Source organism: Antedon bifida, chromosome 7 (genome assembly GCF_963402885.1).
Source record: "Antedon bifida chromosome 7, ecAntBifi1.1, whole genome shotgun sequence".
In the NCBI taxonomy this organism is placed as follows: Eukaryota; Metazoa; Echinodermata; class Crinoidea; order Comatulida; family Antedonidae; genus Antedon; species Antedon bifida.
The window spans coordinates 17587621-17659709 of NC_136232.1; the positions used below are offsets into that span (position 1 = coordinate 17587621).

The window sequence follows — 72089 nt, forward strand, 5'->3', positions numbered from 1 at the left end:
AATAATTTTGATTTACGGCTTTTGGAATTTGTGTTATTGGTAATTTTTCAGGGTATTTATTTGTTATCTCTTTCCATTCTGCTTGTGTGAATTTTGTTTTGTAAATCAAGTGATCGTGTTTTCCAAAATTGAAAATGTTGTGAAATACCCAAACTAAATGGTGACATCCACTCTTGCAACCAATGGATGTGCAGGTAGCAATATCTTTTGTCATCTTTATTTTTTCCAAGTAGCCCATTGTGTCTAAAATCATAAAATTAAATTCATTAATATTACTGTTACTTGCCATTAAGTCCATCTGAACATTGTTCACCTTCTTCATGAAAAAACCAAGATTTTTCTTCTCAACTCGTCTTGCTTGTGGCACTTTCCTATTTCTGTCTGACCTATGGCTATCTTTAACATTTACTCTGTAATCATTTTGTGCCATTTCAATCGAACCAACACCCTGTATCTCAGATTGACGTCTTTCAATGTCTTGAGCAGCTGACGCACACCTATCTATGTCAACAAACAGTTCTTGGTCACTCTTTTCCTTACCAATTGTTTTTCTACCAAGAGCCTGTCGCTTTATTTCTGCCGTCTCTAAAATGGCAGCTGAACACTCCATAATAACAACATCCAATAGCCTTTTTCTGTAACCTGATGCACTAACAGATTTTGCATTGGAAACTTCGGCTGAAGAGGCTAAGCTACTTGATTGTATTCTACACCACTTCTGCCAACGTGCTTTTCGTCTCCACCACCAATTCTTAAAGTTCATCATTTTTGTAGGGTTATTAGATTTTGTAGAAATTAGTTTCAACAGTGCTGTCTCTGCTTCTTCAGCATGAACATTTGTAACAGCATTATAAGCATCAACCATAAATTGTTGAAATTTAGATTTGTCTTTTTCAGAGCTGAAGTAAACCTTGTGCCGATTTATATCTTGCTTAAAATGAAAGTAATCTGAAACAGTTTTTGTCTTAATATCATTACCTTTGGCTTTGCAAAGACCTGACCACAGAGCTCCTCCCTCATCTCCAACATAGGCATGGGCATCTAGACCTTTACCCAGAAAGTCATTGGCTTTAAGGTTGTATTCAAGAGCTACAGAAGGTATAATTTTGTTTACAGCTTTATCAAAGTATCTCACTAGCCTCGCCACATTTTCTGAATTTTCACAAGGTTTTGGAACGAAACTACTAACAAGTTTAACATTCCGTCTCAAAACAGGATTATATGTTGTCAGCTCAATTTCTGTGTAATCTTTTGTAAGACTTTCGCACCCATCAAGACTAACTGGTTCATTTATTTTACCAAGAGTAATGAGAGCTGCCATACAAATTTTTTGTTCACTGGACAGAAAAACAGAGTTTTCACCAACTTCCATGATTAAATTTTCATCTAAACCCCGCTTACAAAAATCTTCTTTAAGTAGGCGTATAGCCTCAATATCTGAACCATCTGGTCTGGATTTTTCATTAACCTTACTTTTAAGAAAATGGAGATGACGTGTGTCACTAAATTTCATAGCCGCATCTTCTAGAGAATTGCTATCACTTTTACCATCTAATAAAACCTGTCGAATTTTTTCTAACTGAATTTGACCAGTTGTTATTGTTGGTCTTTGTTTTAGAATGTCTTTGACTTCCTCTTCATTGGGCTTTTCTTCAGCAGCTTTTGGAAAGCAGGAATGAAAACCAATATAAATCACAGTCAATTTGTTATGACAACGATCATTTTCAACATACTTTCTGGCAGAGCATTTGATTTTTGTTGCTTCTTGATTACAATGTTTACAATGCTTACTTCTGTTAAAATCTGCTTTATTAGAATGTTGGTTTATGTTTCTGAATGCACATTTAACATTTCTACATTCAAATGATCCTCCACACATCGTCGTCCTCCCTTATGTGTCATAGATTCCAATAAGAGGTTTATTTTCATTGTAGGAAACTTCATACCTTAAATTTCCATTAGGTGTATCAGGTACTTTGTTTACTCGTTCTGCCTTTAACTTGTCAACCTCATTTTGATTCAAGTACACTCTTGAGCCCCTCTTTATTAGTATCTCATCTCTGTAAAAGTAAATAACATTCAGTTACGTATTTATTTATTTGTAGGCAAATTCTTAATCCATGCAGTCTAACTTTTACTTTACTAACTTACTTTTTTTCTTCCAATACATCTGTGTGCCATTCTTCCTTTTTGCATTGTTTTGGTTTTTTTTTTATTGGTGTACACTCAGCCGAGCTTAAACCACTCATCGTACTTGTCAGAATGTCAATGGACTTTTTCTAGAAAGCAAATAAGAAACACACATTCGCTTTATTTTAACACATCACTGAATTTGTAATACATGCATTTAAAAACATATTCTAATTTATAAAATAATTTTAAAATTCTAAACTCTAATTTTTTTATTTATTTTTTAAGATTCCTGATGATGATTGCCAATTACAGAAAGAAAAAATAATGTTTTGGAGGCAAATACAATACTAAGAATTCTTGACTTAAACATTAAAATTGGATATGTGAGGGAACTCTGAAATATATTATTAAAGCAGTTTAGGGTGACAAAAATATCACTAGTATGAATGAAGTTTTTAATGTATCATTATTTAAAACTGTATAATCAGTAAACTTACCAAATTTTCTGTTTTTCTTCTTTTCCGTTTTTTTGATTTGCCTTTGTTATCACCGAGACTTAGAGATGGTAAATCGTCTGAGCTGCTTGAAATTACAGTAGAATTACGTATGGTGTCCTACAAAAAAACAAATTTTAAATATTGATAGTTACTGTTACATGACAATATATTATGAATAGATGTAGAGTTCGTAATTTCTTAAAACTATAGAGCGCCACCAACGGAATCAATCGCAAGTATGATACAAACAAACAGGACAAACTTGGTTGAGAGAAACAAAATATAACTTTAATCCTGATTATCTTGCTCTTAACATGCATACAATATCGCTGTCACTTCGTATCTCGAGGGAGGGATTCACTAAATATGAGAAAACAATAATTAAACATCAATCAATGAAAATTTGGGCAGCACCCATGCTTTAGCAACATCAACAAATTAATAATTCTAAGTCCTTTATCAATACAATATACATTAAGTATAGCAATTTCCTTATACAGTATTATTATTCAAACAACATACAATAATCAAATGAACCCATCACAACTAGGCCCTAATCTCTGCACTAGCAAAACACAGTACTGTAAACAACAGTAACACGCCGTCGTAGGCTGTAATTTAGGGCTATTAGCTAGGCTTACAAAATTCAACTAATAACATTAACATTCAATAACAAGATAATATAATTATAACTCCAAAGCTCACCGAAGTTTTGTGGCTCAGTAGAAAACCTTTACGAATCTACAATTTCTAACTAATATCTTTAACAAACTTGACTAAAGGGCAAGGCACAACCACGCTGCATACATGAAGGCCGCCATGATACTTCTCCAAGGCAACCAGCCTAGCGCCCTCACTAGCTCAGTTCAATGGGAACGCTATACCGGCTCCTTAATTTAATACATTACAATTACTTAGCTCTAATGATTAAAACAATGATTATACAGATATAAACAGTTTAAATCTTGTCTATAATAACATTGTTAAATTTCGATTATAAAGTCCTCTTTGATCTGCATAATAGTTGCTTATTATTCAATTTGACCATCCTTGGGGGTAGACTGCCCCTCCGGTCATAGGCATATGGGTTTATTCTGCCTCTGATTCTTCAGTTGCCTTTACGAGTAGACACAATTTTGCAATAGGACGATTCAAGGTGGAAAATTGAGTTTTTACTGTGCATGATCTAACAAGTCCATTTTTATCCCTTTTAGACTCCACTATCCGCCCAAGCAACCAACTGTTCCTAGGTAAACTGTTATCCACTACCAGCACAATATCTCCAATTTCCAAGTTGCGTTTAGGATTAAACCACTTCTGACGCTCTTGCATAGTAGGCAGATATTCCTTCCTCCATCTCTGCCAAAAAAGATTACTCAAATATTGGACTTGACGCCAATAACGACGAGCATAAATATCACGTTTGTCAAATACACCAGGTGGTAATGGCAATTGTTCACGTTGTGTCAACAACATGGCTGGTGTCAATGGTCGAAAATCATTTGGATCGGTTGACAAGGTAGTTATTGGCCTATTGTTTACAATCATTTCCACTTCGCAAAATAATGTCTGGAGACCCTCATCATCCATTTTCAGGTTCTGTTCTTTAAGTACTCCTTTCATAACCCGACGCACAGTTCGTATAATGCGTTCCCAGACGCCACCAAAATGAGACGCTCCTGGAGGGTTGAATTCCCATTCAATATCTCTTTGCTGCAAGTACATATGTATGACTTGAGTGTTCCATTCTGAAATCTCCTTCTTTAACTCTTTGTCGGCTCCCACAAAATTTGTACCATTATCCGATCTAAGTTTCTTGATTTGGCCTCTTCGGGCAATAAATCTTCTCAAAGTATTGATGAACGAGCTTGTAGTTAATGAATATGCCATTTCTAGGTGAATGGCACGGGTAGATAAACATGTGAAGATAACACCATATCTCTTCACAAGACTACGACCTAATTTGATTTCAAATGGACCAAATAGATCAATACCCGTATTGTGGAACGGTGGATGATCGCTCACAATTCTATCTGGTGGCAGTGATGCCATCTTCTGTTCACTAGCTCTAGCTCGGTGCTTCTGACAAACTACACATCTGCTTATAACACTTCTGATCAAGAAACTTGCTCCAATGATCCAATACCTTTGCCAAAGTTGTGATAAAATAGCACTTCTACCAAGGTGTCCAACCTCTTTGTGTATTTCCACTATGATTAATCTTGCAATAAGAGAATTCTTGTGTACTACTACTGGATGCTTTATGTTGTCGGGAAGAGACGCCTTGTTCAGTCTTCCTCCCACTGTAATCATTCCATTTAACAACAACGGATCAAGTTTCTTAAGAGGGCTATTTCTCATCACCCGTCCAATAGATTCGTCATTACCATTCTTAAGTACCTCTAACTCCTGTTTAAAATGAACTCTCTGTTCGTGTGCAAGAATTATACATTCCGCTGATCTCAGGTGTTGCAACCTAACATTGCCTAGTTGCTTACTGGTGACCCTTTTGCATAGTTTCTCAACAGCAACCAGTACCCATGCCACAATTCTTTTAATTTTTCCATAAGATGAATGCTTAGTAATTAGATCATCTAAGAAACAACATGAAGTACAAGCTGGAACTAATACATTTGATACCCCTTTGATTTCTGGGTCATCCTCGGCGATAAGAGGTAAGGACTTGGCTTGTAAGTCTATCCACTGCTCACATTTATCTCTGAGGAATTCTGGTCCGTTACGCCATCTAGTGTTACTTAGAAATTCCTCAATCCGTTGACCTCTCGATGCTTCATCAGCCGGGTTATTACAAGTTCTAACATACCTCCATTCTGATGCCTTAGATATGTTCAAAATGATAGAAACTCGATTTGCTACAAAGGCTTTGAATCTTCGAGAGGTGTTATGTATATATTTCAAAACGGTTTGGCTATCTGTCCAATAGAAAACGTTATCTATACCACTTAACTCTGAAATAATTGTGTTTGCTAACCGTGAAGCCATAACTGCTGCTGTTAATTCTAATCTTGGAATTGAAGTGTATTTCAAGGGTGCAACTCTGCTTCTACCCATGACCAGGGACATTTGTACATGACCATCACTTGACTCCTGTCTGATATAAGCTGCCATACCATACCCATAGTTGCTTGCATCAGCAAACACATGCAATTGGCGACTAATGACATCTGTTGGTAATTCAGATTTGTAGCACCTCGGTACACTCCACTCATCCAGTCTCGCCAGGTCTTGCAACCACCGTTTCCATCGTTGCAATGACACATCGTCAATGGGCTCGTCCCATTCAAGACCCTTCCGACAGATATCTTGTAGTAGAATCTTTGCCGGTAAAACAAAAGGAGCCACTAACCCAAGTGGGTCAAATACAGAGCTAACAATTGACAGCACCCCTCTTCTGGTATGACTTTTATCTGCTGGTAATATAGTAAATCTAAGAGTGTCAAGTTCTGGAGACCATTGTATACCAAGTGCTCTTCCCGATGGCAGTTTATCTTTCCGTAGGTCTAGACTTTTAACCTCCGGTGCGTGATCTTCCTTGGGAATTACATTCAAGACTCTCTTGTCATTGTTCATCCACTTAGTTAAGCGGAATCCACCTTCTTCACAAAGTAATGTTAGGTCTTTGACTAATGTCAGGGCCTTCTTATGATCTTTCACCGACACTAAACAATCATCAACATAAAAATTGTTTTTCATGGTCTCCGCTGCTTCTGGGCAATACTTCGATCCCTTGTCTGCTGCAGTGTTAAGTAATGCTTTATTTGCACAAGCTGGTGAAGATGTTGCTCCAAACAAATGTCTTGTCATGCGGTAAGTTTTAACATCCTCTTCTTCGCTGGGTCGCCAGTAAAATCTTAAAGAATCTCGATCCTCCTCTGGAACCACTACCTGTAAAAACATGCCTTCAATGTCTGCCATTACTGCTACATGGTCTTCCCGAAACCTCATTAACACACCAATTAGACTATTGGTTAGGTCCGGCCCCTGTAGAAGGACATCGTTCAGAGATACACCGTTACATTTTGCCGCACAGTCAAAACCACTCTGATCTTTCCTGGCTTTCGTTCGTTAGATATAGGATGATGGGGTATGTACCATATCCTTTTCCGTTCAGGTGTGTTTGACTTAATAACTTCTTCCATGTATCCTTTCTCTACCATTTGATTTACAGCTTTGTTATACATCTTTCTTAATTCAAGATCACGTTCAAATCTCCTTTCCAATGAATTAAAACGTTTCATAGCCAAACATCTATTATCTGGCAAGACTGTACCCTGGCTTCGCCATGGTAGAGGTAACACATAATGTCCGTCCACAAAACTGCTCGCACCATCCATCATTTCCATGAACGATCTGTCTTCCACGGACAATCCTACGAACTCTGTTGCTCTATCTGGGAAATCAATATTAACAGAATCTTTTACCATGTTGTTAAACTGTTCATATTCTTGAATGGCTTGCAACTGAACTCTGCTTACAGGTTTTATATTAGCTGTCACCCCCTGTCTTACTATGCTCCATGGGATCCAGCCCAATGCTGTTTTCGATGCATAAGGTGACCCCGGTGGGCCTGTCACCACTTCCAGGGGAGTATATGCCTCGGCGACAGCGTTGCCCAGCATCAAACCAATTTCCCCGTCAACTTCAGGAACAACCACTCGTCCCCGTAGATGATCCCATCTGTTCACATCATCTTGTGTTGGAATATGCTCCTTAGTGACAGGCAACGTATTCTTTGAATAAATATTTGGTAGTCTAAACTCGTTGTCGCCGTTCAAATTACTAATAACGATATTTGAGATTATATGAGTCTTTAAAACCTGAGTCGTTCCCATGGTGTCGAGTATAATCTGCGCCTTTCGTCCTCCAAGTCCCAGTTCATTTCGCAAACGGTCAGTGCAGAATGATACACTGGACCCTGGATCAAGGAACACATAAGTCGTTACAGCCCGGCCGTTCTTGGGCGACTTTACAATGACAGGAATAATTGCCATAGTGCAGACTCCATCATTGTCACTACATCCAGCAGAGGGAACTGCAGAGGGAACTGTAGCGGGCTTCTTTGCTTGTGTTTGCTCTGGCGGAGCTTTATCTTGCTCCTTCTCAACTTTATTTTGTTCTTTCACCGGAGCAGGTCTTTCCTGATGGAGGATGGTTGGGTGTTTTCCCTTGCAGGTTCCACATTGCATGCGTTGCCTACATTCTTTGGATCTGTGACCCTGACGTAAACAGCCAAAACACAACCTTTCGTTTTTAATTATTTCTAACTTCCTTTCGTAGTTAGACTCTATGAACTTCTTACACTTTGCTATCTCATGAGGATTCTTGCATAGGTTACAGACCTTTGTAGGCAAAGTGGCACATGCTCTCTTTGATGAACTTGTGAACTGCTCCTTGTGAGCGTTGGCTGTCTGGAACATAGGGATATTTGCTTCCTTCGCTTTGGCCTTCAGAAACTCTGAAAACCTTTCCAAACTTGGGAAGGTTGAAGTATCCATTGATGCACCAACTATACTGCGCCACTTGTTTTCCAGATAGTATGGTAGCTTACTAACTAACTTCATGTTTTCTTGCGGGTAATCAAGAACTCCTAAGTCCGAAATAGTCATTTTTGCGGCAGCCACTTCGCAAATAAAATCAGAAAATTTCCTCAGACCCGTATTATCCTTCGCTGATATCTTCGTCCATTCATTTAGTTTGGTTATCAGCGCGGTAGCTACCACTGATGGGTGTCCGTATCTTTTTTTAAGTTCATTCTTGGCTTGAACATATGCTTCTTCTGTTTGTAGAAGCAGATAATTTGCAACAAGAGCTTTTGGTTCCCCAGCTAGGTGTTGTGCCAGTAAGCTGAGTCTTTCGTAATTGGAACATGTCTTTGCTTCTACCAATGAATTAAATGCTGCCAGCCACGTTGGAAACTTGAGTGGGTCACCATTGAACAGATCTACTCTGATTGGAGGTAATCGTATTGAATCAACCAGTTGTCGGAACGTTGCACTGAGGTCACATTCATTTGCAACTGTCACTGGTGCCTCTTGCTTAATTACGTCACTCTGGTGTTCAACTATTGGTGTATAATGTTTTATTTTCTCTTTTGGTTTCTGATGAAGTGGCTCTGTACGTTTATCAGAAACCTTACCATTATTCTTCTTTTGAGGCCAGACTGGTGTTGGCTCTTGTGATTTCTCTGTACTTATACCTTCCAATTGGGAAAAGGAAGTAAACAATTCTGTAATTGGTGCTCTTGAATCTTGTGGAGTACTTTGACTTATATCAGGAAGTAATGCTTCTGTGGCATCATCATTAATCGGCTTATCGAGGATGCTTGTTTGATGCCACCATACATCAGATGCAGGTAAATCACCTACTCCATTTAAATCATTACCTGTATCAAAGGCCTCATAAACTTCAGCTTCTGCTTCTGCTTCAGCTAGTAATGTCTCCTGCTCAATTCTATTCTTCTTTTGTTTAACTCTTAACTCTTCAGCTTCAGTCTTCTCCATCTCCTGCAGCCTAGCTAATCTTACTTTAATAGCTGCCTTCTTGGCTGATGCCCTAACTCTGGCAGACGAAGAAGACGACGAAGATGCCCCACTTATCATAGATGCAGCATCCATCTTAAAGTGTCAGGAAAACTTCGTGAATGATGTAGAGTTCGTAATTTCTTAAAACTATAGAGCGCCACCAACGGAATCAATCGCAAGTATGATACAAACAAACAGGACAAACTTGGTTGAGAGAAACAAAATATAACTTTAATCCTGATTATCTTGCTCTTAACATGCATACAATATCGCTGTCACTTCGTATCTCGAGGGAGGGATTCACTAAATATGAGAAAACAATAATTAAACATCAATCAATGAAAATTTGGGCAGCACCCGTGCTTTAGCAACATCAACAAATTAATAATTCTAAGTCCTTTATCAATACAATATACATTAAGTATAGCAATTTCCTTATACAGTATTATTATTCAAACAACATACAATAATCAAATGAACCCGTCACAACTAGGCCCTAATCTCTGCACTAGCAAAACACAGTACTGTAAACAACAGTAACACGCCGTCGTAGGCTGTAATTTAGGGCTATTAGCTAGGCTTACAAAATTCAACTAATAACATTAACATTCAATAACAAGATAATATAATTATAACTCCAAAGCTCACCGAAGTTTTGTGGCTCAGTAGAAAACCTTTACGAATCTACAATTTCTAACTAATATCTTTAACAAACTTGACTAAAGGGAAGAAGTTTGAGTGTTTGCATTTCAACAACAAATTATCGTAATGATGTGAAATTTTGCATGAGTATATATAAATAATAATTATTATTAAATACGAAATGTTAAATAATTTAAACAATTTTATCAAAAGTTATTACCACTTTTAACAGATACGTTGTTTTGCCTTGGAAATGACGTGCATGGAATGAAAGTCATTTCTGAGGCAAAACAACGTAACTGCGATATCCTGTGGCAAAACAACGTAACTGTGGTCATTCCATGGCAAAACAACGTAACTGTGATGATTTTAAAAACAATGGATTGAAACTCTTTTTGAACAACAGGGAGGGCTGCGATCACTAATAATGCCTACAAACTAGGTTGGCTTAACAAAGAGTGCATTTGAAGCTAGGCTTAGCCATTTTGATCTACTATTTATGATATAGGCTAGACTTACTTACATTATTATATTATATCCTACCTACTAGCCCGCTACTACAAGGCCCACAACAATGCAAAAACGACCGTCCTACTAGCCTAGGCCTAGCCTAGGCCTAGTTCAATTGACAGTACTGGGGTACTAGGCTAGATTAGGTAGGAAGGTCTGTCAAAAATAATAGCCTAGCCTAGTTTCAAGCTTGCCTGAACTTTTTCGTAAATATAGTTAATTCTTAGAATAAATTTTAATACATTAAATTAGTTGTCTAGCCTAATAAGCCTAGTATTGTTTAATATATCTTTTACTTTTAGTTAAGATCGTTGCTATGCATATTGTCATGCATCAGCGGTTTCTGTCTCAAAATCACGTAACTTAGCTTATTGTGAGAATTTGAAGCGAAAATCGTATGCACTTCCGTGGCAGAACAACGTATCTGGTAGATACGTTGTTTTGCCTTGGAAAATACCAGAATTATTTGTTTTTTGCTTAAAGATGTATTGTCCCTTTGTCAAATTCCAAAAAAATAAAAAATAAAAGATTTTGAAAAAAAGTGGGTCATTTTGAAGTATCATAATAGTTATTAACTTTCACCAAGAATTAGTCGAAAAAAAAATCATTTAACTGAAATACAGACGTTTTTTGGTTCAAAAAATAACTTTGACTTCCAGTCAAAGTTTTCGATCAAAACATATCTCATAATGCAACGCGCTTATTTGGCTACTCTGTATGCATAGTCATAAAACTTCCTCGCGATCTGTGTGAAAACACCTTCTCAACCGTGACGAGTTGTAAACAATCCTAATTAGCATCATGCATAATGTATAATCATGAATCATGATTTGAAACCTTTGTTTACTTTCGCTCGCGATGATTTTCCAGAAGAAATGTAATCAAGTTAATTTAGCTGTTAATTACGTAAAATTGTTGTTTTTGGCTCGAATTTTCGACTTAAAGTGAATAACTTTAACATTACTTTGATATGGCCAATTTAAATGTAGAATATTCTGACCTTCATTTTTTTGTGTTTCAAGGGACAATACATCTTTAAAGATACGTGGTACTATCTCTAAAAATAATGATCTCTGAAACCTGAAATTTTTACAGTTTGTTCATAAATTTGTAATAATTCCCCAAATGTAAAAATCTCAAAATTGACCAAAATGCGAGTTACGTGGTTTTGCCTTGGAACGGCCGACATGAAGGCTGCCATGATTCTTCTCCAAGGCAACCAGCCTAGCGCCCTCACTAGCTCAGTTCAATGGGAACGCTATAATAGAGGATAACATTACATGATGAGTTAAGTTAAGTTTATTTTAGCTTTGCTTGAATATAAATAATTAATATTTTTTGGTTATTGTTACTGTTTATAAAAACATGCAAGTTAGGATAGGCCCAATTGCCAACCTAACTATTTCAATTAAATTTATTGACAATAATGTATTCACGAATAAATGTATGAATGAATAAATTAATGAATGCATCTTCAGACTTTTTGGTAGCCTAGTCTAAGATACACTAGGTAGGCTACAAAAGTGACTAAAAAGCACAGTAGTTTAGTAAAATTTAAATTAGAAAAACATTATCTTAACCTTCAATTGACCTAAAGTATCATCTTGACTATCATCTGTATTAAAATCTCTTGTGTTTTTTTCTGCCAAAATAAATAGTGCGAACTAATAGTTTAAAAACTTTGGTAAAGAAAATCAAAGTATATAGGTTTTCAACTTGACCATGCTATGCATTGCGAATCTAAAGGCAACCCGTCTTCCCCTACTTATTCTCCTTAGTTCTGATCAGTTTTTAATAAACTTACCTCATCTTCTGATTCACTGGTAATTAAAACAATATCATTCCCATTCTGCAACGATAAAACATTTAAATTCACAACATTATTGTATTTCAAATAATTATATTTGAACAACCAATAGGAATATAGTTTAGTGTAAAAAGAATGTATAACATGTTTGGATAAGTATAGTATGCATAGGTTTTTAGTATTTATTATTTATTATCAAGACTGTTGACCAAAATGGTTTGCATTGATGTAGGGGAATATTATACAGTTTTATCATTTTCTTAAATTGGGATAAATGCTAAATAATTAGGGATTATATCCAAATTACTATATTTCAGTTTCTGCAGTAATACCGAACAAACTATAAATAATAATAATAATAATATACTGAAATTATCATTGCAGTACTGCAATTGTTAGCTTTGTATTATTATAGCCCTGCAGTAGAATATTTTGAATATGATCCCTAAATGCAATAGAATTCTATATAGGGTATTTACAAATTTAAGTACAGATGTGGTATTAATGAATTGTAAAATTACAATAATTAGTTACTGCAACTTACTTGATTTACACTATCACAAACACTTTCATCTCCACTTGATATTAATATTTCATCAAGCTGAAAATACAAAATAAGCCAAGTTTTGATTTAAAAAAATGTAATATAGTACATTAATATATAAATTAGGGTTGATAATTAATGTTTAATAAAGACAGATTTTGAATATTTCAATAGTGGGTATGTGTGAAATAAATACATACAGTATTTAGAAATATGATAAAAGTATGCATACTGTATTATACAAAACTAATTTCTCTCCTTCCTGGTAAATTTACCAAAAAAATTCATACTGTACACTAATAAACAAAAAGACACATTTGTAAATGTTCTAAAAGCTACACTGTATCTTAAAGAAAACAACAAAAACGTTTTTGGAAACTCATAATCAATATCATCTTATATCAGTATTATCAACTTTATAGGCCTATCTGCATCTGGGCTTTCAAAAGCAATTATTCATAAACCAAATAAACACAAAATTACAAAATTTACCACTAATGCCCTGCCTTTAAAAACACTGAGACCAGGATTGTATTCTTCTGGACCAAAATGCTCAAATATCTTGGCTTTTTTGTGCCTCTCGTGTGTTTCCACAGATTTTGTAAATACAAAAACATACAATATTATCCCATAACAATTTCTAAAGTTGGCCTAAAAAAGTAAAAATATAGGCAATTCATAAGAGGGTGTGTAGAAAGCGACGACCTCGAATTGGACGACCCCAACGACCCGGGCGACCTCGAATTGGACGACCTAGAATTGGACGACCCATTAACACGAAACCGACGACCCCTATAGCCTAGCCTAGCCTAGGCCTAAGTGTGGTATAACATCCCGAAGCCGAACATAGCCAAAGATCTTTAAACCATCTTATATAATACTCGCAAGCAAGCAATTGATTGAAAAAATACAGAAATATCGCCATTTGATACTGAATGTGTCGACACGAACAAACGAACAGATATGGAACGCCAAGAGTGCATCATTAAAACTGCATTCGACATAAATATAAATTAAAAAGAAATAAATATTATACATTACATGGTTAAACCATGGACGTATAATTACATCTCGTCTTCTTATAACGAACACTATAGGCCTACCAAGCAGCGTGTTGCGAACATGTGCATGGGGAGGGCCATAAGAAAGCTTTACAATACATTTCACATATGCATTGTATACGGTCAAAACTTACCCGCCGCTGAAAAAGGTTTACCATGTTTATGATATTTCGTGTGCTAATCGAGTCGAATGCAGTTTTAATGATGCACTCCTGGCGTTCCATATCTGTTCGTTTGTTCGTGTCGACACATTCAGTATCAAATGGCGATATTTCTGTTTTGATTTTTCTTTTTTCAATCAATTGCAATTGCTTGCGAGTATTATATAAGGTATGGTTTAAAGATCTTTGGCTATGTTCGCCTTCGGGATGTTATACCACACTTAGGCCTAGGCTAGGCTAGGCTATAGGGGTCGTCGGTTTCGTGTTATGGGTCGTCCAATTCTAGGTCGTCCAATTCGAGGTCGCCCGGGTCGTTGGGGTCGTCCAATTCGAGGTCGTCGCTTTCTACACACCCATTCATAAGACAATTATCTTTTAAATACTCGTAACTTTAAGAAGATTCGCTGACTTCATCAGTGCTAATTTTCAATCTCTGTCTTGAAATTGTAGATAATAGTTAAAAAAATAATTCAAAAAGTGTTTAATGTATATAAACTATACAATCATATTATTCAGCTCAATATCATTCATTCTGTTCTATTGGATGTTGTAAGACTTTAAGAAATGTCAGTCCATTTTTTAATATTATTACACACAGTATAATCGTAGATAAAAATTCTAAAACTTAAGACTAACCTGCACGGTTCCCCTCGTCACATTTGGATACAACTGGACACCCAACTTCTGTTAGCAACATGTAATGATTCCCAGTATATGCAAAGTAAACATCTGAGTTTCCACATCCAAGGTTACCAAATGGAACTGCAACTGTCATTCTCTATTAAGAAAAGAAAAAGTAATTAAAAATAAAATCTGATAACAAGAATAAAACAAACTAATTAAAAGAAACAACATTACTTTTCAGCAAGTAAACAGATTTAAGAATGCCTGATGAGTTTGTCTGGATATTAGCAAAAGTGTTTTTTCTTATCATGTTAAATACATGCCCTATAAAGTATAATTTTCTATTTATTATTTAGATTTGTTTGATACATTAATTTTTAGAAAGCAAAAATGTCTATACACATACCCCTTTCCAATCAACAATTTTACAATTAATGCAAAATATTGTTGCAGCAGCTCTAATGACAACATGGTTAGCCATTTGCTGACACAGGCCTATCACACAATCTTCCCATGTACATGGGCATTCTTCCAAGTTTGGAAAATCAGCATTTGAAAAAACTTGCAGGTCGTCTTGCTTAACTGCAGTGCCCTATGTTTAATTAAAAAGTCACTAATTATCTCATTTTATTTAATTATATATATTTATTTTGATTCAAGTTTTTTTCCTATGTTATGCACTGAACATTGAAATAAAATTGATGAAACCTTTAAAATACATTGAATTCTTCCCTGATTTTTACAAACAAAAAATCGGCTACTACTACTCTAGGCAATGAGTAAAAGAGGATGGTCAGTAAAGCTGGCATAAGCCTGGGTACTCCATAAGCCTCTTGTTCTCAATAAAGACCATGTTAAATACATTATGAACACACCCAGGCGTTCCATAAGCCGATAGCAATAATTTCATCCCCGCCGAATGAATACAGTATAATTTAAATAAATAATTATAATAAAGATGAAACTGAAAGCACGATAAACTTACATTTTCAATTGAATTGACATACCGATTTTGTAAAAGGTAGTCCCGAATTAAATCAAAAACTTCCTCTTCTTCTATCGAAAAAAGTGCAGCTAAGCATTGGTAAAAACACCGGTTTTCATTCCCCGGTGGGTCAGCTTTCAAAGTAAGTCCTCGCTTTTTTGCTTCGAGAAGGCACAACACCCGGTTAGACATCTTCGGATATCGACCTTGTATTATGAAATGACGGTCTTCAGAGCTCTGAGTTCTTATATTACGCGCAGACATTTGTATTCGCCATCGCCAATCATTAGCCTCTTTCTAATCTTTGCGGCATGTTCTTTGATCGGCATATCGGTTACCATTATTCGCCGCCAACAGGAAGTCAAGTTTGACTATCTTTGTTTTGCCATGGTTTTGCGTTCCCATACATGCTGAAGTTAAAAGGGAGGTGGGTCGGGTTGCTTTCGGAGGTTATTACCCGGACCAACCAATATGAAACTAAAATCATTGTGAAGTAAGAAAAAAATAATCAATAAATATTCTCCCGCATATGGCCGTACAGTGTTAATAACACGTGCTGTTTTCTTTAAAGACCAGCACCGTGCGTACATAAAGAAATATCAAAACATTTTAACTTTTTTTGGTAACTCTAGAGGCAATGTTAAAAACTGGGAGCACGAAGCATGTCCGTATGATAACCGATACGACCTCATGCCAATAATAAGCACTGAGTCATTTAAGGTTGATTATTCTACTATAGTATATAGCAACTACAGAAATCGTCGAAATACTGTCGGTGAATAAAAAAAAGGCACATACGGATGGCAGCTATCCACACACAACTTGAGAACAGTTTAGGGCACTGTTGTAAAAATGAACACAAATAATTTGACAACATGATGAATATTTATTTATTTATTCATTTTTATTTCTAATGATATAGCATAGGCCTATGTTATAAAAATTTAAATAATTGATTTATATAATAGCATAGTAGCACGTTAAGATATTCCTTGCGCGTTTTTGAAATTTTAAAATACATGCCTCGCACTTTTGGAAATACGATGCCTCGCACAAATATTCTGCTTGCCTCGCTTGCCGCGCATGCCTCGCTTTCCTCGCATGCCTCGCATGCCTCGCTTGCCTCGCTTCCCACGCATGCCTCGCTGCCTCGCACTTTGTCAACACTCTAGTGAAGCAGGTAAACAAAGCAACACAAACAATATACTGGGCCTAGCTTACAGCAAAGATCAATTTTTAAGAAAAATAGTTAATTAAAAGAATTAATTAACAAAATACTCCACAAGGTGTAGGAAATGATATATATCAACTCCAGGGGAAAATAAAAGCATAAAAAGAAAAATAAACACTGTACAAGGCCGCAGCTAATACAGCGCCAGATACAATCAGCTACACCATTATGTTAACATTATTGTGATGAAAGAAGACTCAAAGGTTATGTAGCTAGGCATATGCCATTCCTAGGGCTAGGCAACTAACTCATAAGTCACACATTAGGCCTAATTAATGTAAATACCGCCCTAGCCCTGTCACATGTATGATTAAAATTTTGATATTGATATACATACCTAATTAATATTATCAACATTTGTACCAATCATCTACAATACCATTATACAATCTCGACCCACAAATTCTGTCAAACATGTGATTAAAAACTTTTATCCTATCAGAGCAGACCTTTGACTGTCACACTTAACAGCCAGAAATCCACATGCATAATTATGTTAGTATGGAAAGCTAGTAAATAAAAATATATTATTAATTATTGAATCAGCTACGATTGCATTTATAAAGCTTTTATTACTTGTGTTATTGTCTGGCTATTATAAATATAATATATTGCATATTTAAAAAAATAAAAATGGTGGCCATTTTGGATTGAATGGCGGCTATTTTGGCTTGTTCTGTTACAAGAATGATGTGAAATATTATTACTTATGTGAGTGATTTGTTATCCCAATAACATCATTTACTTACAATATTTACTTAAAATTACTTGTATAAACAATTTTGTTAAAAATGGCGGCCATTTTAAAATCTCCGCCAAACCCCCTTACGTATGAAAAAAAATGGAGCAAATACTTTTTGGATTCAGTGATGTCTATTCTACAACATATCCAATGTTTACCAAATATATGTAAATAAAAGTTTAAACAAAATAGTTGATTGATATATGTGGCCATTTTAGATAAAATGGCAGCCATTTTGAGCATAATGGCGGCCATTTTGGCTTGTTCCATTACAAAAATGATGTGAAATATTATTTGAACATTTATTGTTACTTTTATGATTGAATTTCTATCTCGATAACATCTTTTAATGTCATAAACTTACAATATTTTGTCAAAAATGGCGGCCATTATTTCATAAAAATGTTTAACGTCTGGTTTACTTAAGCTTGCCTCATATTATCATACTCTACCCTATAATTGTTTCGAGCCACCACATGTTCCCTTCTTTCCTGACCATTAACTTCCACTTTAAAGGTAACAATTGCGTGGTCACTTTTCCCTAATAGTCAGGTGGCTTAACAAATTTTGAGGAAATCGTGACACGGTGGACAAAAGCGCCAAATTTGGCACGGAGCTTCGTTGGGACCTACCAATTGATTTTTGCCTAGGAGCCAGCCACTCTGGTCGTCATTTATTTTTCAAGATGGCGGCCAAAATCCAAAATGGCCGCCAATAAATTGGAAAATCACATTTTCATTTGTTGCAGAAGTCACATATAGGCAAATGAATTATCAAAACATAGGTATTCATGGTCAATGAAACATATTTTAGACATGTTACATGACATGGGTCATTCGTTGTTAAGATGGTGGCCAAAATCCAACATGGCTGCCAGTAGCCTAAACTGGAATATCATTCTGGTTGCAGAAATCGCATCTAGGTATTAAAAGTAGGAAAACATGGAGTAATCATGGTCATTGAAACATATTTTAGACATGGTACATAATATAGGTCACTCGTTGCAAAGATGGTGGAAAAAATCCAAAATGGCTACCAGTAAACTAGGAAATCACATACAGTATCTGTGGACGGCAGAAGTATATATATGTAAATGAAGTAGCTGTAGTAAATGGTAGAGGTGGTATGTAAATTACAAGTTACTGTAAAACAAATCTATAAAAAAAAGTTATAACAAGTTCAGTTACTGAAACCACATAAAATGTGGTATTTTTGGGAAAATAAAGATTGAGGGCGCTGTTCAAAGATAAAAAGTACACTTTTTTACCTGTAACTAATTAAGTTTTTGTCAGAATATTTTTTAAATGGCCTTATTTGATAGATAATTACATTTTCTCTATATTAAAGAAAACAAATTTTACATTAAATATCCATAGTTCAGATAAATTTACGTTAATTGCCTAAAATCAGCAAATATAACACATTTTAATACATAACAAATACTATTGGAACATTACAAATTTAGTTATTATAAATAGGATTATTTTCATAGAAACTGTTTTATTATAAAACATATAAATATATATTTTTCTAACAATTTCTCATAAAAAAACTTTTACGACCACTAGTTTTCGAGATATATAAACGTGTACTACCAGTACAGGTCAAAGGTCAATAACAAGAATCCGGGTCATTTTCTTGGAAAAGTTTGTATTAGACTGAATAGAAACATCCATCTTCTGATTAATTTCAGACCTATTTAAAGTTTGTCCAACTGTTAGTTACCAAGTTATATGACATGTAGGTCAAAGGTCAAAGATACCAAAAATCATACTCCCGGCCATTTTATGACAAATTTTTCCAATGGGATGAATATTAATATGCATCTTCCAAATAATTTGACACTAAAAGATATGTTTATTTTGTTTTCATTTGGTTTAAAATCTTCAAATTGAGGTCAAAGGTCAAAGAAAAACTTTAGAAATTTGATAACATGGGTTTTTAAAATTAGCATGGTTTATCAATTTATAAAATGCAATGCTTTCACTTTCCTTCTGATTTTCAGACTAAAATACATTAGGAATGGACTATTTGTGACTTTGTATACGATTATATGTATTTCAATTCCAATGGCTACCATTTTTTATTTTTGGGCGCCATCTTGGAACTCACTTTATATAATATTTCCTGAATCGGTTTTACTGACCTCAGAAATTCTTGATTCAGTACATTATTTGTCTATTTGTAACTTTTACAGCCAGATATATATAATATACCAATTTACTGGCAGCCATTTTGGATTTTGGTCGCCATCTTGGAAAGTCGGAAGCTGAAGCTCCTAGGCAAAAATCAATTAGTACGTCTATAAGAAGCCTCATGCTAAATTTGGTGCTTTTGTCTACCGTGTAACGATTAAGTCGGTAAGCCACCCGACTATAAAGGCGGTTTAATATTTATATCTTTTACATCATCTGCATTTTTAGTCGCGTTCACTATGTCGGTCGGTCTGTCTGTCTGTCTGTCGGTCTGTCTGTCGGTCTGTCGGTCTGTCTGTCGGTCTATCTGTCGGTCCGGTATCACTATGCGTTTTATCGATTTTCTGTACCTTTTGAACTGTTTTGATGTCAACATGTGGGCATTTACGTGAAATTGTGCACCTCCTATTGTGAATGACGTTAGAGTTGCGCAATGTGATTTACGCGCGATTTAACGATTTTCTTGTATTTAACATAGGTCAAAAACCAAATAACTTTTTAAATTGAAACTTTGCAAAAGTTTAATTTATATCAGGCGCTAACTTTCTGTTGAAAAAAAATGTGTGTTTTACACAAAGTTACGCGCGCACGCGCATTTAAAATTTTAAAATGCGCAAAATTATTTTTTAATCAACTTTCTACGCGTTTCTTGTCATTTTCAGCATGTCAAAAATTCCCATACGCGCGCAAATGTTTACGCGCGCGGTGCGCACGTAGCATTAAATACATACTTTTTTCGCGTGATTTACGTTTTTGCAGCCTTTTATAATAATTTTACCAACTTTTAAACAATTTCGACTTAAAATTACGTCATATGAGCACGTCGAATTGGATAATTTGCGCACGATTTTGATGAAAAAGTTCAAAAATTCGTCAAAATTATGCCTTTTTAGTCGCGTGGACGCGACTCTAGAGTTCACTATGTCGGTCGGTCTGTCTGTCGGTCTGGTATCACTATGCATTGTAGCACGCGACTTAATGGCTGTTGGCCTTGTTGGATTAGAATTAGATCATGTAGACTTGGTTATTGGCCAGATCGAGTGGGTACTGTAATGTGCTGGTACCAGAACAGATCTTTAATAATATCAAGAAAACGTTGACTTTTAATCTTTTCGCCTTGATAAATTTTCTCGTCTGGCCAACAAACGTTACCAAAATTGAAGTCACCGGCCCAAAATTAAGTAATCACATTTGATCATATTCACTCTGCCAAATAGCTCCCTAATTTTTAAATTATTTTCCATGGTGCTTTTGGGGCTTCTGTACATGCAACCGATTACCATTCTTTGACTGCCAACATAAACTTCAACCCACAGTGATTCTTCAAAATCGCTCTCAAAGTCAATAACAGAAACTGATAAATACCTTTTATTCTCAGAATAAAACAAATTATACTTTTCAATATCCTATTAATTTTTTTTTACTTGGTAGGCCTACAGAGAGTGTTTAGGCAATATTTTGGTTAGCAAAATTATATCTGGACCAGAGTCTTTTATTCTTAACTTAAATTCATCTTTCTTGTTTTAAATTGAGTCGCAGTTTGTATACATAAATGTAATGTTACAATTTCTTTTTCTCTTTTCATTAAATGATATTTCTTTAACGAAAATAGGATTTCTTTTTTCTTGACGGTTTTGTGATTTATGAGAGTTGAGATCTGATTGATACGTTTTTTCCCCTCAGAACTGTTTGTGGTACTTAAAACTTAAATTTTTCTGTAGATTTAAATTTCTTCTACCCGGCTCTGTCAGTGGTCCGAAAACTACGATGAACTATTTTATAGTTTCTAATTCCGAGATTTTCTTCTCCACTATCTAATCTCTCTTTAAGTTCCATTCTAAGTGCCTTATACTTCTCTCTCTCAGATTTTGTTCGATCCTTAGATATTTGTACAGATTCTGGCTTTATATTTCTCAGTTTTGTACCGACTTGATCCATCACTACTTTCAATGGTCTGCATTTTTCTGAATCTCTTTTCCCAAGTCAGTAAACGGCTTTAACTTCGTACTTCTGTAGGCCTACATCTAATTTGCGACGCAAGGTCTCATTCAACTGATCTGTGTCGTCCTGTTTTCTTGTGTCTGGGTTTTTACTTTGGGATTCCTCAATTCCATAAAAAATAAGATTATTCTTCCTTCTTTCTCTCTCCTCGTATTCACTTAATTTGTCGAACACCATTTCTTCTACATCAGGTAAATTTCTCGGCCCATCATGTATTATCCTGATACAATTCTTCCCCATAGTTTCTTAGTAATACTTATTACTTTACAAAATCTATTTTTTTTTCCTGAACACGCCTATGTTTTAATATTTCTTTCATTCATTGTCATTGATCATTGGACAGTCTTCTCTCAACTCACGGCACTCCAATGTCCTTATGGACTAACCGGCTAGAAAAAGTTGGAATAATTTATTTTAATTTAATTTATTTCCACAATATAATAACATACAGGATAATAAATACAATGAAGTAATCATTTGTCATAAAGATGTCAGAAAGACTTTAAATTTGACCCACCCCAAGGTATAACATTAAATACGAAAAAGAAAAAAAAAATTAAATAATAAATAAAAGAAAACAAAGCTACAATTTTTATTTAAACAACTTCGATCCGATCGGATCGATATGGTCTTATGAAATATATATTTAACGTTTGTACTGTCGCACTTTGTAATACCTGTCGCACTTTGTAACCAAACTGTCTCACTTTGTAATAACCTGTCGCACTTTGTAATAACTGCCAGTCGCACTTTGTAATAACAAAAGCTGTCACACTTTGTAATAATAACTGCTGTCTCACTTTGTAATAACTTGTTTAAATTAATTATTTCATAACTTTTATGAATGAATAATCATTACCGCAATACTATTACGCGTTTCATCAATATTGTTGCGACTCGATTTAACGCTCCGAGATGCGCTATATGTACACGTGCATCATAATACACTACGAGAGCTAAATATGCTCCACGAGGAGCTCATTCGTTCTTTCGGTGTTTGCGTTAAGATAAGGTACGTGTTATTAAATTACCGTTCGTCCTAACGCGCGTGCATGAATGTCAAGGTCATTTTAAAAAGTACTTGGAATAATACCATTTTAACTCTTAAACTTAATGTAACGTGTATATAATAAGGGTCGGCAAAAAATTACCATTTTAAAATCGATAACTTAATTTAAAGGGTATGTATAATAAGGGTCGGCGTTGTACATGTTGTAAGATAGTCTGCTTTTAGCACGTGCGCGAAGGTCAAGGACAGTTTAAGGAGTGCCTGAAATTACCATTTTAAACTCGGTAACTTCAAGTTACTGTGTATGTATATTAAGGGTTGGTATTGACGTGTATGTTGCAAGATAGTTTGCTTTTACGCGCGTCTGTAAATGTGAAGGTCTAGGTCATTTTAAGAAGTACTTAATTTTACTGCATGTATTGAGAGTCGGCACATGTCGCAAAAAAGTCTATGTTGGCGCACGTGCATGATATTAAAGTTCAACGTCATTTTTATGTTCATCGATAAATTGCAATTTATTAATGTAGTCAGAATGCGTTTTGTTTTATGCATGCACATGTTACTTCAAAGTCGATGTTTTCGTGCTTTTTTCATTATACAGGAATATTTTTTGCGTGTACGTGTGTTTATCATGCCTCTAAGTTTTTGTTTTTTTATTTCATCATATAATGCATTACAAAGGAAAAACATAATCAAATAAAGGAGTAAAATTAAAAGCAAACAAAAACAATAAATTAAATAACGGTTCATAAAAATTATTCTAATCTCTAACAATTTCATATTTGATTTATAAATGCTTCTAATTGTATCCATTTTGTATTAAAAAGACTGTCCTCAAATTCTGATGAAAAATAAATTTTTCCGTTTCATAAAACCTTAACTTGTTCATAACCATTTTGATAGTTGGCTTACATTTAACTAGTTTACATTTATAAATACATGATTTTAGAATTAGAATAATTGCATTAATGGCTTTTAAATTAAAAAACTGATGCGCATCATGGTATCCAAAAAGTATGCTCTCTTTACTAAAAATAAATTGCACGCCAGTTTTTTCTGAAATTTTTTCCTGAAGGAGGTTCCATATCCTTTTTACTATTGGACAATTACAGAACAAATGCTGAATGGTTTCGATTTGACCATCTCCAAATGAGCACATTGAAGTTTCTTTTATATTCATTTTAAATAATTGTTCATTTGTTGCAATTATTCTATTTATTTATATTGAAAATATATTAAAACAATATTCATTGTACACGTATGTGGAGCAAGGTAGATTGTTTTCCATTGTTCGTTATTGAATACAAATTTATTCTCTGCCCATTTCTTTTGTGCTTTCCATGATTTAAACATTGAGTTGTTTAGAACATCATAAAAAATGCGACAACCCCTTCTTTGTTCAAAGAGTACTTTTATATGAAATGGAATATCTGGCAAAACTGTTTTTTTAATTTCACATATCATTAAATTGTTAAATTTTTCCATAAGAAGCCTTTATAATCCTATTAACTTTATATAATTTATCTTAATACTATAGGTATCTTCGACTTTTATTTTTTATTTAAATTTTATTTTTATTTTTATTCATAAATTGCCCACTGCAGTTAAACAAATCATTAACAAACAAAATACATGCTTTTTCCCAATTTCCATATCTTATACATTCGTTGCCTATTCTTATTACTTCATTATTCCAAATTTGCATTCGTAATAGCTCGTCAACAGACCTTGGATAATGAATAGAAATAAAGTTATTCCATGCATCTATTACCAATTTTAACATTATGTCTAATGCTGGACAGACGTTTACAATTCGTTTCAAGTTGCATAGAGTTAGACGATATGTACTTAAATAGCTTAAATATTGGGTTGTCTTCGGATTTATTGTTGAAAATTCTACGCAACCTACGCAAAAGTTATTTAAAAAAAGTTTAAATCTACCATTCTTAATCCACCATGTAAGTAATCACTTTTCATCTGATGCCGATTTATTTTGTCAGGTTTGTTTTGCCAAATAAAACGAAAAAAAATTAAAATTATTAAGACGTACTACGTATTCATTTGATTGGTTCGGCAAGGACATAATCATATGAATTAATTTTGGTATCAAGAGTGATTTTATAATGGTTATTTTACCAATTACTGTCAAGTTTCTTTTAGACCATACGTTCTATCGTTAGAAACACTCTTTCATCGTTTACATTAATCATTTGAACTGCATCCAATGAAAAGTTAATATCTGAAATTGAAAATATGGCATTACCTATACAGTTTATCTTTTTTCTTGTTTTTAACCTTACATTGCTACATCTCTTACTACCTATCCATACAACTTGTGTTTTTTCTTCATTTATTCTTAAACCGGAGATACTCTCGTATGTATCCAGTGTATCGAGTATTGCATGCAATAATGCTACAAGGATAATAATAATACAAGGATGCTTCAGACCCATCAAGTATAACGGTAGTGTCGTCTGCATATTGAGATATTGTATATTCCTCATCTCTAATTTTAACTCCCTTAATTAGTTTGTTTTGCTTTATTAAATTATTCAATATTTCTGCACAAATTAGAAAAATATATGGAGAAAGAGGGTCTCCTTGTCTACAGCCTCTTTCAATTTTAAAACGATTCGACATCGTTAACATTAACTGAGGAATACATTTCCGAATAAAAAATTGTAATTCACCTTCTAATAGACTCACCAAAGTTAAACATTTCCATGGCTCTATCAATGAATATATGTGAAACAGAGTCGAAGGCTTTTTCGAAGTCAAAATAATAGCATACTGGGAATCTTTAACTGCTCACTAATACATATAATGTCATTCATTAGTCTAATATTTTCGCCAATAAATCTATCTGGCATAAAACCATTTTGCTCTCTACTTATAATATGACTTAATACATTCTTTATTCGATTAGCTATACACCCAGACGCTAACTTATAGGTGATGCTTAATAGTGATATAGGTCGCCAATTTTTTAGAAGGTCCCTTGGTTTATTCGGTTTAGGTATAAGCGTTATGATTCCAATTTGTTCTTATACACCCAATCGAGCATTCTAACTAAATAACCACTAATATCAATCCAGAAAAATTGAAAGTAAATAGTTCTTGTATACTAATTTAAATTTAGAAGTTGTAGATGCAGTTCTACTTGGATTGAATTCCATGATTTAGCTCCATGGTATTTAATAGAGTTCTTGATCAAATTGTACATTTAGGTAAAAGATAATCATTTATATCAATTTGCGTGTATGGTTAGAACAGATACGAAGCGCCTTTTTCTGTAATTTAAAGAGATGGTCCAACTTTATATACCGTAGTAGAGGGGCATAATGGGAATTGGAAATGTTTATTTGTACCAGTTCCCTATAAAAAGTTACAATACGACTGTTACAGGTGAGGTACAAAATCATACTCTGTGGAAACATGTTATGTTGCATATTCAAGATCTGACTCTTTAATGACCAAACAACTTTATATATTAGCAATCTGTATAATCACTACAATGAATTGTATACTACATAGTATATACGATTGGTATATCATTATTTTAGCAATAAAGGTACTCCAAATTTCTATCTGCTTCCTGGGACCATAAACCAAAGCCTAATTGCATTAGCAGGCCTCTGTTGCCATAGCAACAGGACAGTTCTATAAGCAGAGCCTATTGATAATTACCAAATGTTCAAAGTTGGTAAAAAGGTATGCTAACTATAGTGTGGTAAGCACACAGTCCATTTAATTATAAGTTAAAATAAAAGTTGTCTAAAGAGAGCTAGGCGCTACGACTGTTTCTCTAAGGCGAACACAAAGTAGTGTCCAGAAAACGAGCTAAAATATTACACTTTAGTGATAGAAGTCAAAGAAGTAAGAGTGGTTACAACTCAAATGAGCATCTAATTTTAACCTTGAAGGAGGTGATTTTCATTTTAACCAACGATTTTACTTGAAAATCGACTTATTAATATGGAAGCGGCGCCAAGCTTAAACGGAATTCAAAATGGGAGTGCAAATGCACCTGTTGTGAGTGGTTCAGGGACGATTCGGCCCTGAGACGATTCGGCCCGGGACTATTCGGCCCACTTTGGTGGGACGATTCGGCCCACTTTTGGGCCGAAACATCCCACTTTGTGGGCCGAAACGTCTCACTTTAGACCAAATTCATATTAATTTTTTTTTTTTATCAAGTTTTTAAAGGTGTTTAACAATCCGTGTTTTATTGATATTGACAAAGTTGATATAATATATATAATAAATTACTAAAAAAACGTAATTTTATATTCAATTTATTACTTCGAAAACCTTGTTTATTTCGTGCATTCGCCAAGCGGCCAACAGAGGGCGTAAATTGTTTACATCGTTAGCGTGACTAAAAAAGGATTATTTTCGACAATGTTTTCAAAATGTTTGCTTTATTGCATCTTTATCCCTAGTAGTGCTACCCCATAGTCTCTCTGAAAATAAAGTTTGGGGAAAAAAGCCTATTTTATGCTTATAAATGCATATCAAAGCCGATAAATGTAAGTGTGCCGAATCGTCTCAGGGCCGAATCGTCCCGTTACGTTGTGAGCAACGTTGGAACGTCAAAGACAGTGGTTGTTAAACATGACGATGCGATAGGCAACGAAGTAACGGAATCGAACCTAAACTTTGAAGACCTGTATGTTGCGCTTGATAAAGTAATAAGTACTAAATTCATCGTTGGAATTCAGCGCATAAGAAACCTATGGAGACTTTAATTATATTGACAACGGTGCATGTGTAAACATTATCGCCGTGGCTAAAGATACGGTACCGTATCCATACTTCAAAAAATTATAAATTTCATTCCTAAAACTCGTACCTAAATATAAAACTCGTTCCTAAATATAAAACTCGTTCCTAAATATTAAAACTCGTTCCTAAATATTAAAACTCGTTCCTAAATATTAAAAACCTAACCCTCTAAATAATCTCTCTTAAATTAAAAACTAAAAAAAAAAAAGACGTCACGTAGAGAATCGAACCTCCAACCCCTTCAGTCAGAGCCTCATCCCAAGCCCACTAAGCTGGCTTGCTGAAGACCATTGCAATAACCTATTTGATTAACATGTATCTTACATAGCGCCCTCTATAATTACCGTACCTTTAGTTTTTAGAAGTATGGATACGGTACTGTATCTTTAGCCATAACGAAAAACGCCCACATCTGGTCTGAACATTCGATATAAGACGGTGATTGTTTATGACACCAACCCTTATCTGAAATATTCGCCCACTAACTCAATTAGAGTATCTATACAAGATTTACCCTTGTCTATACACTGTCTTTGCACTGAACATCACGTAAAACAATGTCAAAATGAAATAATTTGTAGACATTGTAAACAAGCTGGTCATACACAATCTAATTAACCACATCTACAAGCATGGGAAACATAAAAGAATACAAGTGACAGTGATTCGGAGGACGAAGACACAGACACAACGTGCGTTCTGAATAACATCATTCCTAACATTCCATGATACAGCGGTGAAAACACCTGAAAATACAGAGAATTATGGATCGAAAACAACAACAAAATTACAGCATACGCTACACCGAACACTAAAGACGAACGACATACCAGGGCATCGACCCGAAGGAAGAATGAAAATAGACACAATTTAAGAAATGAAATTACCACAGAGGCAGTAATTCATTGAAGAACCTGTGAATCATCCGATACAACTACCGAAACATCCCCCATCGCCATGATTGGAGGAAGAAGAATGAAAGAACCAAAGGCTAAAAAACCCTAATTAGGTATATCATAAAATTGTATTTATCCATATTCCTTTATCTATTTTCTTTATTTACCAAATGACGAATGCTAAGAACAAATTTTTAAAACCTTTTCAATACATAGACACTTTTGTTTGCTATGTGAAATGTAGACAGTATTTAGTTTTTATTTGTTTTGTTTTATTTTCTTTTAATTTTTTATGGTTTTTATATTAATCTTTAAAAAAAAAATTTAAAACCACAAAGATAGAAATGAACACAAATACTATGCTATGTGCCGTTGATAAAACTATTCTATATGTTTTATCCTACATGTACCGTTAATAGTTCAGGGTGGGTGTATGTACCGCTTTTATACGAATTATTTTCAGACCTGCTAGTGTTAAAAAGATAGGACAAAATGTTCACAAGCCGGTGAGCAGTCTTAAAGTAACAAGTAAACTAAAATTGCATTTTCTCGACAACTACTTGTCCAAAAAACTTAATTTTTGTACAAGAGGCAATAGTTATTTGTGATTTGTAATTTTAAAACATAATTAGATTTAATATACAGGTTGTTTTACACCAAACTCGCTTACACAAGCTTGTAGTGAAATTAGCCTAAATCACACAGCATTAAGACACACACTTTTGGTGAAAATCGGGTCACGGTCAGAAGGCCAATTTTGATTTGGCCAAGTGTCGCGCTATGCGCGAGGGCTAGTTTGTTTGTTTGTTTGTTAGCAGGATTACTCAAAAAGTAATTACAAGATCTTTACCAAAATGAATATACAGATAGATATGTGGTCAAGGACCATTCCATTTGGGACCATGGTCCCAGTTCTGGACCAATTTTTAGTGTATTTTTCAGACCTGCTAGTGTTAAGATAGGACAGAATTTTTCAAAAGCCGTCTTAAAGTAACAAGTAAACTGAAATTGTATTTCTCGAGAACTGCTTGTCTAAAAAACTTCATTTTTGTACAAGAGGCAAGAGTTATAATTTGTGATTTGTAATTTTAAAACATAATTTGATTTAACGTGCACCTTTTTTGATGCGAGTATATAAATACATACATAAATAAACATAAATTTACCTACTTGTGTTAAACCAAACTGGGAGACTGAGAGATTGGAATGTTCAATTCATCGGAAATCAATACATTTGTATAAACGTATATTCAACATTATTATGCTGTACTCGAGCTGTTCAACCGTTTTTCAGCTATTTAAAAAAAATATCGTAGGAGTAGATAGGTAAATGCGAAGCATCCTCGTATTATTGTGTGCGGGTATTTTGAAAGATGGACATCCATTAGACTGTGTATAGCCTACCACGATCGGAAAACACCCTTATTTGGGGCAAATCGTGGAACCTAAATTCGTTATAATTGTTAATGACTAATTGTCTAACTCAATTTAATTAGTAAACAGGGTTACATCAGGTGGTTAAAATCAGTACAGAAAGTACGAACCAACTTTATATACCACCGAGTAATCATTCTAGAAATAACACGCGATTTACTGAAGTTTGCCCTTACGTAAATGTATATATAGATTATTATTAATATGATACTAAGGTCACACATACAATCAATCACGTTTTGCTTTAAATAAACATTTAACTAAATAAATACTTAATTGGCTATTATAACGACCTCAAAAATCGGAGATAGCATAATGTATATGCTTTACCAAAGGTTACCGATAACAATTGGGGTAACTAACGCCCAGTAAGCACCCGATGGCATGCATACTTATTCATCCTAATCATATTCCAGGAGCGAGACATTCACATGCAAAAAGGAAAAGAATTTGTATTGGTGTTGTTTGAGTTAAGAGAATAAAAAGTAAGTGTACATTTTATTTCAGAGACCGACTAATGTAACGAAATGTAATTTTGTTTTTGTTGTTGCCAATTTTGTCTTTAGTGTGACAACGTGTTTTTTGTTGTAAAAGTTATATAAAAGGCATGGTTTTACGCTCCACTATTAGATCAAAACACGGTAAACTTTTAATATATTTCTTGTTTATTTTATGTATTTGTATTATTGTACTTTTGTAAAAGCGTCAATCCAAATAAAGAAGTCAATATTCTAAAAAAAATGTAATATAAATAATAATAAAATATATATAATAATATTAAATGTTAACATAAACATCATGCCATGAAAAGCAAACTGTAGGTTAGGACTATAATCTTTTGTTTAGGGTGACTATATTTCTTAAAGACCCCTTCCCTACAATTTGTGACGTTTTGTAAAAATAATACATATATATTACTTTAAAAACATTAAACCAGGTCATTCCTTGTCTTAAATGTACGTTTTATGGTAAATTATGATAAAAAGTGAGAAACAATGCACTACCTAAGTAGCTCGCGACGAATGACCTCGTGGACGGTCTTTAGGCATAGCCTAGCTAGGCTTAGTTTTGTAGGCCTAGCTGGTAAACATCGGTAACGTACGATCATCGTATGCTAGCTATATACCTAGCCTGATGTTGTATAGTTGCTGCATTAATTGTCTTTCTATTTTTGCCAGACTCCGTTGATACAAATTGGGGAAAACTCGGTATTTTTGCTTTTGTTTTCGCCTCACGATCAAAATATCAATCCGCGCGCAATGCATTTTGGAATTTATAGCGGACCGCTATAATTCATTCATTCATTCATCTTTTATTTCGGAAATTTTTAACTGTTTAAAGACGAAAAAGTTATTGCAATAGGACCATATAGTATTATTTTTACATTAAATATAGTTTGTGATCTTAAATTAGTTCTGAAAAACGTAGGGAAGGGGTCTTTAACTAATAGAACCCGAAGAATACCACCATACGTAATGAATGTTAACATGTACACTCTTAAACTCCTCTAACTATTATAATACAATATGCTACTAAACTAAATAATTATTTGAAAAATTCCAATTTAGTAGAAGGCATAAATACATCAATACACTTCGTCCATCAAAACACCGGAGGTTATTTGCACACATTGGGTCGTCAACTAAGTGTTTCGTGTGGTGTGTTCTATTTTATAAAAATTACCAAATAATTATTTAAATTAATTGAAATTATAGATATGACCGCACCATACGATACGCAAGACACGGATAGTGAAGATATCTCAGTAAATGGTCATGAATCAACGGATTTTGCAACAAAACCACCAATAAATGATGAGGAGGAGCCGTCAACGTCTACAGGAAAGGACAAAAGCCAAGAGAAGGAATGTGAGCATACCTCTGAGAATGAAGAACTGAGCTGGGGATGGTTCAGGTGTCGTCCACCTTGGCTTCAAGGATTTAATAACGCAAAGTGGTTGCTTTTTTCATTATGTTTGTTTACTGCCGTTCAGGGAATGGTGATCAATGGTTTTACAAACGTTAGCTATACAACGATTGAGAGACGTTTTGAGATGCCAAGTAGAAATGCAGGATTCATTGCGAGTTCATATGACCTTGCATGCGCAGTTCTTGTACTGTTTGTAACTTATGTTGGAGGAAGGGGTCACAAACCGCAATGGCTTGCAATAGGATTATTGATAATGGGTACTGGGTCGTTTATATTTGCACTACCTCACTTTACTACAGGCAAGTATGAGCCAGTGGTTGGAACGGAGTCGGTTCTATGTGGAGATCCGTACGAAGAAGATTGTGATCAGAACACAGACTCAAAGCTTTCAAACTATATCTACGTGTTTATTTTTGCGCAGCTTTTGCATGGTACTGGAGCTGTGCCTTTATATACTCTAGGAACAGCATTGATGGATGAGAGCGTAACAGCAAGACAATCAGGTCTTTATTTAGGTGAGATTATGAAATGAATTGGTAATTCAAAATAAACATCTTGACAAACAAATGTGTTATTATCTACAGACATATTTAGTTTGGGTACGCCCAGGTAATCATAACAAATGGTTAATTTCGCTAACAATGGTCGTCGCAAAACATCATCAACCACTAGGCCTATTCGTTAAAAATAGTAATGAAAACTATTCTTAAGGTATCTACCGGTCATCAAAATCAAAGATTGATCATCGTCTGTCTGTCTCACTTTGTAATGCATATCGCACTTTTGTAATAACTTTTTATTTATTTAATGTTTCATACGATAAGTTTGTTACAAATGCGACAGACATAAAAAAAATACTACAATTATTACAAATATGACATGGGAATACATATAACCAACGATTATTACAAACAGCAGATTTACCGGTGGTACTAATCATCAATTATTATTTCTATTGGTTTACAGGAATATTTTATGGTTCTAGTATCATAGGACCATCCATTGGATACCTTATCGGAGGGTACACACTCGGATTTTATACAGACTTTAACCGAAATAGTGATGAAGAGTTAGTTTGCACAATGTCAAGATAATACATTTATCCACAACATGATCATCGCTATCGCCATCAACCAAAAATCATCTAATTATCATATTCGTATTATTTAATATTGAATATCATCATAACTAATCGTAGGCATCATAAATAAATTAAATAACTGTATAATACAAAGAACGTAGCGCATCTTATATAAATATGATTTTGCAAAACAAAAATAAATAGGTCGGCACCACATTGAATACAACGGGAATTCTCTGTTTACGTTACGTTCCTTGTTATTGTTTTTGTATATTAACGATATAATAATCATAACAGTAATATTTATTTATTTCAACAATATGAGGGTCGTCCATTCACCCAAAGCTGATAACTAGACCCTCAGAAAACAGTACAATCGTATTGGTAAATCATTGCATTTGTTCAAATGATCGCTTCTCATGGTTTTGTTACTAAATGAGAAAATGTACTATAATGAAATTTGTCTAATAAATTTGTAAACATATTGTTGCAGTCTTGAAATTGAACCTGGAGACCCGGCTTGGGTTGGTGCCTGGTGGATTGGTTTCTTACTTGGAGGTGTGTTGGCTTTCCTTGCGGCCTTACCATTAAGTGGTTTTCCTAGAGAGTTGCCGAGTAAGTTTAGTTCTTAGCGTTACACTTATAGCAGTAACACATATTTATGAATAATGTCAAACCATTGTTGCAATGGAATTAATTATTAATTTGGTAATTTTAATGACAGTATAATGTATTCTCTCTTCTGAAGCAACTGAAAAAATCCGTGCTGAAAAGGTATCTGAAGCACATGCAGATAGTAAGGAAGAAGAAACTACCCGTGAAGGATTTGGTTCATCTGCAAAAGATTTTCCAAAAGCAATCAAGTATCTTGTTACCAATCCTACTTTCATGTTTAATACCATAGCAGCTTGCTCTGAAGGTTTGGTTCTTAGTGGCTTTGCAACATTCATGCCAAAGTTTGTCGAAAACCAATTTGTTCAGACAGCCGGTAGAGCAGCAGCACTTGTAGGTAGGTACCTACCACTAACACCACCGGAAAAAGAGGTATAAACAAGTTCACCTAATATACGATTTAAATACATACATATTTTTTAACATTTTCTTCCAGGTATAGCTGCCGTTCCAGCTGCAGGAGGTGGTACCGTGTTTGGTGGATATTTAGTCAAGAGATTGAACCTAAAGGTCCCTGGGAAACTTAAATTCTGCATGCTCAATACAGCGGCAACTATCTTAATTGCATTTATGTTACTTATTTCTTGTCCCCAAGAACTTGTAGCTGGAATCAATCAATCATATTATGGCAATGGGTAAAATACACAGTTTGTAATATTAACAGCCTAATGTCAGCAAGACAAGTCCTTGTGTAAATCATAGAAAACATATTATTTAAATAATGATGTACTTAAAGTATGTTTCTTAGAACATTAATTATTATGGGTATTCCTACGACAAACATGTTCAACCCTCCACACATAACGGGACATCAGTATCCATCTTGGAAGATGACTGGGCCAGTTATACAGCGCCAAAACTAGGTTATACTGCTCTATCTGATGTTTATTTGTGGAATCGCTTGTAAGCGAACACCTCCCATCCTACCTGTGTGTTATTTAATAAGTGAATAAGTTTGGTATCGTTTTCCGGAACGGTTAATTGACAACGAATACAATTTCTAGAAAAAAAACACTGAGATTCATATTTCTGAACCACCATATTTTTCAGCGCCAAATGCCTTACAATAACTATATGTAAATACAATATCTAATTCAGATTTTAAAAGACAAGTTTCTAACATTAACATGAATGGTAAATTACTGGAACAAATTTCCCATAATAGGACATCTTTTCCGGATCTGAAGTTATATGTTTCCAATAGTATTTTTAATATAATGCGTACTAAAATATAACTTATTTATCGGTATTTTAGATCTTTCCTACAAAAATAAAACTGTCCATAAGTATTTAATGCATTTCAATAGTTATTAATGTACTTTGTCTACAGAACGCTCATGAAAGACCAATCTAATCTAACTGCATCTTGCAACGTTAACTGCGAGTGTATTGTAGATAGCTTCTTCCCAGTTTGTGGAAGCAATGGTATTGAATATTTTGATCCTTGCCATGCTGGATGTAAAACGTCGATTGATGAAAAGGTACGTTTATATAATATATACAAATGAATCAAAACAATTTTCTCTGGCTTAATATGCATGATTTTACGGTATACTGTATATAACTTTTTAAAAATAAATAAATATATATAATACTATCAAATTTGTACTAAATGGTCAATACGTGCATCTAAAATTAGATGTAAAGCGTAAAGCATAACACAAATAGTCACTGCTGCTCTTTTTTTAACTATAGGCCTACGAGACTATCTATCTATTAGGCAGCAATAACCGGTAAACCCTTTTTAAACTATCCAACTAACTGTACTAATATAATGCCATTAAATAAGATAACTGAATTGTCAGTGTATGCATTTTGTGCTATTTTACAACCTGTAGACATTTGGCGAATGTTCGTGTGTTGCTTTGACAACAGGTTCTATCGATCTTGAAGTGAATGTAGGAAAGTGTGCATCAGATTGCAATGCATTGCCTTGGTTCATGCTAGGTTTTTTTGTTATTATGGTATTTAACTTTTTTTCAAGTATTCCTGCAACATCAACGACGTTAAGGTTCGTAACTTTAATATTTTATACATGATTCTTATCAATCAAATTAATTAATTATTGTCAAATAATAGACAATCATATAAAGAATTGGACGATGTGAAATAAGAATTAGTTACTAAATTAACCACTTTTGCTTAATTATATTATTAAAACTAACGTTAAGTCTGAAATGCATTTTATTTGCAAAATGTATTGTCAGTGGTTCTTTTAATCCCGACGTCCTAACCTAGTCTCAAACTTGGTATCATCCTGTCGGTAGGACGTTCTTGAAATTGGGGGTCCCAGGGTGATATGTGAATTTTGCGACCGACCTTACCAGCTGGTGATCTACACCTCCCCCCACCCCCCTCAACACGGCACACGGACTAAGGTTAGCAAATTTCCCAGCACTCCTATAACTTCTTTTTATAACTTGTTATTTTTACCTAGTCGTAATGAATGTGGAATAATACACACACAAATCATGCTCAAACGTGACTCAAATTTGACACGGCTTGTATACAAAATTTTATATAGTGCCAATAGATTTCTTTAAACAAAATTATACGATTTAAATGAGATTTAATGTCATTGTCTTTTGTAAACTTTTTTTTTGCAATTCAGTTTATACCGCAATAAAATTAAGTTATGATTATTGATAATTTGTTTTACATACATCTGTTTACTTCCAGATGTATACCTGAAAACCAGCGTTCTTTTGGTATGGGAGTTCAATGGATATTTGCTCGGATATTTGGTACGTGAACTTCCTTATAGACGATATGCGGATCGTTTTCCTGGTTTTAACTTAATTTAGTATAGGGCTAAACCAATCTATTGTTTTTAAGTATACCCATTTGCTTATTGTTCAAATAGAAGCGTAGAGGATGCTACTTTGTGTCTCTTACAACTAATCTATGAGCACTTAGATAAGGCAAAGTGTTATGTAAGATCATTGTTTATTGACTACAGTTCCGCTTTCAATACTATTCGGCCAAGTGTATTATTGAGGAAGCTGATGACAATGAATGTAAATCCTTATTTATGTTCATGGATAAGCAATTTTGTTACTGGTAGAAGTCAACGAGTTTCGGTTAACAGTTTTTATTCAAATTATATTGACTCTAATACTGGAACACCGCAAGGATGTGTGTTATCCCCACTTTTATTTTCAATATATGTTAGTGATTTAAGATGTAATGTTAATTCATGTAACATTATCAAGTTTGCGGATGACATGTGTTTGACTGGTCTTATTACAGGAGGGGATGAATTTGTATATAGAGAAGAAGTAACAAGGGTTTTAGATTGGTGTAATACTAATTATTTGTGTATTATTTCTAAAAAAACCAAAGAGCTTATATTTGACTTCAGAAAAAATGTTAATCACATTCCACTTGTTATTGACGGAAATTATGTTGAAAATCCAGAGTCTCATAAATATTTAGGGGTTTGGATAGATACGAATCTAAGTTGGGATACACATACGTGCAAAGTGTATGCTAAAGGTGTTCAACGACTGTATTCCTTAAGGAAGTTGAAACAGTATAATATAGGCCGTGATTCTTTATTTCTTTTTTATCAAAGTGTTATTCAATCTGTTTTAAGGTTTTTGGGTAAATGGTCTAACAAAGAAAAATTTGAGTAAGTTAAACAGAATAGTAGGAATGCAAGCAAAATTACTGGTGTCGAAATTAAAGGTATCACACAAATGTGTAATGATGGAATGATATCTAAATTAAATAGTATTTTAGCTGATGAATCTCATATTCTCAATAATAAGTTAGTAGTTACCAGATCTGGAAGATTAACAACAATTTCAGTAAAAACAAATAGACATACATTTTCATTCTTACCTAGCGCTATTAGACTATACAACAGTGAGTTTCAAAGATAGGTCATTAGGTCTGTTGTATTTCATATTGCTGATCATTTGTTGTTGTTGTTGTTATTTCCAAGTTGATCACGAATGTAAATATTATGTATGTATTGTTTTGCTTGTGTTTTTCTGCCAAGAAAACAATTATAATTATACTATGTATGAATGACTTAATAAATCGAATCTGATCTGATCTGATCTAATATTCTCTATACATTTGTTTGTATTACAGGTACAATTCCTGGCCCAATCCTGTTCGGTCTTGCTATTGATGCTAGTTGTCTGATGTGGCAGTATGATTGTGGTAACAAGGGGTCTTGTTGGCTATACAGTAACACAGACATGGGTCGCAACTTGCTACTTATTGGTCTGGCATTTAAACTAGTCAGTTTAGCAGCATTTACGTCATCGTTGCTACTTTATAAACCTCCTCCTGATACAGATGATTATGAAGACACTCCAAACGTTTTGAAAGATACGGAAACATTGGTTTCAAATAGTTATGGAAATGAGAATTCTGTTGAACTACATAGTTTTAAAAATATCTAGCCAAAATAATTAGTGTTTTATTTTTTGTTTACTTCTATTACTATGTTATTTCTAATTATACAAAGAATTAAATCAACAATTAAAGTTTTATTAACCTGAAAACATCAAAAAAGATGAATAAATTATTTTCATATAATATATAAAAATTATAAACTTCATGCTGAAATAGTTGTAGACTGCTTTTTACTAAGGCGTATTAACCGTCAAGCAATACATTTAAAAAGTATATTCTAGCTATTAATTATTAAAAAAATTAAAATTGTCAGTTAACAAATAAAAACAACTATTGACGGAGATAGGAAATCATTGTATGATTGTATGCGGGTATGTTATCATCATAGACAGTATGTACACATTTCGAAAACACCTCTACTCAACTAAATTCGTTTTAATTCGACAAAATCAGTAAACAGGTTTTTACAAAATATTTTAATCAATTTTGCCTTTAATATGTAAAACATATCTACTAACGTGCATTTTCAAATCTATTCTAATTCTATCTCTTCAAAAGAAAATAAAACAGCATAAAATCATGTTGTTCACAACTTCAATAGGCCTAAACTTTCCGCTGTTTGTATGAGTAACTTCTTATCACACATCTGTGTCTTTATGTATTCAAAAGAAAATAAAACAGCATAAAATCATGTTGTTCACAACTTCAATAGGCCTAAACTTTCCGCTGTTTGTATGAGTAACTTCTTAACACACATCTGTGCAATAAAGGCAATCATAAATACTCAGGTTGCATGATAATATTCATGGTATTGTAACTAATTTTTAATGGAATACTAATTAACCGACTATTTCAGTATTTGTTCAAAATTCTGGAATTTAAATTTGAGCTATCCTATTCTAACGCGTATCTTATGTTTATTAATTGGAGTAATCATCGGCGGATCGGATTTAGTAAAATTCACATTCTCTGTTTAAATTTAAATGTTGTTAATCGTCGTCGTATACAAGTGTTGGTACACGAATTTTGATTAAATTATTGAACTACACAACGTGTCACTAATAGGCATACACTGTCTAGAAAATTCGAATAAAAGAATTTTGGACTAAATGCTTTAAAATAAATCTTTTTCTGTTCTTCCTTTTATATCTCTTTTTTGAAACTATACTGTATAAAATTCCTCAAGATTGTGAGTACATTCCTTTTAGTGACATGAATATTAACTATCAGACAACGGCTCTGTTCTCTTGATATAAGTAAAAGGTAAAGATAAAGTCGAAACCTAAGCTAATGCTAACGGCCGTGGTGCCCATCTCCATTTATTTAGCGTTTGGGCCAGACTCCACTAAGTGTGTATGTTTGTGGGGGGTACGCCACTCCTCCCGCACAAACGAGTCTGATTTACCTTCCCATTACTTTTTACATACCGGTACCCATTTCTATCATCTGGGTGGGGAGGAACAATGTGGATAAAGAATCTTGTTCAAGGACTCAACACTGCAGTGGCTTGAACCGGCAACCTCTTGATTGCAAGAAGTCCAATGCTCTAACTACTGCGCCACAGTGCTCCACCCTTAATAAGTACGATGAATTTATTCAATGGTCAACTAATAAACTAATAATACAAGCACAAGTGTTGCTTCTAACTTGGCAATAATATCGTTACTAATCATTTAAATTCGTTTTTTACAAGTGTTGCTGCTCCAAACTAATAGTATTACTAACAGTATTGAGACATTTTAACAATTTAACAAACGGTACTGGTATGAGAGAAAGAGATTAGATAAAGAAGGAACTAGAGGGCACTCCGAAAGTGCATACTGTCGTGTATTAAGACATGGGTGATTGGTCTACGCGCATTGATATTATGGGTAGAATAGTATAATAGGCTGTTGTTAATAAATGCCTCGTGCACTTGGAATCCACACCTGACTGAGTCGTGTCTATTATACCAGTGTACTGTTGTAGTGTCTTTAGCGTGTACGAAACATAACATTTGGCGACGAGGATGGCCGTTAAAGACCATTATATGCCGATGTTTGAGCAGTATAATGAAGCCGAGAATTTTGACTGTTATTTGGAGCGGTTTGAAATTTATGTGGAGGCGATTGGACTAGGCCTACGTGGACAGCCGGATGCAGATGATGCAGGTGGTACTGTTGGAGCTAGAGTGGCAGCCATTTTCCTGAACGCGATAGGTCGTAAGTACTACGGTATTTTGAGGGACTTGGTTAGCCCAAAGGCGCCCAAAGATATTCCATATGATGAATTAAAGTCTACACTTAAGAAACATTTTACTAAGCCGATAATTACCATTGCTGAAAGGCATAAGTTTATTCAGCGTAATCAACGTCCCGATGAAAAGACTTCTGAATACATAGTTGCTTTGAAACATTTAAGTTTGAATTGCAAGTTTGGCGAGAAGCTGGACGAGCAACTACGTGATAGGTTCATAAGCGGGATGAGGGACCAAAATACGTCATTGAAATTAATGGAAAAGGCAGGTGCGGCTGAGTTGAGTTTTAATGAAGCAGTAGAAGTTGCTTTAGCGAGAGAAAGTGCTAAGGATGAGTCCAAGTATCTGAGAGAGTCTGCTAAAAATTCAGAGGTGTATACAATTGGTACATACTCTAGTGGTGGTAAACATGGAAGCGGCGAGCGTAGAAATAATAATAACAATAAACATAAAAAGGGGAATAAAGAACGTAAGATGTGTAACCGGTGTGGAAGAAAATCACATGATCAACAAAATTGTTGGTTTAAAGACAAGAAGTGTAACGTGTGTCAAAAAGTTGGACATATCAGTCGTGTGTGCTACAAAAGGTCACAAGGTGTACGTACAGTAGAGATGGATGACAGCGATAGTGATATTGAAACTACATTACCTTTGCCTATTTTTACAACAACTAAATCATCAGATGCTATTTGTGTTAATATGAATGTGGATGACCGGAACTTTCAGTTTGAATTGGACACTAATTCTGCAGTAACTTTGATATCTGAACAGGCTTATAAAGAACATTATAAGTATAAACGTTTGCAAGAGAGTTCTCGAACATTTACTAGTTTTACGGGGGAGATTGTAAAACCCCTTGGTAAAATCAGTGTTAAAGTGGTATATAAATCACAATGTCATTATTTATCCATGTATGTTGTTGCTAATACTAAACATTCTCTTTTAGGGCGAGACTGGTTAAATGTTATTAAGTTAAATTGGCAAGAATGTTTTCACACTAATTATGTTAATAAATTGGAATGTAAGGATGCTCTTAAACAACTCTTGGATAAGCATGAGGGTCTGTTTAAAGGGGAACTGGGACTTTTAAAGCATATTAAAGCTGATGTTTTACTTAAGGGAGATGCCAAGCCAATTATTAGTAAAGCATACCGGGTTCCCTATGCCTTAAGGTCTGACGTTGATAGTGAGTTAGATAGATTGGTCAACATTGACACCAGTGACGCATAGTCAGTGGGCCAGGGGTATAGTAACCGTTCGAAAAAAGGATGGGTCTGTTAGATTATGTGGAAATTATAAGCCAACAATTAATCCAGTGCTACAATCTGTTGCCCCACCTAACATTAATGTTGACGACATTCTGTCTAATCTTGCGGGTGGTGAAACCTTTACCAAATTAGATCTGGCACAAGCCTACAATCAGATGGAGTTGTCCGATGAGTCTAAAAAGGTACTCACAATTATTACTGAAAAGGGCTTGTTTCAGCAAAATCGATTGGTTTTTGGTATAACGTCCGCGCCAGCAATTTGGCAAAACGCAATGAATGTGATCTTGAAGGATCTCCCGGGGGTACAATTGTACCTTGACGACATCTTAGTCACAGGGAAAGACGATCAAGAGCACCTTAGTAATTTAGAGAGGGTCCTTGTCCGTTTGCAGGATTATGGATTGAGACTAAAACGGGAAAAGTGCGAATTTATGAAGCAGTCTGTTGAATATCTGGGACATTGTGTTGATAAACATGGTGTTCATAAATCCGTAGATAAAATTGATCATATTTTGCAAATGCCGTTGCCTTTCGACATTACTACTTTAAGATCGTATCTGGGAATGGTGAGTTATTACCGTTCATTTGTACCTCAATTAGCCACAATATTATCACCTTTAACTAATATGTTAGAAAAGGGTAAAGAATTTAAGTGGACAGAATTGGCTAGAAATGCATGGGTGAAATGGAAATGCTAAGACATTCTGGGTTTTTGGTTCACTATGATCCCAATTTGCCTTTAACAGTAGCTACGGATGCTTCAGGTGAGGGGGTAGGTGCTGTTTTATCCCACATTGTAAATGGGAAAGAAAGGCCTATTAAATTTGCATCTCGTGCATTAAATAAGACCGAAAGAAATTATCCGCAACTAGAAAGAGAAGCCTTGGCTATCGTGTATGCTTGAAAAAAGTTTTATTCCTATATCTATGGCCGAAAGTTTATTTTGATAACCGACAATAAGCCCCTAACTACTATATTTGGTCCGAAGAAAGGGTTACCAGTTTTGGCTGCTGAGCGAATCCAGCGATGGGCTCTTTATTTGTCTGGGTTTGATTATAATATTAAATTTAGGAACAGTCAAGCGAACGCGGATTGTTTATCCCGATTACCGGTTGAGGGTTCCCCACGTCATAGCGAAATTTCGGTTGCGCATATTGGTTCTAGTAAGATTCTTCCGGTAACTAGCGCCGAAATAAGAAATAATACCCGTAAAGATGTAATATTATCTAGAGTAATGCGTTATCTTATGGATGATAGTTGGCCCCAAAGCGATGAGAGTTTGAAACCTTATTTTAACAGACGAAACGAACTGACTATTGAAGGGGGTTGTTTGTTATGGGGTGTCCGGGTAATAATTCCACCAAAATTGCGACAACAGGTTTTAGAGGAATTGCATGTAGGCCATATTGGAGTTGTTAAAATGAAAGGGTTAGCGCGGTCTCATTTCTGGTGGCCGTTGTTAGATGCGCAAATTGAGGAAACTGCGAAAAAGTGTGACTCGTGTCAGCGTATACAAAATAATCCTACCATCGCGCCTATGCATCCTTGGTTACCTGTTTCTAACCCTGGTGAACGTGTACATGTAGATTTCGCGGGTCCATTTGAGGGTCTTACATATCTTATTGTGGTGGACGCTTTTTCAAAATGGCCTGATGTTTTTATTATGCAATCGACAACTTCACAGAAAACTATTGGGGTATTAAGAACTTTGTTTAGTAGAAATGGTTTGCCCCAAGTTCTAGTGTCTGATAATGGACCACAGTTTACGTCTGGGGAATTTAAGAGTTTTATGGCTATGAATGGTATTAGTCACAAATTATCTGCACCTTATCATCCTAGTACGAATGGACAAGCAGAGCGTTTTGTTCAATCGTTAAAACAAGGATTAAGGGCTGCTCGAAATGATTTAGGTGATCCGCAAACTAAATTAGACAGGTTTTTGCTTTCTTATAGAAATGCAGAACACTCTTTGACTAAAGAGACGCCTGCAAAGTTGTTTTTGAACCGTTCTATAAGAACTAGATTAGATATCCTTCGACCCAATATTAATGATTCTGTGAGAAATAGTTTACACAAAGCCATGCATAAACGAGATCGAAAGTTGCGTTTATACGAAATAAACGATTTGGTTTATGTGCGAAATTATATAGGACAAACTAAGTGGGTCCCTGGTGTTGTTGTAAACCAGGAGGGTCCTCTAAACTATAAAATTGATGTTGGAAATAAAATGGTTTGGAAAAGACATGTTGATCAAATTAAAGATAGAGGTGTAAATGTAGATTTGGAAAATAAAGAAGGGGAGGATATGGATACGGAATATGTAGATAAGAGAGTAGAAGAAATTTTGAGTAGAAAGACTAAAGAAAATTGTATAAGTGATAATGTCAAAAGTAATGTTACTGAACAGACTAAAGAAAATTGTGTAAATGATAATGTCAAAAGTAATGTTGCTACTAAACCAAGTGTGTTAAGAAGGTCAACCAGAGTGCGCAAAGCGCCAGATCGGTTAAAATATTGAATGATAATGTTTTTGTAGTAGTGTTTGTATAAGCAGCATGATTGACTTTACTTTGTCATTTTAAAACATAACTCTATAGACCGTCATCTTTGCAGTATTTACTGTAGTATTCTGATCGGTTGTACATATGTAATAACTAACTTTCATTGGTCTATTCGACTATCCAGTGTATAAGTTCTGCGTAAATATTTTGGTGTATTGTTAGTTTGAATAAAATGTATTGAAAATCTGTAACAAAAAAAATATATAAAATGTGAAAATAAGTTTCCAAATTAAAAAGGGAGAAATGTCGTGTATTAAGACATGGGTGATTGGTCTACGCGCATTGATATTATGGGTAGAATAGTATAATAGGCTGTTGTTAATAAATGCCTCGTGCACTTGGAATCCACACCTGACTGAGTCGTGTCTATTATACCAGTGTACTGTTGTAGTGTCTTTAGCGTGTACGAAACATAACACATACCTCCACCTACAGTATAAGTTCCCTACACTAGAAGGTTCTCTCGCTTCGCTCGCACACCCTCTAATGGGTGTACCCGAATGGTTCTCGAAAACTGATGAGTAATGCATGTTTTTGTTGTGATGCATCTTGTTAATTTTGGAACAAAAAGATAAAATAACAACTTTCGTAGCCTACTTATATATCGGTCGTAGTAGACATCATTTATAATTATAGATAGAGCAAGCAACAGAAATAATCGATAATATAAACAGTAAAGGTGTTTCCCTGATAGGCCTACCAGGCCTCCTATAGTGACATTAAATCGCACCTAAATTTGATTAAATGATTAATAAATAGCATAAATAATTAGTTCAATTAGCCTCCTATAGTAACATTGAATCGCGCCTAAATTTGATAAAATGATTAATAAATAGCTTAGTTCAATTACTAAAACAAATTGTATTTCACGTAAAATTGATTAGTTGAATATCTAAAACAAATAAATTGTAGTTCACGATTCAGTTGAAACTAAAATCACATTGTAGTTCACGTAAAAGTGATGGCCTTCAATATAGTTAAATTACTAAAACAAATTGTAGTTCACGTAAAGTAAATGCCTTTAATCAATATAATTGATTAGTTGAATATCTAAAACAAATTAATTGCATTAGTTCACGATACGTTGAACCACTAAAATATTTGTATTTAATATTGAATGTCGCCACCAACGGCCATTTTGCCGGAAGTGACGGACCCGGAAGCCAGTTGAACAACAGCGCGAGTGTGTGAAAATAACCCTGTGATATCCACAAATTTCGATAGGTAACGCTAAATGTTGTCATTGTAAAAGACAAAAATGAAACAATAGCGTAGTACTGAAAACTAATGTTATCAAATCTACGTTTCGCGGTACATCTAAAACAGATAAGGTAGGTATCCAAGGCGGAGATTTATACCGAAGTTTTTCCATTGTGCTCGCCTATGTCAGAATTAATTTCCCTACATACAATATCTCCCGCTTTGTTTTTGTATGTGTCTTAGTGCTGCGTGTGATTAGGATTGCACTAAAACCCTGTGAATGTGAGTTTGGTAACCAATCTTTCACAGTTATGATTCCTTGTTTAATTTTTTTTAGATTACTGTATTTTATTTTACTTTTAGAAAAAAACAGCTTTTGTTTGTGTAATCATGGAATGCATCTAGCTTGATATCCGTGTTCAAATCCAATTCAGATTTTTTAACGAAGAAACTAAATAAAACAAAGTATGTAAGTGAACATATGTTTTAGTTCACTCTATTATTTCAATCAGATTCGTCAATATGAATCAGGAAATATTAAAACGAATTGATGCTGCATCAATATCGGCCTCCCTTTTTTCCAATCATGGCCTAGTCTAAGAAAAAAAAAGTCTTAATCCAATAAATGTTATAACGAGACTCGGAATATTATAGCTAATTGACAAGGCACTGATCTGATATCTGATCTGTCGACAATAAAATGTTCAAGGATTATGGTCTGGAATATCTAAAAAATATAGTATATCGTACAATGAACTGTATCCGATGTTATCTAATTCGTTCCTCTCGAATTATTTATTTCTCCACACTGGTTCTTTTATTTTATTTAGATCAGCTCCACCTATGGATTGAATTTCCATAAGGTAATTTGTAGTGATGATATTTTTTGTAAGAGAATCACTTAAGTACTTTACCGAAATGTCTCTCCTCTTCAATAGTCAAATATCCAACTGGGTAACTGTTTTCATGCTTAAGGTCTTCAACTATGCTGTTCTTGCAACCATGATAGTGGTAAGATTATTTAACCAAGTAAATTTCACGTGTGTAATGCAGATCTTTCCAAGCTGGTCTAACTTCTTTAGTTTACCGGTAATTGGCATAGCGAATTTCTTTATTTTGACAGAAATGAACGAAAGTCGAACAAATGAAGAGAAGGGCATTATAAAACAAATACTAACAAAATAAAAATTAAAAGAGGCTTGGTTAAAAGGAAAATGTTAAAATAGGAAACGAGAAAATTGTGAACATTATTAACTAGATTATGTATGTGTATAAACTTTGTAAAATGGAGAATATATATTTGTTATATGTTAATATGCTATAAAAAAACTAATTCACATAAAACAAATTCTATTCTGTATGATGTATAGAGAAAATGTGCATGCAAATAATTTAAGAAAAAAAAGTGAATACTTAGTGTAGAAAAGAATCAAAATTATAATAGAAAATGAATATAATGAATGGAAGAGATATCAGTTAGACACTGATAGTGTACTAACCCTATTATATTTATACTGTATAGTTTATGCATATGAGAATAAATGTGGGACATTTGTGGGCGATGGTTGTTTTCACATTTGTGGGCACTGTTTATTACATTTGTGGGTGATGCGTTTTCACATTTGTGGTTGTTTTCACATTTATGGGTGATGCGTTTTCACATAAGTGGTCGTTTTCACATTTGTGGGCGTTTTCACATTTGTGGGTTCAACAGACCTCCCAACCTTCATGATATATTAGTAAGATCAAAATTTAAAAGTGACAGCCAAACTTTGGGCAGTCACCTTTGTGGCAAATCTTGCAAAACATTGGTTGACTCTACTGAACAATTTATTATAAGTAACCAAACTGGCCGCAATTTTCAACAATTACAATTAATTGTCTAACCAAAAACGTCATTTATCTCATATACTGTAATATTTGTGGAAAACAGTATATCGGGGAAACAAAAAAACGCTCCGTATGAGAATGACACAACATATATCAGCTATCAAAACATTAAAGCTTGATCAACCTGTAGTAACATCAGTACAGTACAATAAAAAAAATACACTCTGGTTTGAGGATTTTTTAAATTGAAATCCGGGTTAAAGTAGCAATAGGTTAAACACTTGATTCCGTGTTTGGCCCTTTGGCACTACCCCGGAAATCAAAATACAAGCTTATTTGAACATTAAGTATAATTAAAGCAAGATTATCCGGGTTCAATTAACTAAACACAGGTCAGAAATCAATACTTTGTTTTCCCAAGAATAAAGTAGGCCTCACCATAGTTATGGTGAGGCCATACCATACCATACCTATACCATACCTATACAAATATTAGTATAGATATTTTTAAAAGTATGCACACGTACACAAATCTTAATGATAATGATAAAGCTTCCATGAATCTAGCCGACAGAGCGCGGACCGCCCACACTGTTACAAAATAAACACAGTTTAATTAACCGTCGTTAACAACAAAACGGTCGCGTGCCTAACATATTGTTTACTGCACATGCTCAACAACCTTTAACCTTGTTGGCTATGCTTTCGCACGCTCTTATCCTGGTGGCGTGATTAATATTTTATATTTTTAGCGCTAGCTACTATGGCGACGAACAACAACAAATGTTTTTTCAGGTAAATACATTTTTTTTCGATCCAATTTTTGGTCAAACTAAATAACTATTAGGTGACATTAAAATGGCATATTCAACAAAAATGTTGTTAAAAATTATTTTTTCAGGGGGACAATACATCTTTAAAACTATACGTACTTAACAGTAATCCAACGAGTTAACAATGCAAATATCGAGCGAACGAGCAGCAAAATAGTAATAATCCAACGCGTTAACGACGACCCTAACAGACGTATCGTGAACAAGTGTTGAAACAACTCAATATAATCATGATATAAGGTATCAACTCGATCAAAATTGTTTGAGTCTAGCACTAAATTTGATTTGTTTTTTTTTTTACATTTGTGAGCGTTATCACATTTGTGGGCGATGGTTGTTTTCACATTTGTGGGCACTGTTTATTACATTTGTGGGTGATGCGTTTTCACATTTGTGGTTGTTTTCACATTTATGGGTGATGCGTTTTCACATAAGTGGTCGTTTTCACATTTGTGGGCGTTTTCACATTTGTGGGTTCAACAGACCTCCCAACCTTCATGATATATTAGTAAGATCAAAATTTAAAAGTGACAGCCAAACTTTGGGCAGTCACCTTTGTGGCAAATCTTGCAAAACATTGGTTGACTCTACTGAACAATTTATTATAAGTAACCAAACTGGCCGCAATTTTCAACAATTACAATTAATTGTCTAACCAAAAACGTCATTTATCTCATATACTGTAATATTTGTGGAAAACAGTATATCGGGGAAACAAAAAAACGCTCCGTATGAGAATGACACAACATATATCAGCTATCAAAACATTAAAGCTTGATCAACCTGTAGTAACATCAGTACAGTACAATAAAAAAAATACACTCTGGTTTGAGGATTTTTTAAATTGAAATCCGGGTTAAAGTAGCAATAGGTTAAACACTTGATTCCGTGTTTGGCCCTTTGGCACTACCCCGGAAATCAAAATACAAGCTTATTTGAACATTAAGTATAATTAAAGCAAGATTATCCGGGTTCAATTAACTAAACACAGGTCAGAAATCAATACTTTGTTTTCCCAAGAATAAAGTAGGCCTCACCATAGTTATGGTGAGGCCATACCATACCATACCTATACCATACCTATACAAATATTAGTATAGATATTTTTAAAAGTATGCACACGTACACAAATCTTAATGATAATGATAAAGCTTCCATGAATCTAGCCGACAGAGCGCGGACCGCCCACACTGTTACAAAATAAACACAGTTTAATTAACCGTCGTTAACAACAAAACGGTCGCGTGCCTAACATATTGTTTACTGCACATGCTCAACAACCTTTAACCTTGTTGGCTATGCTTTCGCACGCTCTTATCCTGGTGGCGTGATTAATATTTTATATTTTTAGCGCTAGCTACTATGGCGACGAACAAAACTTTATGCGACGAATGTAATATAACTTTTCTGAATTAAATTTAAACGATCTCCCAGAAATATAAGATTATTAATACATGTAATTACAAGATTAAATACATTTTGTTTGTAAATTGTACATTAATTTTGCCATGTTCGAAATCTGCCGCGATTAATCTACGCTAATGTTTTTATTACTTTAAAGTAGCATTTTATAACCTGTAGTAGCCCTACATCTGAGACAACAACTAGTTGTTGTCTCAGCCTACATTTAAAATTACAAAATCAGCAAGCCTTCTAGGCTTACTAGTAAACCCTATGATTTGCCGACATTGATATAGGCCTAGGTAGGCCTATTGGTAGGCTAATCTTAAGTGTAGTAGCTACAACGTGTAATCATGATCTATACTCATCGTTGTCTACTTCTTGTGGGAATAATAATCAGTAATAGACAAGGTACTTTTATGCTTCGTTTGTTCATGGTTAAGTTTGCCTTGCGTCTACTTTTCAAAACGAAACGAGCGCTAGAGAGTAGTAGAGTCAGTGGTGACGTATCGCAACTATACATGGCTATGGCTACGGATCAGGGATCGCAGTTTTCATTCAGTTAGGCCCGGTGATTGGATGTGATGTGGATGACATAACGACTAGCCAATCACCAGGCACTACAATTTAAATATAATCACATCGATAATTAAGGGGATTTATGAAGAAACCACTGCTTGGCCATATATTAAAAACACGTTTGTTTGTTGAGACCACAAGACACGGTAACAACATACATGGTCAAATGCATAATTCTAATATTCTATAGATTAGCACAATTTTTAATGACAGGGAGGTGGCAGGCCACTATGATAATTCAAATATAAAAATTGCATATTTTATTAATATTACCAACTACTTAAAATTACCAGTCGTAAGAAAGTGAACTTTTCGTAGTCCGATTGTGATGAAATTAAACAGAATTGTTCAGCAATATATTGTTGTTGTCAATTAATCATCGACGCAGACATGTCAATAGAACAATCAGTCTGCGCATACGATTTCTACATGGCTACGAAAAAAAAAACGCTCCGTATGAGAATGACACAACATAGATCAGCTATCAAAACATTAAAGCTTGATCAACCTGTAGTAACATCAGTACAGTACAATAAAAAAATACACTCTGGTTTGAGGATTTTTTAAATTGAAATCCGGGTTAAAGTAGCAATAGGTTAAACACTTGATTCCGTGTTTGGCCCTTTGGCACTACCCCGGAAATCAAAATACAAGCTTATTTGAACATTAAGTATAAGTAAAGCAAGATTATCCGGGTTCAATTAACTAAACACAGGTCAGAAATCAATACTTTGTTTTCCCAAGAATAAAGTAGGCCTCACCACAGTTATGGTGAGGCCATACCATACCATACCTATACCATACCTATACAAATATTAGTATAGATATTTTTAAAAGTATGCCACCGTACACAAATCTTAATAATGATAATGATAATAATAATGATAGTGATAGTGATAGTGATAGTGATAGTGATAGTGATAGTGATAGTGATAGTGATAGTGATAGTGATAGTGATAGTGATAGTGATAGTGATAGTGATAGTGATAGTGATAGTGATAGTGATAGTGATAGTGATAGTGATAGTGATAGTGATAGTGATAGTGATAGTGATAGTGATAGTGATAGTGATAGTGATAGTGATAGTGATAGTGATAGTGATAGTGATAGTGATAGTGATAGTGATAGTGATAGTGATAGTGATAGTGATAGTGATAGTGATAATAATAACAATAATAATAATAATAATAATTTTCGACTGGAAATGTGCTGTACAAAATACTGAAAATCTTTATAATATTACCGAATAGTAATAGTACTGGGAAAATAAGAGGATCTCTGCGTTTAGAGAGCCGCACAAATATCGATCATAGACGCGCCAAAACGTTATCCCTTTATTAGTCAAACCGTTCATTAGCTTACATAGCTACATCAGTATCAGTAAAATACATATTACATAATAATACATCCTCCATCCCATGTACTCAAGCTTAGTTAGCAGAAGAAAAGAAACTACACGTAGGCCTACATGATCTCATTGCTGTATCTACATAATATTTTCCAAGCCTCTCATATTATAGTTTTTATAACACCTAAATAAATTCCTGTCCTTTGATTGGACGATTGTGGGTCACATGGCGTGCAATAGTACGCACTATTAAACGATCGTTTAATAGTACTTTTTTAAACATTTTTGTGTACGAAAAAAAAAACATTTCGCGGATGAAAAAAAATCTAGCATACAAATTACTGTGAGATACAACAGCGCCACCTGTCGCCTGGACTCAGTTTCGTTTCTTTTTTAAACATTTTTGTGTACGAAAAAAAAAATGTTTCGCGGTGTACGATTTGGAGAGATATTAAATGTACTAATTTCATTCAAAAAGGCATTTAAATTGGCTTTACGTCGTTTTTAGGATTTTGATTAATTAATGGGGACATCCCTACAAGATGTGGAATCAAAATCAAAACATAATTAGCCTATGATTTAAGTTGCTTGTCGAAGTTTCGTATTGCTGTCTTTCACCCTAGGCCTAGGCTAGCTAGTAATAGGCCTAGGCCTGTTAGTATTAGGCTACGCCTCGGCGTTTTAGCCTTGCTAGGCCTAGGATTGTTTGGTCGTTTGTTAACATAATTAACACTACAGTAGGTGCGTTTATAAAATCCATATGATTAATAATATTTAATAATTAGTATTAAAAACCAAATGTTACTGTTATAATCAATGTGAATCAAATGTAGGCCTTATGCCTACCTTTTATTTGATTCAAATGACAGGAATCTATTTAGATGTTATATAAAACAAATAATGAATGTTTTATATTCGTGTAATGGTACAAATAATGACATTTGATGAATGATGAAAGGTTATATTTCAACTCGGCTCGCGCCTCGTTGAAATTTAACCTTTCATCATTCACCTCATGCCATTATTTGTACCATTACACTCATAAGTATTCATTATTTGTATACTATCATATTATGGTGCTTGTATCACATATAGCTAGGTTAAGAGTTATGCTATAGTCTATGATACTAGGCGATATATATGAAGCATACGAAATTGTCCTATGATACTGAAGAAATCTAAATACAGTAGATTAATCGGGTGGTATACGAACATAACGATGTTTCCAATAAAGGATCAGGACACGACTCTCTTACACCTTTTGTTCTTAAAAAAGTTACTCCTTTTATTTTAATTCCTCTTACTTATGTTATTAATTTATCTTTTACTACAGGAATCGTACCTGACCACATAAAATTAGCTAAAATGGTCCCAGTTTTTAAAAAGGGAAATGCAAATTTACTTAACAATTATAGACCAATTTCCGTTCTCTCCATTATTATAATTTATTTAATTGTATGCGTTGTATGTGTATAATTATACGGTACCGTTCTTATTTTGTTTTATTATTATTTTAGGAGTCATTGTGAGACAAGTTTTACTTCTAATTTTGATCCCTAAGATGGTCTTATATTAATTGTTGATTATTGTTTATTGTTAAAATATTGTTTGTTATATATTGTTTGTAATGACCATCTTAAATAAATGTTTATTGAAACTTGATGATCATATAATATTTCAGTTGGTGTACGTGTGTTTAAGAGTGCCGGTTATATATTATTATCGTCTACTTTTGAAGAGGGTTGTTCTTTGTGATTTGTATGTAATGTTTGTTGTAAATGAAATAAATAAAAACATATAAGCAATAAATCAAAATTAACAATTACTGAAAAGTAATAACATTGGCTAGCATTGTTGGAAAATATATGTCAATACATCAGTATTACGCTCAACATATTATAATTACCCCTTAATATATTATGTAGTCGCCTTTATTTACAGGTGTAAATAATGATTTAAAAACTGTTTACGAGGAAACGAAGAATCATTCTGTGTTCGTGCAGTGTAGAGTACCTTTTTTGTTGTTCATTTCCTCCTGATATTGGTTTAACAACCTTATAGGTATGTATTCTGTTTTTAGTATTTATAAATTGAGTAAATCACGAGACACCTTTTTTTTCTAATTGTCGTCAATTTTTGTTTATATATTTTAGAATTCCTATTCAAACTAGTCCATTGTGTTCTTTATTAAAACTTGGAAGTTTTCTTTTATTCTTTAGTGGAACTTTTAACAGTTTCTTTTATATTATTATTCTTCTTTATCAGGTGATGGTTATGTTTATTTTTCTCTGCCTTGGTTTACCAAGTTGATGGTAGTTATTACAACGTCTGAAAATGTTCATACTAGACTAGTTCATGTCATTTTAATATCTTTTGATAAAAATTGTATAGTCAATAATTGTATCACCACCCGAAAAGGGACAAATTTCCATAATGTCCGGTTAGCCATATTGATGCATGATCCGATATGTACAACTCATCACCTTCCAGAATATGTAATAAAAGTAAATTCACCGTTTATTTTAGAAACTATGACTGTGTAAAAAAAGACTTAATTTTGACAAATTTTTACACTTTTTTATAAAAAAACGTGCACGAATTGCTGCGCTCTATTGAATGTGCCGAACTGTGTCTAAAGAGATAAAAATCCAATTTGTAAAATTCAGATGGCCATATGATGACGTCATAACATACTTACGGTCTAAATTCACATAAATTCATATCTACAACTCAGTACCTTTTATAATTAGTTAAAAAAATAGGGGTTAACAGCCATCCCAGAGAGCTATAATCGATTGAAAATCGGCATATTTTTACACAAATTTGCATAAAATTACCCTTTTTTAAGCGCACGATTTTTAAAGTTTGACGTGCACGTGTGTCATTATTTTACATTCATAATTCATCAAAAATGAAAGGAACTTATCATAAAAGGTATACAGAACAACAATCAATTGCAAAAAAGGTCTGTCTAAGCTGCGTACGAGCTAAGTACGCAGAAGCGCGTACGCGACGCAAAAGTTTGTGAAAAATGTGAAATGCTTAAAATGTCCTGAAACGTGTAGAAAGTTGATTAGAAATTGATTTGAGCAGTTTTAACTTTGAAAGTGCGCGTACGCGCAAAAATACCAACGTTCAAAAATTTTGCTGATGGTACAGGAAGATGACCCTTGACATGAAGCATACGTGTGTCCAAGTTTCATTTGAAAAAGGCTGTTATGTTTTAGTCAATTTAAGAGTTTCAGAAAATCGCGCGTAATTACGCTACGTGACCATATTTTCATTAAACCAAAGTATGTTGCACAACTACATATATACGTGCATCTGCTGTCCAAGTTACAACATATCTGCTACCGCCGTTTTTGAGATCTGCGTGACACAAAAATTGAGCAGAAAAAATGTTTGACAATAACAATAGGCTATCGCTCTACAGAGAGCAATAGCCTAATTTGACCTTTTTTTGCTTTAAATTACATTTTTTTTCAGGTAAATACATTTTTTTTTTTCGACCAAATTTTTGGTCAAAGTGGATAACTATTATGTTGCATTAAAATGGAATATTCAACAAAAAAATATTTGTTCAGGGTGTCAATACATCTTAACAGGAAGATCGTTCCTAAGAATTTAACATCGTGATCTAAGTATGCTAATGAGGTGCACTGATGCGTGAAACGCCAAACACATGTATGGAGCACACGTGGGAAGGGATTGTTGATTTGTTTTTTGTAGTGTGGGCCTCTATGTAGTAGCTAGCCAGCAGGCCTAAGATAACAAAGAATAGTAACTAATAGGCTTTGTCCATGGTTTTCTTGCGGATGAGCCATGGCATCTTTGCCTCAAATATTTCGTGTCAAAAAGTAGGCCTAAGTAGCGAGCGTGAATTAATTTGAAAACAAACCTGGCCCGTCTCTATTTTCACCTCACTCACGCTTACCTTTCCGAAATTGTTACAATTTCGGCAGTAATCAAGAACGTTCAAAATCGATGATATTTATTAACTCCGTAATTTTGCAGAACTTTAGGTTTCAAAACACATAATTTTAAAGATGTATTGTCCCCCAAAAACATGAAAAATGAAGACTTTGAATATGTTATTTTGTAATTTTAATAAAGTTAATCACTTCGATTGAAAAAAAAATGTTTTCAATTATAAAATGACAAAATAAATGGTTAAATTCAACAAAAAAGCGAATTTGACCATTTTTTTTCTTCAGGTAAATACATTTTTTCGATCCAATTTTTAGTCAAAGTGAATAATTATTATGTTACATTAAAATGGCATATTCAACAACTATTTTGTTAAGAATTATTTTTTCAGGGGGACAATACATTTTAACTATAAAAATCTCATCTTGTTTGAAAATGGAGTTGGTAAGTGATTTATTTACACAAACAAACATTCCACCGTACACTCTCTATTTGCACGACGGATTGAACGTGGACGAATTTATTCACCAGGCTATATTTAGTGTATTTTTAGTGTCCCGTCACATGATACATTGGTCTATTAAATCACGTTGATCATTAAACTGTACTACATCGAATATTTTATTATTACATTACTTTAATTTTAATGTATATACTGAAATTCATGACAACAATATTTAATATGCATATATAGGTCTAGGATAGTTAGTAAGTAGGCCCTATCCCCACCCTTTACGTACAATACATGTTTTACTTCGTGAACAAAAAATCGGCCTAGAAATTATTAATTTGTCTGTTTAAAAAATCAGTTCCCCGTCAAGTCTATAATTATATTGAAGAAATCATCTACACATGTACCACAACGATATTTTATTATCCATTTCGTGGTTAAAAATCAATAGTTTACAAAATAAAGGCAAGTTGCGGCGTGCTTGCAAATAGCAGAAGTGTCAGCCTTTTCGTAAGGTCGTGCATGTCTTTGTGGTGGATCGAATGGGTTGAACGGTCTCTAGGTTAGCTTTCGAAATAGTCCTGGCTGTTTCACATTAATTTCTGGTTCGTTCTCCAGATTGCGATCAGGTATTTCATTCTTTAATCGTCTAACTAACTTGATGTATGATGTCTGAGACGATATAGTGGGTTAAACCTAAGCAATTTAACTATCAAAAGAAAACAACTTGTTAAAGCTAGCGGTCAACGAAATCAAAACAACAACAATGGTGACTTCTTCCAGTGGGTGGTCGATGACGCAGTAAATAACCAAGCACTGATTGATTGAATTTCGTCTCTGCATAATGTGTCTTCGTAAGATCATGATAATTAACAGGCTCTCCGAGAGAGCACGTTAGCCGGAATTAACGTGATAAACAAGATCACATTACGTTAACGACATGATAAAGAAACATATTATTTAACATAAATATTCAACATTTTAACATAATATTCCCCCACCCTTTTTTTTGGTTAGGATCTATTTTAGAAGTAAAAAAGTTGTTTCAATCAGACCCCTCACAAAACAAAATATTATAAATAGTTGAATAAAGAAAATGTAAACGCCATTTATAAACTTCAAATTATCTAAGTAAGTATGGAAATATATACAAAGAACAGTAGATTTACTCATGATATTTTGACAAATAATAATATTTTATACATTTCTTTAAAATCATTAAGGTTTTACAAGATAAGAATTTAATCCCTTTTTTTACTTTGCCTGGTGACTCTACTTGTAAGTTATGTACTAGCAAGTCTGTGCACCTTAACTGGTAAACAAAATGCAATTATGTGGTTTTTGTCTACGGATTAGTTTCCATTGGTTTTCACAGGCGCCTTAACCAATTTGGTGGATAAGCGTCTAACAAATCGTATTATATTATTGGTTTTCACTTTTTCGTCCGCATTGCAATCAGAACATAGTAGTCCAACTAGTACATCAAGAAAATGTATATACCAACCCAGTGTTGGAATTGCTGTTTGGAATGCTGGCATAACGAACAAACAGATTGATCAATTAGAAGCAATACAAAGGAGGGTACTTAGAATAATTCTTGGTATAAATTATATAAGCTATGAAAATGCTCTCAGTGTATGTAATTTAGAAACCCTCGCTACTAGAAGAAAAAACCTATGTCTAAGGTTTGCTGAAGACCTCGAAAAGTCGGCATATTTTCAATCATGGCTACAGCCTAGAAATAAACCGTACAACTTAAGAAAGACCAACCCATATCAAAAAATAAAATGTAGAACTAAACGATATAAAAACAGCCCTTTACCATACCTAATTAACCTGTTGAATAATAAAGAATAATTACATTTAGCCGTCATCAACCAATGTGTAATAATAAACAAATAATACATAAGTTTTAATACAGATATTTTATTAGGCCATGATTCGTAACAATTTCTTTTACTTTTCAATGTTTTTCTCATTTTCATATTATGTACTTTATCCAATTCCATTTTAAAATAAGATGTTCTTTTTATGTGATAACTTTTTTTATATGTGCAATATTTTGTAAAATTTTACACAATTTAGCCTTTGGCTACAATGTAAATTTTCGCTTTATTGAATAAAACCTTGAATTGAATTGAATTGAATAGATTAGATAAATCTTGAATCCATGTCCATGATTTTCTGGACTATCCAAACACTATCCTGAGGCATATTCTTGCATTGCTATCAATAAAATGATTCTAAAGATGATGATGATGATGATTTCTCGTCCAGAAACTTTTTGTTTTTGGACATTGCCTAGTTCTGCAAACAAGTGTTGATTATCGCTATACGTGACCACCAGGATTTGATCACTAGCATTGATTCCGGACTCCTCTTTCGAAAAAAGAAAGAGAGTGAATCATTCCAAGCATTGCTTTTTAGTCGCGTGCAAAATTCAGCCATGTATATTAAAAAAAACAACCCCATGGGACACGATTTGAAAATGTTAACAACCTGATCTGGTTACTAGACATACTTGAGATGATAAAAAATCACATTAAAAAAATATACCTCAGGGGTGCATGGGAACCCCCATTTCCTACTCTACTATATGGCCTTGTTTATATTAGTTGGAATTGACATGGTTCTATTAGTCTCCGACCCTTTCCACTGCCAATAATGATTGTTGATCCAATCATTTTATCCTTTTTTTTCTTTTTTTTTAATTTATTTTTTCACACTTCAAATACACATAATAGTAGTAAGCAGGTATCAGAGAAATAATAAAAATGTAGTAATCAAATTAATTATTATGGTTTTCAAGCAGAAGCAAGCGTCAGTGAAGATTTCACAGCAAGAGTTAGAAATTAGTTAGTTAGAAAAAAACTGAAATCAATGATGGCCGAAGAAATTAAGAAAGGGAAACAAATTAAACTAGAAAGCCACTCCGAGAGTGCATACCTCCGCCTAATGTAAAATTCTCCTACATAAGATTTCTCCGGGAAAAAAATATATATAATATATATATTTGTGTGTGTCTTAATGCTGTTTGTGATTTAGGCTAGGTTCACTACAAACATGTGTATGCGAGTTTGGTGTAATGGTTATTTAACATGCCTTTCAATTAACAATAGCTTCAGTTGACTAACAATAGAACAGCAACGCGAAGATCAAACGAGTGAATTTAAAAAGAAATATGTTTTTTAAACTACTCGCACAAATAATAACTCTTGCCTCTTGTACAAAATTGAAGTTTTTTGGACAAGTAGTTCTCGAAAAAATGCAATTTTAGTTTACTTGTTACTTTAAGACTGCTCACCGGCTTGTGAAAATTATGTCCCATCTTTTAACACTAGCAGGTCTGAAAATAATTCTAAAAAGTGTTCCAGAATTGAGACCGTGGTCAAAATTGGGCAATGTCGTCCTTGCACCAGGCGACATGTATCGTAGTAATTTGGAGTCATTCGAATTAAAATTGTGAGCGCTAGAGTGATGACAAACAAACAAACAAAAGCCGGTATCACCGCTAGGTCTCGGAGTCGGACCCCTTCATGACCTTCTGGCCGACGATCCTCAACTAATTTCAATTGTGGCAACAAGCATTAGCAATCATATATTATCGTCACCTGAACTTAAAGCTGTATGTGATAGTAAAACGCTAATTGCTGAAATCAGTAAATCTATAATTGATCAGGTTACTGACAGTGTTTATGACAGCGTTGCCATGGACAACGGAGTAACGGCGGCAAACATTTCTAATCTTCGTGAACAGAATGACATTTTATTAGCTGAAAACATAGCAATGGGGATAGACGTAATAACAACAAGGATCTCAGAAGGGGTTAAACTTTGTGACATTGACCGCACACATCGTTTAGGCAGGAAGAAACTAAATTCTGGCACCGATGTATTACCAGTATCTAAATCCAAGTCACCTCATATCGCACTCGCTCTGATGTTTTTCGCAATAAACGACAACTAAAAATATCTGGTTACTCAATTACTGAGAACCTAACATCTAGACGCTTAAATCTGTTAGTTGGTAGAGGAAGACGATTTAATTGTCTGAGCCTTCCCTTAATCCTCTGCGTCCCCTTTTACGCGGCTTTGGATTGTAATTGAGATTTAGGTTGCTAGGCCCATCTGTGTTTGGATTTGGCCTTAATTGCAACAACTCCTCGCGGCTGTATGTGATTTTCACGGGCTGGTGATTTTCCATCGCAGCTACCGGAACCGGCATTTGGGCTGCGTAACTGCAGCATAATTCACTCGAAAAAAAGATCAACTGGTACAGAGCCATAGACTAATCATTTTTCTCCGATTCATATTCATGATTTACGTTGAAAATAAACACTGTGCAACACTTTTACACAATTTAGCCTTTGGCTACAATGTAAATTTTCGCTTTATTGAATAAAACCTTGAATTGAATTGAATTGAATAGATTAGATAAATCTTGAATCCATGTCCATGATTTTCTGGACTATCCAAACACTATCCTGAGGCATATTCTTGCATTGCTATCAATAAAATGATTCTAAAGATGATGATGATGATGATTTCTCGTCCAGAAACTTTTTGTTTTTGGACATTGCCTAGTTCTGCAAACAAGTGTTGATTATCGCTATACGTGACCACCAGGATTTGATCACTAGCATTGATTCCGGACTCCTCTTTCGAAAAAAGAAAGAGAGTGAATCATTCCAAGCATTGCTTTTTAGTCGCGTGCAAAATTCAGCCATGTATATTAAAAAAAACAACCCCATGGGACACGATTTGAAAATGTTAACAACCTGATCTGGTTACTAGACATACTTGAGATGATAAAAAATCACATTAAAAAAATATACCTCAGGGGTGCATGGGAACCCCCATTTCCTACTCTACTATATGGCCTTGTTTATATTAGTTGGAATTGACATGGTTCTATTAGTCTCCGACCCTTTCCACTGCCAATAATGATTGTTGATCCAATCATTTTATCCTTTTTTTTCTTTTTTTTAAATTTATTTTTTCACACTTCAAATACACATAATAGTAGTAAGCAGGTATCAGAGAAATAATAAAAATGTAGTAATCAAATTAATTATTATGGTTTTCAAGCAGAAGCAAGCGTCAGTGAAGATTTCACAGCAAGAGTTAGAAATTAGTTAGTTAGAAAAAAACTGAAATCAATGATGGCCGAAGAAATTAAGAAAGGGAAACAAATTAAACTAGAAAGCCACTCCGAGAGTGCATACCTCCGCCTAATGTAAAATTCTCCTACATAAGATTTCTCCGGGAAAAAAATATATATAATATATATATTTGTGTGTGTCTTAATGCTGTTTGTGATTTAGGCTAGTTTCACTACAAACATGTGTATGCGAGTTTGGTGTAATGGTTATTTAACATGCCTTTCAATTAACAATAGCTTCAGTTGACTAACAATAGAACAGCAACGCGAAGATCAAACGAGTGAATTTAAAAAGAAATATGTTTTTTAAACTACTCGCACAAATAATAACTCTTGCCTCTTGTACAAAATTGAAGTTTTTTGGACAAGTAGTTCTCGAAAAAAATGCAATTTTAGTTTACTTGTTACTTTAAGACTGCTCACCGGCTTGTGAAAATTATGTCCCATCTTTTAACACTAGCAGGTCTGAAAATAATTCTAAAAAGTGTTCCAGAATTGAGACCGTGGTCAAAATTGGGCAATGTCGTCCTTGCACCAGGCGACATGTATCGTAGTAATTTGGAGTCATTCGAATTAAAATTGTGAGCGCTAGAGTGATGACAAACAAACAAACAAAAGCCGGTATCACCGCTAGGTCTCGGAGTCGGACCCCTTCATGACCTTCTGGCCGACGATCCTCAACTAATTTCAATTGTGGCAACAAGCATTAGCAATCATATATTATCGTCACCTGAACTTAAAGCTGTATGTGATAGTAAAACGCTAATTGCTGAAATCAGTAAATCTATAATTGATCAGGTTACTGACAGTGTTTATGACAGCGTTGCCATGGACAACGGAGTAACGGCGGCAAACATTTCTAATCTTCGTGAACAGAATGACATTTTATTAGCTGAAAACATAGCAATGGGGATAGACGTAATAACAACAAGGATCTCAGAAGGGGTTAAACTTTGTGACATTGACCGCACACATCGTTTAGGCAGGAAGAAACTAAATTCTGGCACCGATGTATTACCAGTATCTAAATCCAAGTCACCTCATATCGCACTCGCTCTGATGTTTTTCGCAATAAACGACAACTAAAAATATCTGGTTACTCAATTACTGAGAACCTAACATCTAGACGCTTAAATCTGTTAGTTGGTAGAGGAAGACGATTTAATTGTCTGAGCCTTCCCTTAATCCTCTGCGTCCCCTTTTACGCGGCTTTGGATTGTAATTGAGATTTAGGTTGCTAGGCCCATCTGTGTTTGGATTTGGCCTTAATTGCAACAACTCCTCGCGGCTGTATGTGATTTTCACGGGCTGGTGATTTTCCATCGCAGCTACCGGAACCGGCATTTGGGCTGCGTAACTGCAGCATAATTCACTCGAAAAAAAGATCAACTGGTACAGAGCCATAGACTAATCATTTTTCTCCGATTCATATTCATGATTTACGTTGAAAATAAACACTGTGCAACACTTATAACAACAAAAACGACATTTAGTGCAGATTCTACTTCAGATACGATGTCGCATGTCTAGCACAGCGCAGTTTCTGACCTCAACCATCTTTGAGTTTCCGCCCAAATCAGGAATGATCAACGAACAGCTAAGTACTCCTTACATAACACTAACTCATAACTGAAAACAACATTCATAAAAGACGTTTTTCTTTTTCTTTTTCCTTCATATTATTCATCATATCAATTTTTATTTTTATTTATCAATCATTATTTTGATAATCAACTATTATTACTTCTATTTTCATCATTAACTTTTGTTTGACAATGTTTTTATTATTAAACTGGTGAGAGTGTGGATCACGGATGAGTGGACAGAAGAGAAGAGGAAGTGGTCAGCCAGGGAAACAATGCCAAGCATTAAGATAACTCACTTTAAAAATAAATACACGTTCCATCATTTTTAATTTTTTATTTTTTTATTTTGTTGTTTTCATTCATCACATCATATTTTTATCAATATCAGTTTTAAATGATTTTGACAATTTTACTACTAATATTGATCCTGATACACATTTTTTTCTCTAAAAACCAAAACTTATCTCAATACTACTACTACCCCAACTCATTCCCGAATACTAAATCTGACTGCTTTTCTACAATTCATTTTAACTCTAGAAGTATCCCTAAAAACACTGATCAAATTAAACAACTCTTAGAGAAACAACAAAGCATCAATTTGATGTCATTGGTGTAAGTGAAACTTGCCTTAAATATGATAACCCTCTTGTACAGCTCCCAAATTACCATTTTACTGCAAATCACAGAGACCATAAAGTCGATGGTGGCGTTGCCATGTATATTCGTGATAGCCTTCAGTATTCTACAAGAAATGACTTGACTCTACACCCCTCTACATGCGAATCAATTTTTATCGAAATTACCAGACCAAATTTAAAAAACATCGTTATTGGAACGGTTTATAGGCCCCCTCTTTTGACCAAACACATTTTCAGATGAACTAGATTCTGCTCTTTCCACATTATCCAAAGAAAACAAGATTGTGTATATCCTTGGCGATTTCAATATTGACATTCTTAAATATGAATTTGATAACGAAGCCCGCCATTGTATAAATTCACTGGTTAGTAACCATTACCTTCCATGTATTCACAAACCATCACGTATATCTAAAACCACTGCTACTCTGCTTGACAACATTTTTACAAATCAGTTCGATCATCACAACATAAGTGGTTTACTGTATTGTGATATCTCTGAGAATCTTCCTGTTTTCAATATTTCTTTTATTAATAATGTTCCAACTGGCTCAAATAGGGAAGAAATGCATGAGTTTATAAAAATAAACTATACATTCCTGGAAAACTTTCGCATTGATGTGGCTACACAACATTGGCTTGAAGTTATAAAAACTGACGATCCCAACACTGCATATAATACTTTTTTTGACAATAAATTAAAATCACTTTATAATAAACACTTTCACCTCCAAAAAAAAAAAAAATAAACAAATTAAAATCATGGATGTCTAATAGAGTGCTAAATTCAGTTAAATATAAACACAATCTTTATTCTAAATTCCTCCACTGTCCTTCTGTCGTCAATGAAAAAACATACAAAAAATTTCGCAATAAATTAAATACTTTGATCAAACTGGCTAAAAAATTACATTACAAGGACACTTTCATTAAACATAAAAATAATATCAAGGCAACCTGGAAAACCATCAATTCACTACTCAAAAACCCCAATAATCGAAACTCTGATATCTCTATCAACTGTAACGGTGAACTGACTAAAGATCCCAATACAATATATAATGCTTTTAACAAATACTTTGTAGAAATTGGTCCTTCCCTTGCTAACAAAATTCCCCATGTCAACAAGTCATTTAAAGACTTTCTGCCAAACCCAACTGATAATTGTTATTCATTAATCCAGACGGAAGTTATAAAAATCATGACATCCTTTGAAACAAACAAATCCCCTGGCATTGACGATTTTAAAACAAAACCCATTAAATATGTTGCCAATTTGATCTCCTTTCCATTATCCCATATTTTTAATCTTGTTTTAACTAATTGTTAAACAGGTTAGACAGGATGAAGATAGCGCGTGTTACTCCTATTTATAAGACCGGCAACAAATCTGATCTCTCCAACTATCGTCCTATCTGAATTCTTTCAATTTTCTCGAAAGCCTTGGAGAGAGTGATTTATGAACGTACGTCCTCATAAATAAATACAACATTCTACAAAAAAACAATTTGGATTCAGAAAAAGCCACAATACTGCATCAGCTCTAATCGACCTAACTAATCAAATTGTTGATGGTTTCGAAGACCGTCACCTCACATTAGGAATTTTTATAGACCTCTCCAAGGCTTTCAATACAATTGATCACAATATACTCTTATTCAAATTATCTCACTACGGAATCCGTGGCCCTGCATTAAATCTCTTCAAAAGTTACCTCTCTAATCGTGTCCAATGCACAAAATTCTCCGATTCAATCTCTAATTTCAATCATGTAACTTGTGGTGTTCCTCAAGGCTCCTTACTCGGTCCCCTTTTATTCTGTACATTAACGATATCTATCTTTCTTTCCCATTACTTGATTTTTACCTATACGCTGACGACACAACTGTCACTTATTCTCACCCAGAAATCCAAAATCTGTTTAATACAACCAACTCCCACCTAGAGATGTTGTCCCAATACTTTGCTGCTAATAAACTTTCTATCAACCATAAAAAATGTAACTTCATCCTGTTTGGGACTCCCCAGAAGTTAAATAATGTTGACCCATCACTATACAATATTACCATGGAAAATATAAACATCCCCTCTGTTCAATCAGCTAAATTCTTAGGTGTCCATCTTGACTCTGGTCTGACGTGAAAAACACACATTAGTGTAATTGAAAACAAAATTTCCAAAAGCCTTGGTGTTATTTTTCGTTTATCTTCTTATTTACCCCCTAATATCCTTCGCATCCTGTATTGCTCTATGATTCTTCCCTATTTGAGTTATTGTAATATTGTTTGGTGCAACACATACCCCACAAACCTTAAAAAATTGCATACCCTCCAAAAGAAGGCTATCAGAATTATATCTAGCGCGCCGCCGCATTCCCATTCCTCTCAACCTAGCACCCTCCATCTCAAAATCTGCTTCCCCAAAGATACTTCTCTCAAAATTAAAAAAAATACACCTTTTCTACTTATTAAATATTTATTTATCGGTCATGTCTCGATCTGCAGTACCAATATATTTTTTTTCTTGTTATTCATATTTTAGATTATGAAATTTATTATTATTTTCTTCAATGCATTTTTCTTTATTTGTGTTAAAAAGTTAAAAATTACAAAATGCGCACAATACACAAAAGTGCTGAAAATGGTAACAATAAAAGCATTTTAAAAATGAAAATAATTCTTCAGAGTGTGGTACAAGATGACCCCCAATTTTTTAACTTATTCTGGAAGCCATTGAGTTGTAGATATGAATTCATGTACACATTTGACGTACAAAATGTTGTGACGTCATCCACTTGAATTTAAAAATTAGGATTTTTTTTCTTTTTTTTGTAAGTTATAACATTCAACAGAGTGAATGAGCCTGATTTTCGCTAACATTTCAGTATGTGTTTGCTCATGTAATTATCTTTCTCATGTGTTTCATTTTGATGACATCATCACGCGTAAAACTTGAATAACGTAGGTTGTGTAATTTCAAATTCAGAGTATATTTGAATATCCTAAATTAAAGGTGACCTTGATGATTATAATTTATTATGAAAGATGGTCAAATGTAGATATAAATTCATATAAAAATTAAGCCTATCGGATGTTGTGACGTTATCATATGGCAAGTTTTTGTTAAAAAGTATTTTTTTTTATCTCTTTCGTTAAATTTATACAAATTTCAAAGAGCGCACAGTGCGCTTCTACGTGCCAATTTTTCTCCCAAATCTTGTCTTCGAAATTGTCATCTTCAAGTTTATTATGATAAGGTCATCATACCAAAAAATTAGAACATGATGTGAGTCCCGTAATTGTACCTATTCTACACTGTATATGGATATACAGTATTCTATATGACACATACTAGGTACAACTCAGCATTATAAGCGTATATGCATCATGTCATTTTCTTTTTGTGATCGATATTTTAACTATAAAACTGATTACCTATAATTCGTCAAAGTGACGAATTAAATTCTTTTTTTTTCATTATTTCAATACCCAACATTTTCACCAGACTATATAAAAAAGATAGGTGGTATTCATTATTTATCATCTCATTAACAAAACATTTTCTTTTAAAAGAAAAGAAGAGAGGAAAGCCAAAATATTAAAAGTATTTTTGTTTAATAATTATTGTTATTATATTTTTTAATCGTTTTATATTGTTATATATTTGGTTTTATATCCAATATTGTCACTAAAATATCATAAAAAAAGAACAGATTAAACTTATTTATTATCAACCATCTCCTTAAAAAACACAAGAGTAATTCAGTATGAAATAATAACGCACAATCCTGGCTACAGCGTTATCTTATAGCAACAGATTAAGCTCCAAATGCGAATCATTGATAGATTTAAATATTATATAATTTGATTTAGATTCATTTAATGATAACTTATTGCTTTTGAACCAATCTGAAACGTTGCTTAACTCATTATTAATTGTGTTAATTAATATTTGATCATTTTTGTGAGAATAAATAATATTAGTGTCATCGGCGTAAAGTATAAATTTGAGTAATTTAGAACAATTGGGGAGATCATTGATATATGTTAAGGCCATATACATGGCTGCAGTCGCGTGCTCAAATTTGAGTTAGTGTTTACTGACCGACCAATCGACCGACCAACCATCCGACCAACCGACCGACATAGTGAGCTGTAGAGTAGAGTAAAAATACTACAGTGGATGCTGCAATTTGCTTTGAAGGAGAAGGTGTTAGATGAAAAAGGAACTCTTATCTGGTGGCAAGAGGAGAAAACCAAGGGCTGGTAAGAGAAGCCCTACATGGAGATTCTTGGAGATGGCTTAGGAATGGTTTTTTGAAGAAGGAGACAGAAGGTCTGATACTAGCTGCTCAAGCACAAGCTTTAAGAACGAATGCCATAAAATACAGTATAGATCAGAAACACCGTTATGTAGATTGTGTGGAGACTCTACTGAAACTGTAAGACAAATTATCAGTGGATGCAAGATGCTCGCCCAGAGAGAGTGTAGAAAGCGCCATGACAAGGTGGCATTGCGGGTACACTGGGAGATTTGCAGAAAATACGGAATTGAATGTACTGACAAATGGTATGCCATCAGCCATTAGCAGTCACAGAGAATAAAAACACTCGAATTACTTGGGACATGACAGTTTACGATAATATAAGTGATTAAAACACAATCGACCTGATATTACTATTGTAAAGAAATGTAGGTTCCAATCGTAATTGGCGCTCTTGGAACAATTTCAAAAATGCCAAAAAATAACATGAAAAGTTAAGAGCTCAGATGTCGGCCATCCTGGAAACAGCTCACATATTGAGGAAGCTGTTATGTCTCTAAGCTTCTTATTTCGTTTCGTTTCCAAAGGTGAGACTCGATCTCGGTAACACCGAGCCATACACAACTGACTAAAAGTTTTAGGAAGATTCCTCCGTGTATTTACTATGCAGTAACCACTTTGGTGAAGATAGATTATTACATACCGCAATGAATTATAATTTTTTACTATGATGACATCTTTAAAAATATAAACAAATGATGCACTGTCAAACTACATACCTTTAAATTTAATATATGAACATTTTAAGGAAGAAAGTAAATGTTAAGTTTATTATTTCGGCCTAAGAAAATGTCATAATTTGTTTGATTGTCGAAATTATTGTTTAAAATTTAATATGGAATTAATGATGACTTAATCAACTTTTGTTCTCTAAATTTTATAATAAATCATACATATTATACACTTTAAGAAAATTAAATGCAAAATAGGTGTTGCCGAGCATTCTGACGATCTATATTAATTTTAAAATTTAGCATATTTTCACCATTTTCATATTTTTCACCACACTTACACGTGTGTAGCCTGTCACTTTTGACGTGCTCGAATAACGTAATTTCGAGTTGTTGAAAAGTGAATCAAATATGATGATATTATTAAAGAAAGGTTGTGAAACAGAAATCGGGCAAAAAGAGTGCGTATTAACGTTTAAAACGCAGTGCGCGTGTAAAAATCTTTGCACTCATGGTAATTTTTTAAACGCTTAAAATTGCCTGAAACGTACTCTATTTTCATCGAAAATAAATTTTGAAAATTTAAGCGCGCCTATGATACAACCCAAGCTAACAGTAGCCTACATCTTTTAAACAAGGAGATAGTTTTGTTATAAGAAGAAACTTTTGTTGAGAAATTACAAGCGAAAATATTTCTCAGCTTGGTGGTAAAAACAACAACATTTTGTATTATTATCATTATTATCTAGGAATATATTATTTAATCCAGCACGTTTTGAGTCAATGGATAAAACTAAGAATATGAGGCATTTTAAATCCACCGTTATCAAACTCTTTATATAACAGTTTTCTTGATAAATCTTTACTGCAACTGTTGATTAAATCAAATTAAAAATGATAGTGTACAGTGTTACATTTTTGTCTTCTTGTTATTTTTTTAGAGAAATGCGAGCTACTCTGATATTTTTGGTATGCTTAGTTGTATTTGAATTACTACTCGTTGACGCGGGTTTTAGAGTTAGACGTAGACGACGTAGACGATCGTGCAGTCCAGGAAACTGCCAGTGGAACAGCTGGCAAGCATGGTCATCTTGTTCAATAACCTGCGGAAGCGGAGGAATACAATCGAGAAGCCGGACTATTAGGGTCCATGCATCATGTGGCGGAGGAGGATGTAGTGGACCATCATACGAAACAAGAACTTGTAATCCTGGAAATTCAGTAAATTGTGTTTGGGGAAATTGGCAGGAATGGGCAGCCTGTTCTGTTACTTGCGGACTGGGTACATCAACAAGAACACGTGTGAAGACATCGGCAGTATGTGGAGGCACGGATTGCAGTGGATCACCTACAGAAACTAGACAGTGCGTCGATGAAGATCAGGTTAATTGTGTTTTGAGTGACTGGCAAAACTGGTCATCATGTTCTGTAACTTGTGGGAGTGGTGGTACACAATCAAGAACCCGGAGTGAAGTAACGTCAGCATTTTGCGGTGGTACACATTGCATTGGGTCATCTGAAGAACATAGAAATTGTTCAAATGAAGATTTTTGTCCAGGTAAAAATTATAATCATTAAAAGAAAGTTAAATCACAAAGGTCTAAGGTATTTGTAAGTGTGTGATGGTAAATATGTCTTTAATAACTGTTTTCAGTTTTTAAAAAAACACAAAAACACCATCACCAATAACCAAATGTGAATATGTAAAAAATATATAAGCGATCAGATTTCGGGCTATTACCTAACATTTTCAACTACCCATTCTGTCCGATATGTAACCACTTTTTCAAGTGCATATCTGTTTTATCCTTTTTTGTGCAATGTGCCGTTCCATATTTTGGAGATATTTTAGTTCGACTAGGAAATATTTTAGTGTGACTGCTATATTTCTCCATTTACATCTATAAATATAGTATTTTCCTATCAAAATAATGAAATTTATTACAGAATCTTTTGGAAAATCAAATAATATAATTCTTGCATTAAAAACTATTTTCATATTTCTATTGTTCAACCAGAGTTGGACGTCTTTCCAAAATGATATTAATGTTTGCATTTCCAAAAAAGATGTTGCAAACACCCTGGCTCTTCCTTACAAGAATCTTTTTTTAGTAAAACATTTGTAGTCAAGAACATTTTAATATTTTGTACTGAAAATATCTCAGTCTTGTGTCTATTGTACTTTTGTATGTTAATTTATATAACACCTCCCAGTCAGCTATATGTCCAAATTCGTTTTTCAATTTGATACAGGTATGCGGAAGATAAGAGTACTAATACGATTAATTATTAATGTATATGCAAGTTTTGTTATTAATTTTAAATCCGATGCTATAATTACTTCACTTTTTTGTTTTAACATTATATCATAGTTCTTAGATTGCATGGCATCTCTCCATATTTTAAGAATAGCTACAATTATATCATGGTATGTTAAAGAAGCCAAACGTATATCATATTTAATATGAAACTGTTCATAAGACAGTTATCATTAAGCAAATCTTTAACTACTGGAGCAGCATCCTGCTTTACGGATGTCAAACCTGAATATTTAGTCTTAGATGGTTGAGGGAAGAATGTCCGAGATGGTGACCTGTGGACCAGAAAATTAATCAATTGTAAGACCAGTGTTGGAATTTGTAGATTTGCTGCAAAACAGGCTTCACCGTTGAAGCTTGAATTAATAAAGTCCGTCAGGAAAGGGTGGCTTTTGTACAACATCGCATAAAACATTTATCTTCCATCACATTTAAAACAATTCACGTTTTACTTTTTTTACAGATACATTCAAGCATGATGAAAAAAACCCCGAAAAATCATCCGTTGAAGATGTTTAAGAATTGTAGTTATCCTTTCCTTAATTGCATAACATTTAACTAATTGATATTTCGTTCGTTTTGGTTTTGTTATTTGAAATGTCTTCTCAGCAGCAGAGAAAATAATATACACAAAGCAATTACTCATCATAATGTCAATTTATTAAATAAGATTAAAGATTTAATATATGGGTTTTGTTTAGGTTTTATTCTTTTAGATCCCATATCTTATTCTCTCCAGAAATTGTCCAAGCGGTTTTTAAAAAAACATTAATAGAGACTAAGCTGAGATAATATCTTCAGGCATATCATATCATGCTTCAAAAACTCTTTGCGTAAAAAAAGATTTTTTTGCATAACAAATAATTATTTGCTTAGATTTTTTCTGACAATATAATCACTTAAAAAAAAAACTGTTAACATGTACTCTCTCTTATGTATAATCTTAAAGGTTTCGGTAAGATCATACGGCAAGTCCAGTTCCGGAACAAATTTGGTATTATAATTATAACTATAACTGAAACATTCATTTGAATGTATAATATTGAATAAGTTCATTACTTTTCGCATTGTAAACACATTTACATCAATTAATAGATCTTTACCATTATTGATAAGCATTGCTTAAAGATGTATTGTCCCCTAAAAACATGAAGGATAAAGATTAATAAAATCGGACTTTGAATATATTATTTTGAAGTTCTTCCGTGAATTAATGCTTTCACTTATAAAATGACAAAATAAAAGGTTAAATTCAATCACAAACCCATTGGCTGGCAGCCAATTTGACTAATTGTTGCTTTAAATTACAGTTTTTTAGATAAAAAACTTTTTTTTTCGATCTAATTGTTGGTCAAAGTGGATAACTATTAGGTGACATTAAAATGGCATATTCAACAAAAAATTGTTTAAGAATTATTTTTTCAGGGAGACAATACATCTTTAATGTTTGGTGTTAAATTTTGAAGTAACTAATAATGTATCACATACGCAGAATAAATATTGACAGTGCACACAAAGTGTTTTAAATCTTTTCATTATTATTCATCAACCCCATTCTCTGACTGAACAATTATTGGTACAGTGTTACTACAGCTACATTCAGCTATATTCTCCGAGGACATAAGCATTCAGAAGCAGTTACCACACGCGAAGCTTTTACTTACTACAGCTGACAGAAATGAGAATTTGTAAACTCGACCAATTTATAGGTCCATGCTCGACGACCTAAAGAATGTTTGGGAAAAGAGAGTATATTACTAAAAACTGTAATTATTTTTTATGTCGCTATTTTATCGGCGATGTTTTAGATCTTATTTATTTCGAAAACTACAAGTCGGATTTTCATAATTATTTTTTTTATTATAATATAGATACAAAATACTAACTAACTAAAATATTAACTTT

The 72089-nt window shown here is 34.0% G+C and overlaps 3 protein-coding genes and 1 long non-coding RNA gene across 4 annotated transcripts; 2 read left to right on the forward strand and 2 right to left on the reverse strand.

Annotated features, from left to right (window-relative positions):
* Positions 1–1891: 1891 nt before the first annotated feature.
* On the reverse strand, positions 1892–13340 carry LOC144848256 (uncharacterized). The gene is made up of 6 exons (XR_013613836.1): positions 12908–13340; positions 12676–12732; positions 12129–12173; positions 2631–2747; positions 2152–2279; positions 1892–2060 (listed from the first exon to the last, which is right to left on the reverse strand). It is a non-coding gene; the product is annotated as an uncharacterized LOC144848256 (long non-coding RNA).
* Positions 2950–6566, reverse strand: LOC144848257 (uncharacterized). The gene is made up of 2 exons (XM_078704969.1): positions 3336–6566; positions 2950–2990 (listed from the first exon to the last, which is right to left on the reverse strand). Exon 1 carries the CDS (start codon positions 6564–6566, stop codon positions 3720–3722), a length of 2847 nt encoding a protein of 948 aa, XP_078561095.1. The 3' UTR covers positions 2950–2990; positions 3336–3719.
* An 18176-nt stretch (positions 13341–31516) lies between the features above and the next one.
* LOC144848954 (solute carrier organic anion transporter family member 4A1-like) lies at positions 31517–37896 on the forward strand. Its single transcript, XM_078705906.1, has 9 exons — positions 31517–32243; positions 32695–32797; positions 33303–33424; positions 33558–33818; positions 33918–34116; positions 34812–34962; positions 35320–35492; positions 36161–36225; positions 37580–37896. The coding sequence occupies exons 1-9, from the start codon at positions 31517–31519 to the stop codon at positions 37894–37896; spliced, it is 2118 nt and encodes a 705-aa protein (XP_078562032.1).
* A 15182-nt stretch (positions 37897–53078) lies between these two features.
* Positions 53079–71720, forward strand: LOC144847748 (thrombospondin-2-like). Its single transcript, XM_078704256.1, has 3 exons — positions 53079–53166; positions 68808–69424; positions 70648–71720. Exons 2-3 carry the CDS (start codon positions 68812–68814, stop codon positions 70701–70703), a joined length of 669 nt encoding a protein of 222 aa, XP_078560382.1. The 5' UTR covers positions 53079–53166; positions 68808–68811; the 3' UTR covers positions 70704–71720.
* The last annotated feature ends 369 nt before the right edge of the window (positions 71721–72089 follow it).

Excerpts from the sequence above, each read along its gene's own strand:
- LOC144848257 (XM_078704969.1), bottom strand. The coding sequence starts at position 6,566 with ATGGCAGACATTGAAGGCATGTTTTTACAGGTAGTGGTTCCAGAGGAG.
- LOC144848954 (XM_078705906.1), top strand. The coding sequence starts at position 31,517 with ATGACCGCACCATACGATACGCAAGACACGGATAGTGAAGATATCTCA. Across the intron at positions 34,117-34,811 it reads CAATCATATTATGGCAATGG|AACGCTCATGAAAGACCAAT; the intron begins GTAAAATACACA and ends CTTTGTCTACAG. Across the intron at positions 36,226-37,579 it reads GATATTTGCTCGGATATTTG|GTACAATTCCTGGCCCAATC; the intron begins GTACGTGAACTT and ends TTTGTATTACAG.
- LOC144847748 (XM_078704256.1), top strand. The coding sequence starts at position 68,812 with ATGCGAGCTACTCTGATATTTTTGGTATGCTTAGTTGTATTTGAATTA. Across the intron at positions 69,425-70,647 it reads AAATGAAGATTTTTGTCCAG|ATACATTCAAGCATGATGAA; the intron begins GTAAAAATTATA and ends CTTTTTTTACAG.